The sequence below is a fragment of the Lygodium microphyllum genome, chromosome 24, assembly GCF_053477565.2.
Source record: "Lygodium microphyllum isolate KBCC chromosome 24, Lygodium_microphyllum_v1.1.10, whole genome shotgun sequence".
NCBI lineage: Eukaryota > Viridiplantae > Streptophyta > Polypodiopsida > Schizaeales > Lygodiaceae > Lygodium > Lygodium microphyllum.
The window spans coordinates 47,665,505-47,737,593 of NC_141158.1; the positions used below are offsets into that span (position 1 = coordinate 47,665,505).

Consider the following 72,089-nt stretch of genomic DNA (forward strand, 5'->3'; position numbering starts at 1 on the left):
TTCTTTCTTCCAGGTGATTTTTGGCTCTTCATGCTACGTTTCATATCATTTTATCTATATTACAGCTAATGAGTTGAAATTATTCCACGCTTTGTTTATAAGATATGTTTTGAGCTGATGGGATGATATTTCATTTCATTCTTATTCTAGTTGTTGAAATGTTCCAGCTGATGTTTCATTATTATTCCAACTATTGAGTTGTTCCAGCTGATGTTTCATTCCTTATTCTAGCTGTTGAGTTATTCCAGCTCATGTTTCGTTCCTCAGCTGTTGAGTTGTTCCAGCTGATGTTTCGTTCTTTATTGTAGCTGGTTGTTGAGTTGTTCCAAACCATGTTTCATTTTTGATTATTCTTTGTTCTAGCTCTTGAGTTGTTCCAGCTAATGCTTCATTCTTTTCATTTTCTATTCTAATGTTTGTCTATTCTAGCTTATGATATACCTGCTGATGTTTCATTGTTTCCAGCTGTTGTTTGTTTATTTTCAGCTGATTCGTCTCTTCAAGCTTATGTTTATTCTACTTGATATTTTATCTGTTATAGCTAAGGAACTAATGTTGCAGCTAATGTCAGTTGATGAAATTTTTATCGTATATTCTAGCTGCTGAGTCGATTTATGACATTGTGATTGTGTTCTAATGTTGATATAACATTTTCTATTAAGTTTTTGATGTCACAGATTATGCTGCATAGCCGATTGTATCCACACTCAAGATAAAGCAATTTCATGGCCCTTTATCTCCTTCGATTCCTTCATCTATTGTAATTCAAGATTGATGTAGCTCCTTTATTTATCTATAGTAATTCAGGAGTGATGTAGCTCCTTCGATGCCTACAAACAAGCACTTGTATATTCAGGAGTGATTTAGCTCCTTTCAACTTTGAAATAATATCTTTTCAATATTAATATAGCAGTAGGGCTATATAGAGCTGTGGGTTTTTCCCTTGAGACCCCAAGGGTTTTTTCATCCACAGTTAGGGACCTTTATTTGAGCGGGGGTATTAGCTATATATAGTTTATCTATATATAGCATACCTGGTCCCCTCTATATATTCCAACTATGTGTGCTCACTTGATGCACTTCTGGGGTTCCACTTCCAGTGTCTCGTGTCTCTCTTCTCCTCTCTCTTCCTCTGTTCCTCGTCTCCCTCGTGCACTGTTCAACATGCCATGTTGAAGCCAAACAATAAAGTTCATGTCTTTATCTATGATTATGACATGCTTTGCATGGATGGCCGCTAGTTGTGTATCATCGAACAAGTCAATGAGAAATCGCCATTTGCAGAGCCTCCATAGATGCAATAGTCTACCTTCTTGTTGGTGGGCCATCCTACACTCGTGCCTAAAATCTTCTCATCCCTTTTAGCTCCAAGTCTTGCATGACTTTCCAAACAACCTTATGAAAAGATCTTTTCAGGATGAGAAGCTCGTATCCACACTGGATTCTCCTTATTTCCCGAAGGGCGACAGTGCCTAGTTTCCATCTCCTTTTCTTCTGTAGTGGTCATTGTGCTCTATGGGAAGCACCTGCTGTTGCACTAAAGGAGACTTCACCTTGTGCTCCAGGTGGCAGGCCTTGGCATGAGGCCTCTCCGTTGCCAAAACGGCAACATCCTTGCTTGGTGTATTCCATGCAAGCTCTAGGAGGGCAAGATGGAGAAGAGACAAAGGTTGGGGGTTTGAGAATGGAGGAAGCAAAGAAAGCAAGATATGAAAATGAGAAGAAGAATGAACTTTTAACTCATTTAAACCCCAAAATCAGGTTAATGTAGCTTCATATGCACTGTCCATCGTGCGATCGTAAATCCATAACCTTGTATTGGAATGCAATGAAACTTCACATGCACACTCCTTAGGTGACCAAGAGCCCAATTTTTTTTTTTGGGAAAAAAAATACCTACAAACCCCTAGTCCAAAGTTTGGCTTCTGGAGCCACATTCCTAGCATTTCGATACAGTTTAGTATTCCAATATAGTTTAGTATTTTAAAAATTATTACACACCAAAATTATGGATGGATTGATAATCAAGAAATCAACATCGCGGCTACTGGCCTTTAGAAACTTCACATCACATAGACTATACAGAGGCATCAAGAGTAAAGTCTGCAACAAGAAATGGTAAGTTTTTGCATGTTTTTCCTATTGAAATTGCGAGTGCTAGCAAAAACTTTGAGTAAGAGTTGAAAATATAGTGAAGATACACAGTAAAAGTTGAGAGCGAATGACAAGAGTAAACATTTAATTCATATTTTAAGGGCACATACAATAGTTTTGCACTGGGACATAGTCATATGTCCAATGCATGAGGAGAAAACTATGTCAAAAAAGATAACATTACACACTTTGATCATTCCATTGGAACAAATGCATCCTTCATTGCTTGAAGATTTCTTACAAGTTGGAAGGCCTTGGAAGTTACAGTGATGCGCTTTGCATGTATTGCACAACGTTGAGCATCACTCATTAAGTCAACTAAGAATGCCTTTGTAGCACATTGTAGAGCATGAAGACATTCTTTTGTGAAGTGATCAGGTCTATCCTGACCTTGTGCCAAAAACCACCTCTTACTTTTTGTGCGGTAGAGGTCTTGCAGAATCTTACGAACAAGTCTCTAGAAGCTCACCTTCGGAATGATAAGATCAAAAGAGCTTTGATACCTCCTGATTTCTCTTAGGGCCACTATATCTGGCTTCCACTTGCATTTCTTGTGGGGATGCTAAGGAGGATCCTTGTGAGGGTAGCTTGAGGAAGTTGGGTTAGGTTGAGAAGGGGGTGCATCTAGGCTAGTAGATGCTCCAAGGGGCTAAACACGATATGGAGCTTTGAGGGAAAGCTTATTTGCAACTATCTTAGGTCTAGCCATCTTTCCTGCACAAGAGATGTGAGAACTCAATGAATAAGATAGAAAGTGAAACCCTCTTTCATATAACCCTAAACTGTAAGACTCATTCACATAGATGCACATACTCTCTTTCTCTCTTAAACTATGAATTGCATTCACACTGAACAATTGTTCATCTTACTATCTTAGCTCTCTTTGAACCCATTTGCTACCTTGTCAAAACCTTGTTTCTAGCCAAATCAACACCTGTAAATCTTTTTGTTGAAATATTTTAGTAAAGAACACTTTTTGTAGAGAATTCTTAGCACCCAAATTTTCTTGCAACATGAAATCAACAATTTACAACACATCGCCAGAGAATGGACCGAGAATGGACCAGTAAGACATATGAAAGCTCTTGATTTTCAGTTTTCAGCAATGTTGAAAGAACTTCCACAATATCCAAACATGAGAGCCCATCACAGAGAGCATCTATGATGCCTGTCTTCATCCTGTAAAAGTCGTGCAAGCTTCATTTCTTTTTCTTTTCACTTCAATTACTTCTCGATAACTCTAGTCATGTCCATAATATGTTGAAAACACAAAGTACTTCCAGCAGACATACCATAAACTCCTGAGGAAAAACTGTTGTTGCTAGGAGGCAAGAGCTTTCCGTGTCATGTACCACTATCGTCTCGCAAGACAGTGGTACCTAACAAAAATCCAGCTCTCTTGTTGGAAGAGGGAAATCCCTCAAGGAATCCTTATTCTGCTAATGGTTGACACAAACTGTCATGAATTGGACAGCCCTCTTTCCATCCTTGCTTCTTCAGATCCATGCATAGGCAAACCCATCATTAAGAACCTTAGTCTCTATCCAAGACTCAGCAATGAATGGCTTCCCCAAAATAATAGGATAGGAACAAGAGTTCTACACAAAGAAATGATAAATCTCATCCACTTCTCCAATAGAATTCTTCAAGTTCAGACAAGCAGCAGTATACAAATGTCTTGTAGTGTTGTTGGTTGCATGCATGCGCCATCCATGATCCACATCAATTGGCCATCTACCAGTATCATACAATCCATGCACTATGACATTAATCTTAGAGCCATGATCCAAAAGAGGAACACAAGGTGTCTCCACCTCACCAAGCTTGTCTACTTGTAGTCGCACGAGCCCAGTGACTGTGAGAAAAATGGCTATGAGGTACCAATCTAGGTGCAACATCACTCTCTACATACTATATGAGTTGAAGTAAAGGTTGAAGAGTCTTCTCATACTGCATACATAAAGCTCCATTTGTAGACTCCTCAATAATCTCCTCATCAGAATCAATCTCCTCAATCTGCAAGCCTTAGATAATAGCCTCAGCAACTGCTAAAGCCTCTCAATGGATCATATCCTATGTCAGCTCTTCAATAATCTGTTGTTTTCTTTTAATGATGTTGATGGTAACATCATGAAATTCTCTTTTTGGAATTCCCAAAACTTCTTCAAGAGTGAATCCAATTTTGCAGTTAAGAATCCAATCCTCAAGCTCCTTCTTCAAGTGTAGTCATCTCAATGTTAGAAAGTAGCTTGAATCTAGATTGCTTTTTTAGCTTCGGATCCTTTGTCTTGGGGGCTTTTTGATCTTCTTCTACTTTTGGCTTCTGAACATTAGCCTTACTCTACTTTAGTCCTAAAGAAGAAGACTAAGAAACTAGATCACTCCTCTTAGTCACCATCTTCAAACCTTCAGGCTAATCATCATCTCTTTTCCGCTTCTTCTCAACAAGCACTTCGAATCCTTGAGATTTCGCCATATCATAGATGAAAAAGACATCAACTTGTGGGGAGAGTAAAACTATTTTCTTGTTCTCAGTGCCAAGCTTGCTCTCAACACCCTAACAAGAGAGTAAAACTATAATGGTATTCTCTAAGCTATCTTAACCTTGGTTCAAGGCTTGAAGGCATGGCCAAGTTGTGAATTCAAAGAGTTCTCCAAGATAAAGTTGGAACATCCCAAGGAGATAACATTTAGAGCTTGAACTATCTTGCCCCCAAAGAGATATCCAACATAGAGTACATTTGGAGTTGGTACTATCTTGCCCTTCGGCCTTGATGAGAGAGTAGAATTATATTGGTATTCTGTAAACCACCATGCCCTCAGTGCAAGGCTTGAGCATAGGGCCAAGCTATTCATCCAACTAGGTTTGCATGCATCTAGTTTAGTTTTTAGGGAATTAAGAATGGGAAGAATCCCAAGTTTTTAATATGCTACTCTATATATATATATATATATATAGTAACGACCATAAGCCTAGCCCAAGCACATGATGTAATGCCAACAACTAAGCTATAGGATTAGACCTTGGTAAGTAGATATAACTCCCAAAACAGCCTCAATAGTTCAATTGTGGAGACATTCTTGATGTATGACCAAATGGTAATAAAGAGAGAAGAGGATGCTTGGAATAAGGGCTAGTTTTGGACTAAACCTGTGTACACCACATTGGTGGAGGTGGCGAGTAGTTCTCTGTAACATGCCTGCCTATCTGCCATCTAGGCACACTTTTAACGGTCCATCAAGAGAGGAGTCTAAGCAACGCCCCTTGGCACTCCTATGGAATGTCATAGGGTTTGCCGACTAGGGTTTCTTGAGTTCACCTCGCAACGGAATGTTTGTGGCTGAACCCACTAGGATCAACCTGAAACTTGAGTCCCTAGTGTTCAAGGTCTCCTCATAGCATTCTAGCATCGCATCTTGGATATTCCACTTTACGTAAACATACCCAAGCCACGAAGGAGATCCATACCGTACTTGGTTCAAAGAGAATGGGAAACAAGAAGGTTGTTTTGCTCAACCTCTCTACCCATAGGGCATAATCCCATTCAAGTCCCCTAAAATGGGATGAATCAGGTTCTAACCTAACAATACCTAAAGGCCAACCTTGTGAGAAGCCTCCCATCTTTCTGGGACCACCGTGTTGTAGGATGAACCCGTCGGGGATTCCCCCCTCTTGCTTACGTGAGTAGGCATTCTTTAGTTATCTAATTAGGTCCTATCACATTTGTATGTGACATTTAAAATCAGCTTCCTTAATTAAGCCTTTTAAGGAACAGGGTTTGTTCACATAAGTTATAGCACTGACATGAAAACAGAGAAAATTGTCCTTTTGACCAACAAGTTTCTTAACTTATTTTCCAATTAATATTTGTCTCCTGCCTATATAGGAGAAATTATGTATCCCCTCTACCTACAGAAGTACCTGGTCCAAATCACATGGCACCACAAATTCCATCCATTATCTAGAATAGGATCTTTCAATGCCATAGATGTTGGGCTCATGGCAATCTTCAACTCCGTTTTTTACTAAGCAAGGGGTGTCTAGAGCTCCATCTAATCCCAAGCGACCTAGGAGTGAGACACGACTTCTGTAATTGGCCTTTTCACCACTCAATCTTCATCCCATGAATCGAGAAATGCCCTCTTGGGAAAGTGTGGTGTGACCTTGGAGATGACCCATGCATGCAAAATATCCTTCTTTAATCCAATTAAGAATCAAGCACAATCAAGGCAATCAACCTAATATCATCTTCTAGGAAAACAATCCTTTATTTCCCATGGCAACTTGTCATTACTGACCCCTGTCATGCATTTACCATAAAAAACAAATACTTGGAATAATCATCCAAACCACAATCCAAAATCAGCTGATTATAAAAGAACTTAGTGTGTTGTTTGATTAACCAACAAGTCAATGGTATTCTTTTCTAAGCATTGCAATATTTGATGCAATAACATTTCCATTGCACTTTTGCTCTCCCCCTTGGGATCAAAGAGTAAAGTTTACTTAACATTCCCTTCTTTCGGCTAAGGCATATGCTAAGGGTTCAAACACTGTACACGACATAAGTTCTATCATTTCAATGCGAGTTGATCAATCTACCAAGAGCATTTATGCCTCTTCTCTAAGTGACATTTATCTTTTAGCCTTTCCCTACTATGCAGCATTTTATCTTGACTTTATCTTTCTTTCTCCTAAGGCAAGGAGTCACATATCATTGATATAAAGTTCACATAATCTCTCCCATGTATGTACTGTCTATGTGCATCTATGAACCTTAAACAATATTTTCCTAAGTAAAGATTAATCAAAGACTCATCGATGCTTAATACTTTAGGGTCTCATATACTGCTTATGCTTACATGGATTCATTGCATAGCAACTAGGTGCAGTTAACTTCCCTTGATACAAGCACTTCACAAACTTTATCTTTGAATATTTAAGATGCGATTTATCCTTTTCAATGACCTATTCTAGCATGGAAAAGTACGGAGTCTAACGTATCTCATGCAAGAACCAAAGCGAGCATCTTATTCATTTGAAAATTCATTACTTACGACCAGTATCGTGGTTGGATTGGCAGTGATGCCCTCACCCGAGGCTCCATTGCTCGTTGAGGGATTGCCATCCACATGTGACATTTTTCGCTTGGGATCCATTCTTGATCTTTGTCTTGAGAATCGCACAATACTTTCATAGCTTGTATTTGATTAGCACAAGCCGATTGGCGAGCAAAATGAGCATGCGATTGAGGGATAATCTTGCAGAATCGGGGTAGGGGTTTGTGCCAAATGGGGAAAGAAAGAACATGTGTGGACACCCTCTAAGGAGGCGAAGGGGAGAACCTTCAAGGAGTCTTTCTCCCTCTCACTCTCACTCTCACACTCTCTCCCTCTTCTTCTTCTTCTTCTTTGTCTATCTCCCTTCTCACCTCCCTTCTTCTTCTTTTTGAACATTTGTGCATATTCATTCTCCAATAATTAAAAGTGAATATCTCTCTTTCTCTTGGTACATCCTACACCTCATCCTGTAAAGAAAAATATATTCCAATTTTAACTTGGATTAACATTCAAATCGCACAATTACACCCCTTTGATTCACTATATCTGTGTTCTTTTTTACCCAATTGGATCTTGTCTCTTTCTCTTGATTTCAGTCATGATAGACCCTAATCAACCCCTAATCTACCTATAATCTTAGCTTTTAATGTACCTCTAATCAGCATCTCATCTTATCTTTTGTTTTATCCAAAATATTCTCTCTCTCTCTCTCTCTCTCTCTCTCTCGGTAAAAAATAATCTTAAAATATGATGTGTACATAATTTTATATTGTTGTTTAACTTCCGCCCTTTTAAGAAACAAGAATGAGAATGATTCTAATATATTTTCATGTTGAAAAGTCATGAGAGAATTAAAGAGTTGTATATTCCCAATTAATCTTTGGCTTAGCTTTTGCTCTGGTAATGGCCAAAACTGTAAATTCATCCGAACAATCTTCCACAACTATGCAATTAGAACAGTCACAGCTCACCTGCGGCTTTAAACCATGCTTAGTAACATTTAACACACCCTTACATAGCACTTACTTCTATAAAGCTTCATGAACTTGCTGATTCTTTTGATGACTTATTGCCTCACTCTCCATGACTTGTGTAGGTAATTCTATTAGGACTACTGCTGCGGGTGCCGATGGTTGCTGTCCACGGGGTAGTCTTGCCGGTTGCATTTCTTGATGCTCCCCGGTCTGCATTCCCCTTTCAGTCCTATGGTGTACCCATAACTCACAGTTAGGTCCAAACATGTGTCCCTGCCTGCCACAGTAATAGCAAGGTCCTCGCTGCCTCTGTTGAACATTATTCCATTGCCTTGGCTGGTCATTACCCCATTGCTTAGGTGGCTGACCCTTCCTACCAAAGCCTCTAAATCCTCTTTGCTGTGCCAATTCAGGTGCAATTTGGTTAACTGGTGCCGCTGGAGATGCTGTTTGCTGCCTTGCATTCTGTACAACTGGATTATACCAGCATTCTCTAGCCTCATGGCCCACTTTCTGACAAATAGTACATGACTTTACACTTCTGGAAGTTGTCAATACTCCCATCTCCAATAGTTGCTTCTTAATTTTCTTTTCCAACCTTTTTTCCAAGGCCGTTTTTTCCTCTTTCTCTTTCCCCTTCTTGGTATCCTTAGAAGAGGTTTTATCTTTCCTGGATTTCTTTTTGTCTCTCTTCTATCTACGCTTACTTCGATCATCATTTGAGTCACTTGATTCAGTTTCCGACTCAGAGCCTGATGAAGTATCTTCCTCCTCACTACTATCCTCTGAATCAGAACCATCAGAGTCAGAGTCTGAAGAGTCATGTTTACTCTTCTTCTTGGATCTACTCTTACCAAGTCTCTTTTCCACCCACTGAGCTGCTTCAACCAGTCGATCTATACTATTATTGTTTCCAATTTCTGCATTAGCAATTGCTGCTGCAATAGCTTTGTCAAAACCCTTAACAAAATAAGAGTGTTGTAACTCCATAGAAGGTCTATCTTCCTGATTCAACCTGTTTAATAGATTTGTAAATTTTTGTGCATAATCCTGCACTAACATTGTCTTCTGCTTGATCTGCTTCAACCTTTTCAACACATCAATAGCTGTCTTATGCTTTCTAAACCTACTTAAGAAAGCGGTTTTAAGGTCACCATATGTGGTAAAGTATCCAGCATCATAAGTACTATACCAATCCATAGCCTTACCCTTGAAAGTTGCCGCAAACTGTTGTAATTTGACTTGATCCCCAAACATATTATTGAAGCCACTGGTCACCCACTTTGTCTCAAACTGAGGGACATGACAATTCGGTTCTTCTTTCTTCTTCCCTGAGAATTTAGATGCCCTAACCTTAGGGTTAAGTGGTGGATTGGGATTCATAGTTTGGAACTTCTTCTTCTTTAATGGGGGCAAGGGATCAAAAGTTAAAGACTTCCTAGTAGTACCCACTGGTCTCCTCAACAGGACTGCACTTCCTAACACCAAATGATGTAATCGCTGTGCTGCACGATCCAGAGGAGTTGAAAGAACTTGCAAGTTAGGTACTCCTTTTGCTTCATCAGGAGAGCTTGAGGGAGATTCGGTGGACGACGTAGGGGAATGATACACAATAGTAGTACCAGCAGAGGTACCAACATCTTGGAACTCCTCTACAAAAGATGGAAACTCCTCTTCATCCAGGGTGTCAATTCCTCCTGCTTCCCAGCTGTCATTCTGCAATAACTCTCTCTGTTGTCCTGCCAATAACTCCCGTAATTCTCTCGATTTGCTTCGGATTAGAATAACATTTGATCGCTATGGGTAATTCACTAACATATATGCAGAAATGCAAAGTTAAACCTTTAATCTGCATCATGCTGCTTGAAGCAATATACCACTGCCCCAAGAAGCAACTAGATTTTCAGATATATATCATCAAAGAAAAGTATTCCGACTATGGTTCAGCATCCAGAAATAGAAAACCACATAAAAAGAGTTGAATTGTCTTGATTCTAGTGCTTCGTCTTCATGCAGAAAACTTCTGCTTCACGTAGAAAACTGTTGCTTCATGCAGCAACTTCGAACATCTGGGCTTAACCTTCATCATTTTGAAAAATGTTTTGACATAGAGGTTCTAAGAAGACAATGGCAGGATCGCCAAAGTGTTGCTGCCCTTTCTATATAGAATACATAAAAGAACAGAGAAATACTTCATGAAGAAAATACCTAATCTCACACCCAGAAATCATAGAAACTCAGAACTAACCAGATGGAAGCATAGATACACTATATTCAGCACTAATAATCAGAAAACAGAGAATAGATCATACAAGACATGGTACAAACGAGATCAAGACTCTAGCCACGATGACGCCAACTTTCAAATCCTCTTCATAATTAGGTAAAAACATCATACATCAGGCATAATCATCATAAGTGATCAGATAGACAAGAAGAACACACAAAATGCCTCATCAGGTCACGTTTTTAAAACTGCCCCAAAAACTGCACTTCATGAGGCAGTGAACTTCATAAGACATATAAAGGCTGCTTCACATAGGAAATAGTAATAACTAAGGTAATACACCATTCTAAGGGTAAATGTAGTGTCAAGCCAATGGCTAACACACATGTAATAATTGATGGTCAGAGGAATGTTGTGGATAATGTGACTCAGGTAGCTCTACATTAGGATCTATATCCTTAGATTTATCCTTCACTAATTCTTTTAATTGTAAACTTTCTTCCTCCAAACCTTGCTCCTCTCGTTGCTACTCTTGTGCCTTAGTGGCCACACCAATCATGGGGTCAACCTTAAAGGTCACCCTACGGGGTATAAATTTAGACCTAACGTCATTCTCTTGCCTTGTTGTTTCTACTTCAATTAAATTTGTGGATGAGGTTGAGGGTTCATTTGCTTACCCTTGTCATTAGGTTGTTTATCTTCTCGCTTAGGGCAATCCTCTTCGCGATGCCCTTCGCTACTACATCTCCTGCATAGAGGAGTATAGTCCTGATTTTTATGTGCACTTGGACAATATGTAGCTATATGGCCTTCCTGTTGGCATCGATAACAAATTACAGGTCCCCTAGGCCCTTGTGGTTCCCTAGGCCCTTGTGGTCCCCTTGCCCCATTGGATTATGAAAAGGACCATTATTTCTCCAAAAAGGAGAATGTCTTTCTGTGTTTCTATCATTATTGTAATTATTTCAGGGTACCAGGGGTCTACCTTGGGTTGGCAATCCTCTTGGCCTAAAAGGTTGATTAGATGGTTCAATCGCATAAGTCGTATACAATCCATGTAATTGTAATTCATTTGCATTGAACAAGCTTATTGTTGCTCTTGACATATCTTATGCCAAAAATTTGTATCTAGATGCCCTATCTTAAGGCAAAAGGTGTAGAATGGTGGATGGTCAAGCATTAGTCTTGAAGGCATCGAACACTCTGTAGCCACATCCATGACACTTACCACACCGTATATTGGATCTAGGTGGGTTTAGAGTTGAGCTACTCAAGGATTGTTGTGCACTAGAAAATGGTGTTGTTATCGAATAAATTTCTTTCAAAGGTGCTTGCAGTGTACTCATAATCTCCTCCTTCAACTTTCCTAGGGATTTTGCAATAATATCAGCTACTTTCTCTTCATCAAGAGAGGACTGAGATTGTGGCAGAGAAGGCATTCCTATTTGTATCATATAGGCTAGAATAGAAGTGTACGGACTTAAAGGTACACTTGATACATTTGGATTTGCCATTACCGATGGGTTTAAAGGAACGGTCATGTAAGACATGTTCTTAGATATCTTGCTTGAAGTGCTTGGATATTCCGTCCGAGGTTCTTTAAATAAGTCTCTCCATCATTGTTGGCTAAGTTGCACTTCTTCCCACCATCTAGCATGCATTTTAGCATCTGCCAATGTAGCTGGCCATTGTAGGCTAGCATGCTCATGAAGTTTAGGGTTATGCCTATCAATAAATTTACGCTTTTGCATAGGTTTATCAGGAGCTCGATTCATCTTTCGAATAATTGTATCCATACGTTCAATGTAATGGTCAATACTTTCGATTGTTCCTTTGAACAAATAATCCAATTGAAGGGCTAGTCTATCTTGGAAACCTTGTCGTCAAAATTTTTCTAGGAACAATCTTGATAAGGCCACATAAGTCACTTTGTGTTGTGCATCTATGTTCTTGTACCACCTTGCTGCCTCATCTTTTAATGTTACAAGGAAGTTATGAAGCTTTTGGTCATCATCTACTATCTCATTGGCAACACAGGTCACCTCAAATCTTTGCAAATGTGCATCTAGATCCTCATCCCACAATCCCCAAAATTGCGTAACATTAGCTAATCTAACTAGATTACGAGCCATTGTTTCTCTAAATAATATCTCTAACCCTAAATCTTGAGTAATATCCAACCACATAGGTTCTAATGGCCCCTTAAATAGTTGGTGCAATCCAATATACGACTCTAAATCCCAATCAAAGGGTGGTTCAATACTCTCTACTTTAGCATTAGCTTCACTCTCTCTACTTTCGCTACTTTGTCTACTCCTTTCCCAGTGACACTACTGGTGCTTGAGGCCACTCGATCCCATTGATATGAGTTTACTTCACTTCCAGTTGATGGTGTTTTATCGAATGATATACTAGGCCTAAAAGGTTCTACGTTTGAGTTAGACACAACATCTATCCCCAGGTTCAATAATGCATTCACCCTCTCAAGATTTTCTAATAACCAAGCCTCCTGTTACACTGCACGTTCTCTAGCTCGTTGATCTTGAGCTTCATTTTGCTATCTCCATCTCTCCTTTGAATTCATACACTATTAATGAAATAACTATTACTACCATATTCCAAAATTTTGCACGTTTTGTTTGAAACTATAAAGTTAAACTTTTGCTTGCATGCGCATTTAGAAGGTTTAAAATGGTTGGTAACTCTGGCTCTATTTCTCCATAAGGTAACTTTTCTTCTTGCTTAGGAATTAGGCCTAAATTTTCAGCAATCTCTCTAATGTCTTTTGTGTCGAAAGTAAGGTTTAAACCCTCAAGGCAACACATCAACCCATACCACTCTTCTAAAAGTTTGATGAGTGTTACGATAATACCAATGAAAGTGGTATGATACACTGGTTGTATTTATTTCCACTGCATCTATTAGCCCAAAGTGCGCTGCTAATAAAACTATGGTTTGCATGCAATCGTTATAACCCCAACTCCAAGAAGATAACTTCTCTATGTCTATACTTAATTTTGGGCCAAAATATTTATCCCCCTCTACTAAGTTTGTGTCTCTTGCCAAATCCAGTATTCTCCTTTGGCAATTTTGGGGCAAATTTGGAAAATAGTCCCTTAGAAAAGAGACCTCGTATTCACTTATCAATACCTAGGATTTTAATATCCTGGGAGATCGATCACCCGTTCGAGTGCACTTGGCTCCCGACAAACACACCAAAAAAGGACTGGCCAAAGACCAAGACACTTTTAACTAGGTTGTCAAGCCAACTTCTAGGAGTTGTTGCATTGAATAGGTGATATTGGTAACTAATTTATATGATTTATCTTAGCCTTCCTCAATATTTACAACACTCATTCGTAGTAGTCCAACTAATCTAATATCTAAAACTCAGTAAGTTTGCTTAATCTCACACTTCGTTTCTATTTCTATACTAAACACTTAAATACTAACCCTAGGATTTTAATCCCTTCGAGAATTAACTTCAAAGCATAAATCCAATAGTTTGATCTAATTTTTTTTATTATCAAATTAACTAACATTCCTCAATCCCACAAACTCTAATTTTGTTTTTAAAACAGTTTCCTTGTCCAATATTGGTATAACTTAATATCTCGTCAACACTTATAATTTGCGTAAAGTTAGACACATCACATTTTATATAAATAATATTCAAAGTAATAACATTGAATAAATTTATCTTTTTTTAAAAACCCCTATAATATTTTATAAAATATCCAAAACTATATTCCTATGTTTTCTAAAGAATGTCCTAATTTTTGTTGAATTAAAAACATGATTTTTATCAAAAAATAATGAAATATTCATCCAAAATAACTATTTTTCATTTTTAAGATATAGTAAAAATATTTCAAAAATTCTAGAAAAAATAAAAAATACTTTTAGTAGTACATACTTTGTCAAACAAATACCACATCTTGTTGTTATGCGAGCGGTGATCGAGAGCAAGCCTCACTCTCACAACCCGATAACGAGACATTAAGGAGTGCCGGTTGGGATAATTGACTTTGTCTAATGCACAACACAACTTGAAAAATTCAAATATTCGATAATGCACCACGAACCACACACGAAAACAAGATAAAAAACAATGCCTCTTATAGCTCACAAAAAATTTAAAACCCGTATGCGGGTAGAGCATCACACAACCACACAATGGAAATACCAATAATTTGAAAACAAACCAAGAGAAATATATTCTCGTACCTTAACAACCTTGAGCCAATACTCGGCACTTTGACACCCAAAAGCTCCAACTTCCGATTTGGCATGACAAGAGCTCACTCTAGCATGCGACCCTCTACTCTCCTCTCTCACATAATACAATTGTAATCAAGGGGGAAGGCCTTTAACTCTCCAATCACCTCTCCTTATACAGTTTTCTATCCACACTCACACACATTAGGCTTTTTGCTTTTAGCTTTTGTCTTTTGCTTTTCTACTGCTTTTCACTGTTTTCGTTTTTTCTGCTTTATGCCTGTTTGCAACTTGTTTGGATCATAACTTCGTCATTTGAACTCTGAATATAGTCATTTGGGTACTCAAAACGATCGGAACGCATCTGGTTGACAAGCCTAATGGGCAGAATTATGAAAATCCATCAAAATTGAGCAAAAATATTGATATTCGTAAATCACATCCTTTTTCTTCATATTTTATCTTGGATGACTTATTCTCTTCCTTGGCCTATTGTTCTTATAATTGCACACACTTTCACCACACATGTCCTCTTTTCCTTCAAGAAATATTCGTTGACGATGTAAAACGTACGATCTTTTCCTTTCATCATTGAGTCTTCAAAGTAAATATTCTCTAGATATGAACCTGTTTTTTATGCAGTGTGCCCTAGCAGGAATATGATTTTTTGAAATGAACTCCATGCCCAATCATTCTTGATTTGAAATAATATGCAAAGTTGGATCCATGATATGCACAAATCAATCAATGTTCCACACAAAAGCTATGAATGCACTGAAGAAGTTGTGCCTAGCCTATCTAGATGTGATTGTGCGTCATGCAAAATGCAAACAAAATTCCTTGATTATTTAAAATCCTTATCCTCACCTCTCCACTCTCATAAAAAAGATATAACATACTCCGCTTCTCCCATCCAATTCTCATAATCTCTCAAGAAAATGATGGTCCTCAAGATGTTGACGAGATATGAACAACCCTTCTCACAATTGACGGCGTCCTTCACGACCCTCTAACTCACCCAACCTCCTTGCACACTCAACTAGAGGTTCCTAACTTTGTGATGAGTATCCTAAATATCGTGCGTGCAAGAAATGTGCATGCTCAATGACATGTGCTCTCTCATGTGCGCGTGCATCTAGAACTTACTGCATATAGCTGCAGCGGACCTCATGCTATGCAAATGCTCAACGATGGTGCAAAGCGTGCATAAACCCAACCCATGGCATGGAAGTATTTGATAAGAATAGGAGACGACCCCCGAGTGCAGTGCATCAACAAGTGCAATGTGAAGTGCTCGTGAATCCATTATCCCTTGTGATGTGCAAGAGTCTCGACAAGAAAACATACCTAGCACCTCAATGTTCTATAGCTATTAGCAAACACAAGCTTCATCCTGTTCAAAAAAATACCAAGCTCGACCAAGGCTATCAAGTTTCATACTCAACAAATCAAACAAAATGACAAAATAAAATCCTAAGCTAGACAAACACAAGAAATCCAACTATGAACTAACAAAACAAACTGTCACGCAAATAACTAAGCTAGCAAAAATCAATCCTAACTTTAGTTAGACTAGGGGTTTTCAGTTTTCAAAGAAATACTTGACATATTTAGCCCTTCCCCTAGTCTGCAAACATTCATGTGCAGCAATTGTTTTCATAAAACGATGCAACATTTATGAGCCAATCAAAAATCAAATCCAATGATCTATCCACAATCTTCTCAACAAACACAAATGGTGCATTTCTCCCAAACAACTCCTTTACAGGTAGACAAAACTCATCCATGAAATTCTCATCAAAATCCTTGAGACAATCCTCTCTATCTAAGGAAAATACATCATCCTCCAAATTCTTCAAGTTCCAACCATAATCCAAAATCTTCATATCCCACCCATCCTCCCTAGGAAAAACCATGTTACTTTTAGAGTCTCTAAATAAAGTTTTGACCCTTTCTTTGTTGTCAATCTCAAATTCATTCACTGATTCATCTACAACTTCTCCTAAAGATACTATGTAAGGATATCCCAACTCAATCTCCAAATCAAACACAACATTAAAAGGAGTCAACTTCGGACTCATAACACCACAAAAACCAACAACATCCACAAATGGGGTCACTTCATCATCAACAATACAAGACTCCATAGAGTCTTTCACACACAAAGAGTGGTAAACACCTTCCATAGTATCCTTACAAGAAGCCTCACAAGAAACTGAAGAAACTTTCACCTCTACATCATCACAAATAACATCTTCACAATACAACAATTTTGGGTCTAAAACCTCAACCAAAGACTCCTCAACTACCAAATCCTTAACTACCTCCTCACAAGTACCTTTCAACTCTATTTTCTTGATTTTAAACCTCTCTCCCCTCAAATTCTCAATTCTTTTTAAATCCTTACTCAAATTCTCTCTCACATCCTCATCAATGTCACTCTCAGGATCCTTAAAACCCCAATCAGAATCTTCACAAACAACATCAAACCTTTAGGAGAACTCAAAGAAACTAAAAGACTATTAGATGAAGTTTTCTCTTCGTCATTGTTGCCTAAATCAACCAAACAATTATCTACACAACTATCAAGGAGTAAGAGATTAGGTCTACTCAAAACCACATCATCAGCATCACAAACAAAAGCCTCTCCAGGGCTACTCAAAACATCATCAAATAACTCACAAGACTCAACTGAGTCAACAATACCAACACCAAAATCACAACATGAGCCAGAACCTAAAACCTCCATACTCTCTTGATCATCAAACTCATAACCAAACTCACAACAAATCTCCACAAACTCATTAGGCAGCAAATTCAAACGCTTAACTTCATCTTGAAAACTTACAGTTTCTAAGCCCTCCCCCTCATGGTCTTCTAACAAACTCAAAAATTCATCCTCTATTCTGTCTTCATCTTTCAAGCAATCATATCCATCTATACTATCACCAAGGCAAACAAACTCACTCTCTAAATTGTCTTTACTCTCTTCAACATTGCCATAACTATCAGAATTTTCATCACACCTTCCCTCATTAGAAATATCAAAACTTTCTTGACTCTCATCCTATCCCAAGGAACATGAGAACTCTTGGTCCTTAAAACAATCTAGTCTCTCATTTTCTTCTTTACAACTGAGATCCATCTCTAGCTCATCTCTAAAGTCCTTAAGCTCCAAAGTATGATTAGTCGATCCCTCTTCTTTACTTAAATGACTAATCACTGGACTAAAAGTATCCGTGGTCAATGGGTATGAATTCACACTCCTAGACTCTTCACTCCAACCAGTCAAACAAGTATTTTCCTCCTCAACCATGCTAGGGAGTTTCTCCTCACAGACTTCAATTGATTTCTCACAAGTCAACTCATCTCTCCTAAATAGAGAATATAGTATACCTTTCTCAGGATATGCATAACTAACTCTCTGCTCCTCAAAAACTTTTCTCTCAACTTGCCTTGAACTCAACTTTTCCTTTGGTTCATCAAACCCTGACTCTTTTTTTCTTTTGGTCTTCCTCTCTTAATATTGAGCTATCTTCACCGCTTCCTCAACAGTCTTAGGGTTTTTTACCTCTAATTTCACTCTCCAATCTTCTAATTTCAACCCATTTACAAAATACACTATCTTCAACATAACTGGGGCTATCTCACCTTCCAACAATGTTAAACTCCATTGATTTCACAATCTTTCAAACTCCCTAGCAAAGTCCTCAACACACTAATCATCTTTTTGAACACAAGTTTCTATTTTCGCCCAAATTTCACTTTGACTTTCTCTTTTTTTAATCCTAGATAGAAATGCATTTTTAATGGTCTCATAGTCCAAATTTTGTCTCCTAAATTTCAAGCTTCTCTCAAAGTCAAGCAACCAATTTCGTGCTTCTCCTTGCAATTGATATCTAAAAATTTAGAGTTTATCCTCAAGATTAGTCACTCTCTCTATCAAACAACACAACTCTATTTTTTCTAAAAATCTTTCGGGATCTTCAGTATGATTACCATGGAACTCAGGAAAATTATCAACTATTTTCAAAAATCACAAGAAATCAAAACAAACTCACATTCAAAATAACAACAATGTCAATTTCGGCACTCCTCAGTGGGGGCACCAAAAAAGAGATGTTATGCAAGTGATGATCGAGAGCAAGCCTCACTCACAACCCGATAACGAGACGTTAAGGAGTGCCGGTTCGGGTAATTGAATTTGTCGAATGCACAACACAACTTGAAAAATTCAAATATTCGATAATACACTACGAACCACACACGAAAACAAGATAAAAAACAATTCCTCTTATAGCTCACAAAAAATTTAAAACCTGTATACGGGTAGAGCATCACACAACCACACAATGGAAATACCAATAATTTGAAAACAAACCAAGAGAAATATATTCTCGTACCTTAACAACCTTGAGCCGATGCTCGGCGCTTTGATACCCAAAAGCTCCAACTTCCGAATTGGCATGACAAAAGTTCACTCTAGCATGCGACCCTCCACTCTCCTCTCTCACATAATACAATTGTAATCAAGGGGGAAGGCCCTTAACTCTCCAATCACCTCTCCTTATATAGTTTTCTATCCACACTCACACACATTAGGCTTTTTGCTTTCAGCTTTTATCTTTTGCTTTTCTACTGCTTTTCACTATTTTCGTTTTTTCTGCTTTATGCCTGTTTGCAACTTGTTTGGATCATAACTTCGTCATTTGAACTCTGAATATAGTCGTTCGGGTACTCAAAACGATCGGAACGCATCTGGTCGACAAGCCATCGTGAGCAGAATTACGAAAATCCATCAAAATCAAGCAAAAATATTGATATTCGTAAATCACATCCTTCTTCTCCATCTTTTATCTTGGACGACTTATTCTCTTCCTTGGCCTATTGTTCTTGTAATTGCACACACTTTCACCACACATGTCCTCTTTTCCTTCAAGAAATATTCGTTGACGATGTAAAACATATGATCTTTTCCTTTGATCATTGAGTCTTCAAAGTAAATATTCTCTGGATATGAACTTGTTTTTTATGCAGTGTGTCCTAGCAGGAATATGATTTTTTGAAATGAACTCCGTGTCCAATCATTCTTGATTTGAAATAATATGCAAAGTTGAATCCATGATACGCATAAATCAATCAATGTTCCACACAAAAATTATGAATGCACTGAAGAAGTTGTGCCTAGCCTATCTAGATGTGATTGTGCGTCATGCAAAATGCAAACAAAATTCCTTGATTATTTAAAATCCTTATCCTCACCTCTCAACTCTCATAAAAAAGATATAACATACTCCGCTCCTCCCATCCAATTCTCACAATCTCTCAAGAAAATGATGGTCCTCAAGATGTTGACCAGATATGAACAACCCTTCTCACAATTGGCGGCGTCCTTCATGACCCTCTAACTCACCCAACCTCCTTACACACTCAACCAGAGGTTCCTAACTTTGTGATGAGCATCACAAATATCGTGCGTGCAAGAAATGTGCGTGCTCAATGACAGGTGCTCTCTCATGTGCACGTGCATCTAAAACTTATTGCACATAGCTGCAGCGGACCTCATGCCATACAAATGCTCAACGATGGTGCAAAGTGTGCATAATCCCAACCCATGGCATGGAAGTATTTGATAAGAACAGGAGACAACCCCCGAGTGCAGTGCATCAACAAGTGCAATGTGAAGTGCTCGTGAACGCATTACCCTTGTGATGTGTAAGAGTCTCGATAAGAAAACATACCTAGCTCCTCAATGTTCTATAGCTATTGGCAAACACAAGCTTCATCCTATTCAAAAAAATACCAAACTCGACCAAGGCTATCAAGTTCTATACTCAACAAATCAAACAAAATGACAAAAGCAAATCCTAAGCTAGACAAACATAATAAATCCAACTACGAAATAACAAAACAAACTGTCACGCAAATAACTAAGCTAGCAAAAATCAATCCTAGCTTTAGTTAGACTAGGGGTTTTCAATTTTTAAAAAAACACTTGGCATCGTAATTATTTAACTTAATATTTTATAGAATTTTATCTATACCATTTTAAGCCATTTTAAAGTATTTTTAACAGTATTAAAAAAAATAAATTTGAAAACTATCAATGGTTGAAATTAGGATTTAAAGAAATTTTATAAAAATTCCAAACCAAAGAAATATTTATATGGAATTATTATTTTTATGTTAAACAAGTTAAGGCACTTACGTGAAGTATGAGAATCATGATTGCGTCTTTGGGAGCTGTCTCCTTTGTAGTCCAGCCCAGGGAAGTCTATCCACTCGTTCTCAATGGTGAGCTCATCATTTCCCCTCTTCCAAGAGATCCATTGGCCAATTGCATTGTTGCCATAGAAATAGCCACTTGTAATTCTTTTAAGACTTAATCTTGATTAAGTCCAAGCTTAAGAGCTTAGCCTCCATTGTTTTATGTCGATGAATAAGAGAGAAGAGAAGAGAAAAGCTCAAAACTGGAGGTAGAAAGAGAAGATCATGGCAATGGCTATGGGAGAGGCATTGGCTTCAATTCTCTCTTCTTGCCCCCTCCAACTACAATTGTTTCTTCAAATCCTCTTGCTTGGATGGCTTGAAAACCTCTTCACTCTCTTTCCTCCTCCAATTGATGGCACTTCCTTCAGGATGATAGTGTCAGCTTCTTGATGATGGCACCCTCCTCTCTCTTTAGTTTGCTCTCTCTTCCTCTTTATAGGATGGTTACCCCCCTCTCTTTTCATGACTCTCCAACTTCCACTAACTCCTCCCCCTCCTCTTCTCCAATTAGCACCCTTTGGGCTTCCTCTCCCTTTCCTCTTCCTCTTCCACCAACAATTGACATTTTTTATTGCATGTTTTTGTTGTAAATACATTTATAAACAATAATGCAAGTGACCCTTTTTCTCCATACTCCAATCTCTAAGTTGCACATCAAAATGGTGGCAAGTGCATGGATGATCACTACAACTCAATATTGATTTGCATTTATTTCTACATGGATAAGTAACCATGTTAGTATCTTGTCACATTAACTCAAATACTCATGGTCCACTAATTCTTATATCCATGTCATTAACTCCACTTATTCGAAAATAATCCCTTCTGATTAGATAAAACTATCGAATTCTACTTGGCATTTACCTAAGTTTATCCTCTAGCACAAAACTCCTTCGAACCAAGATTTTCCACTTCCTAGACTGTTGAGACACGTCCTCCAAAGATGAAATCTTGACTGCATCTGCATTAAATTAATGTGAAAAGTTGGTAACAATGTGCCAATTGTGTACAATGTTGCTAAATTTTTTTTCAATGTTAGGCATTGTTTCTAGGTGTTGTCAATCATCCTCACATATTTCTATACAATGAATAGGGATAACTCCTCACATATACAATACAAGTCTCATCCTCAAATATACAGAACAAATCCCTAGGCATGATCACTATATGAGTCATCACTATACAAGTCACTAGTATCAAACTCATGATCACCATCACCAGTGCCACCACCCCTGCCCCCACCCGCAACACCACCATTTCCCCCATCTCCATGATCATCACCACCATGGCTAGCGATCTTACCATCACTCCTCTTAGCCTCTCGGCATCACCCCTTGGCCTCCTGTTGAGCCACCTCTATCATGTTGTCCTCACCATACTGCTCTTGCATTAGTTAGTGAAATCAAATAAAAATATATAATAGTTAACATGAAAATAAACTACAAAACAAAACAATGATACTCACAACTGTATATGGCTTGTCAGTAAGTGTCCCTTGTAAAGTACGGTAGCCGTAGTATGTGGCATACTCCTTCTCCTGCGCCGTAGGTGTATGACCATATTCTTTGGTCTACATCAAGACAAAACCAAAGACTTATTGATTCCTTCATTCAATAATATTACCTTTGAAAGTTAAAATTTGAACGGTCTATACTCACAAATGTGGCCACAAATCCATCCCCTCCCATTCGGCCTAGTCTAGATGTGTGACAAGCTATCACTCTCTTTCATGCTACCTCCTATGTAAATTTGATTAAACAAAATAACATAGATTAGAGAATAGTTAGAATCAATTCAGCCTAGTCTAGATGTGTGATCATCTTGCACTCTCTTTCGTGCTGCCTCCTATGTAAATTTGATTAAACAAAATAACATAGATTATAGAATAGTTAGAATCAATCTAGCAAATTTCATATTAATTCTAATATAGATTAGCAAAGGCACACACCTTCTGTTGAGGAAAACTTATGCGTAGGCATCTCTCCTTGCGGAGGTATTGCCATCTCTCCATGCACATATCAATCCTTCTCTTGTTTGTCTCCACCATACAGGAGCATTTGTTTATTTTTCATATTACAATAAGCGTTAGAATATACCAAAGAACTTGTCTCCATGCGCACATATCATCCCTCCTCTTGTTTGTCTCCACCATACAGTAGTGTCTATTCATTTTTCATATTACAATAAGTGTTAGAATATACCAAAGAACTTGTTAGATTTCAATGTTTTGTTACTTTTATTGATTTTTAAACTTTGATCATTTGATAAATGCCTCATATTTTTATGGTACTTGAAAATCAAATTTGGACTAATCAGAGGGTACACCGCCACCTCCTCTTGTTGCCACCTGAGGCTCAGTTTGGTCTTGCTCCTCCAATCCTAGTGATCCGTTTGTCATCATTTCTCCGATGGTGTTGTTGTGTGGTGTGCTCCTTGTCGTGGCACATATTGGAGGCCACAACCAGAGTGCTTTTCACATGAGATGACTCATGGTACTTTTGAGCAAACTGAGATGGGTGGAGGTCCTTCGTTGCCTACTCGTTTGAATTCTCTAGTACAAACATATGATTAAAGACGATATGGAGGATTGCAGAGAGGATCACTTCCATTAGATGGAGTGGTTTTTAGCTTTTGGGGCAATCACTACATGATTGCTCCATCTACCATCAGTGGAGTAGGATGAGGCCTCTTTATTGCATAGGATTTTCATGTGCCCCTCGTTCACAGGTCACCCTTATATATATAGATGGGCTCCATGGCATCAGCTTGCTCGCTACATTCAGAGCATGAGTTCTTATGGGTTATGTCTCAATGTAGCCTCTCTTTCTAATAGAGGGATTACACATGCAGAGGGACAAAGACTCTATGTTGATGGAAGACCTTACTCTCAAGGAAACATAGCAGGTTTAATCAATAGTAGTCAAGGGATGAGTGCAAGAACTAATTACAGATTTGTGGAATGTGAGAATAGTCATGAACTAGAACATATGAGTAGGGATATACAAAGATACATAGTTGTCAATGCTATTAGATCATTACATGCTGATGATGAATTGCTAGTCAATTATGGATGGCGTAGACCTCCACGAGCACCCTTAATAGATGAGGGTTGAGAGCTTCATTGTATACCATTCTAATGTTATTTTGGCCTCTTATACCCTAATTCTACACTTTAATTTGGACCATATTCTCTATTGTCTCTAATTTAATTTGATAATTTTCTTTTATTGTCTCTAAATGTTTTCTATTTGTGATAATTATTGCATTCCATGCATATCTCTTTCCTTTTATATAGAAGCATGCTATTGATACAATCTTCGTTACCTTCAAATATGTAAATTCTAGATTATGACATCAATAATGTTACAAATCAATGTTCACATGACATATCTCACATGTCAATAGAGTGCATGAGGATCCTATGAAGGAGTGATCCTAATGTGTATGCAAGACTAAAGAAACAATATTCTAAGAAATTTAATGGGTACGATGATATCTTTGATAGCAATGGTGGCATGTATGCTTTTATTGAGGATTGATATCAAAATGATAGTGCGAGAAATATTCCTAACAACGAGAAGTAACTTCGAGAAGAAGATCTAAAGCATATCTGTGTAGGAAGCCAAGTGACAAGACTAAGTGCAAGCTCACTTATTCTTATTCTTCAAAACCATTTTGGATGGAGTAATCTATCCATTTCAGCACTTTTGAAGTATGTAACAATCTAACTTTTTTTTTGTTACATTCTCAACATGTTTGATTCTTATTGATCATATTTTTAATGAACTTGCAAGCTACTTTGTCAGAAGTTCTTACCGACAAGAAATTCCCTTCTTGCATCATATGATGAGGTCAAGAAGATGATAAGTAGTCTTGGACTTGACTATTCTTCTATACATGCATGTCCCAGTGATTGTATTTTATAAAGAGGTCTGTACAAGGATAGTGTGACGTGTCCAAAATGTCAAATGCCTTGTTATATAAAGAGGAGAATGGTAAGTTCCCTAGAAAGGTATTGAGACATTTTCCCCTGGCTCCGCATATAAAACATATGTTCCAAAAACCCCAAATTAGCTAAGCTTATGACATGGGGAGTGCAGCACAAGAGCAAAGATGGAGTAATGCGAATTCCGTCAGATAGTCCTGCATTTGAGCATAGTGATTTGCGATGCCCAAATTTTGCAAAAGAACCACACAATTTAAAGATGGCTGTAGTGTTAGATGGTGTGAATCCATTTTCAATGAAATCAAGTAAATGGTCTACATGGCCAGTGGTAGTTATTAACTATAATCTACCCCCATATCTCAACATTAAGAAAGAGAATTTAATACTCTCACTCTTAATTTTAGGAAAATGACAAGTTAAAGACCTGAATGTTTATTTGGCCCCTCTCATCGACGATCTTAAGATTTGTGGAGAGGGATTGATGTCATGGATATGTCCAAAAGCATCAGTCAAAGACAGCTGATTGTTCGTGGGATTTTAGCATGGACTATCTACAAGTTTCCAGGATATGGTTTTTGCTTAGGTAAATGGTTTAAATATATATATTGTCTCATACATTTGTACGATGTTCATTGCGCTAATCACCTTTGTTATGTTTTGCATGTAGGGATATGTACCAAGGGTTATAAAGCTTGTCCAATTTGTGGTGATTTGTTGAGATTGACTTATAGTAAAAAACTCAACAAAAATATATATGTTCGACATAGACAATTTTTATCTGAAGATCATTATCTACGAGACAGAAGGCAAGCCATACATTTTAATGGAAAGGTAGAAGAAGGGAGATGTCCAATACCAATGAAACTAAAGGATTGGTATCTAAAGTGGACTGTTGGACCTGCTATCGATCTAGATTCGAAGATCATAAGTGGCAATGATGATGATGTTGTGAAGAAGTGAGCGAGAGGAAAACGTGCTCTAGCTCAAAGTCCTTACATATGGTCTACTTTGGAATATTGGAAAGATTTGAAGATATGTCATCTTCTTGTTCCTATGCATATATTCAAGAACATTGGTCATTCATTATGGCAACACTTCATTGGCTTGAAAGACATAGCGGTAGCAAGAAATGACTTAAAGGATCAAAACTCAAAGCCCAATCTATGGCCACTTTATGATGAAACTCCACGTGAGACAACCTATGAGCCTGCCCCATGGGTGCACGATATAAGAGTTGGAGACTATCAACATGAAGATTTAGTCGATTTGTATGCCTACAAGATATGGAACATCTTGTCGAGACATGTTCACTCTAGATTACAAGAGCTTGTCTAGTTTAAAAACACATGGTTGGCACAATTTTGTGAAGGTAAATCTATCTAGATCTTTGTAAGTATTTATTTTCTTGCATATTTTGTTGATCGGATTTATCATGTATGCAGCATGTTCTACCCCTTGTTATTGATGGATGTACTACAAGAGGAGTTCGAGATGTAATATATCACCTTGGATTTCATGCAAGGTATTTATAACTCGTTAATTTTCAGTATAAAATTTTATTTGATATCTTCTTAATTCAAAAGAATCTCTAATATCTTATTTCTTTTTAAATTGATAGATGGATTACATCTAAAGAGATTGCCAAAGGGTAAATTCCACAAAAGAAGCGTAAATGTATAGAGCTTCTTTGTTTAATGGAAAAGGAACTTCCAACCTCCTTTTTTGATATCCAGGTTCATCTTCTAATCCATCTAATGGACGAGAAAGAGGTTGCTAGTGTTGTGAGCATTCGATTGTAACGTGTCCGCTAGAATCCCTCTAGGACACGTCTTGACAGTCCATCGGAAAGGTTGTCTAGAGAACTCCGCCCGGCACTCCCATGGAATGTTACGGGTTTTGCAAACTAGGTCTTTCCGCGTCTGCCACGTAGCGGAAGTGTCCTGGCCATTTCCCACTTAGGATCGACTGGAATTAAGGTTTTCCTGTTTGGTCATTAGCTAGCAGTAACTAGCGTCAGACCCCAAGCGAACTACTTTACGCAGAAACGCCAGGTCCGAAGCGGATTTATGCTGCACTTGGTTCAAGGAGAATGGGAAACGAGAGGGATGCAAGGCTCGACCTCTCTGCCATAAGGCATAGTCCCATTCCGTTCCCCTAAAACAACGTGAATTGGGTAATAGTTAATTCTAAGTCATCGTTCTCGTTACTTGTTTTGGAGATGACGATCATCCTCTATTTGCCAAAGACTTTGAGAAAAGTTCCCGGCTAACCGGGACCACCCATCCATAGGACGGACCCATGGTCCATCCTCCGCACTTTCCTCGGTTTGTTTTAGTTATGTAATTACCTACCACATTAGTTTGACATATAACAAACAGCTTCTTTGATTAACCCTGTTATGCACTGGTTCCTTCACGTAATCTTATCACAGGACATAAAGAAAAACAATGCCAAACAACTTCTTTGTTATCATTTTATCATTTTATCTTTGAAATACAAGGAGTTCCGCCCGTAGGCTTTTCATAATCCGCCCGAAGGCTATCCAGTAATCCACCAGGGATCACTAATCCAAGTTTCCGCCCGTAGACTAGTATGCGGGCCTCGAGATCCAATCCCGAGTCACGTTAGCCTCTTGTGCAGGGCCCGGAAGGCGAGGGATTTACGGCCAGAGCCCCCTCTGGCACCCAAGCGTCCTCCTGCTCCAAGTAGAACTCAACGGAGAGACCTCTCACGGCGGGTTCGGTCCACGTTCCCGGCGCGGTTAACAACCCCCTTGGTTAGGGTCAGGCAGGCAGTCGGGGGTAACTGAAGCTGCCTCTCCCTTCAGGCCTTCAACCTGAAGTATTTAGATGTCTTTTCATCCTTTAGTTCATTGAGCAAACAATGCAAACAGTGCTTTCTAAACTGTTACAAGCACAATCAATTCCAATGGTCGCTTAGCCGGCAAACTGTTAAGGAGTGACTCCTTTTCTCCGAATGCAATCCGCATTCGATCCGGAATCAATTGCAACTTGGCAAGATTCCTATCATCCTTGGGCTAGGGTCATACCCTGTCAATACTTTAGGTTTTGTTATGGTAGATTCCAGCGACCATGTCGCTTCAATCTATTGATTGGTCAATTGCTTCCAGGCAAATACCTAACTTTCCTTTTCCTTAGCAACTATTTCCCAGGAAAGGTGATGTAACAGGATGATTACTCATCCTTTTGTAGGTTAACTTAGCGCAATAACTTGCCAACATCATTTCCAAGAAATGACAAAACTCTCTTGTGGACAAATCTCAAGTCTATGCGATGTTGCAACTTTTTGTAAATGTGTTGTATCTTTCCACGGGATCATTTCACCCATTGAATGGCGTATTCAGGTTACGGAATTAACTTCAGGCGAGTAGCAGGGTTTAGGGTGTCTTCTTACCCAACCCATTCCTAATTATATTGGTCCACGGTCCTAGGAATTTCCAACCCAGTCGGAGTTTCATCATTTGAACGAATGATCCTTAGGATAAAACCTTAGATCATTTTATGCGTGAGCATCCAATTGATTCGACATCTCGTGAATGTGTGTAAGATCTTTGGGTTTGCGGGTTTTGACTTGGCAACCAGTGTAAAACTAGGTCGAATTCTTATGGCACTAAACCCTAGTTAGCACTTGAGATACCTATCATATCGACCCAACCATGTCCATAAGAATCCTTGTGGTTTAGGTGACTTAGTCAACTCAATATACTTGTCTTACGTCACGGATGAACCTTTCCTAAAGGTAATAAACTAGATCTAGTGGAGATTAATAGTTACCAATACGTGAAAACATGCGATTCACTGCTTCTACGCATCACATGGTTCACAATAACCCTATCCTTCCTTGGTAAGGTAAAAATGCCTGATAACCTGGACACTAACTTTCCTAGGTCCTACTAGGACTTACATCAAATAGTCATGCCTACAACCTTATTGCCTATACTTAGAATCTTATGCTTTGACTCCTAAATGCGGCTCCTAATGAATGACATTTTTGCATGATGACTATGCAATACGCAACGTTCTCCTAGCTACAATGAAGTTCATACAAAACTACAGCTAGTGATAATTTATTCCATTCTACATGCCACTTGCAAGCCCATAAGATCATTTCCGTACTCTCTTCTTTTTCTTTTCGGATAATATCTTATGGGTGTTAACTTTTCCTCGGGGATCATTACAAGGAAGATGTTGCCTAATATGTGGCACACGCTTATTCCTACCATGTCTAGAAACCAATTGCACTCATCAATTTCATTTCTTTTGCCCTAGGAATATGTGTTTAGACTCACTACTTTGACAATGTACCAAAATAGCAACATGCAGCTAGTCTTCTAAGGCAGACAACTCTGGACTCGTAACCGTTTCCATTTCTTGACATGCAACAACCTTGTCTAATGTTTCAAGAGATACTTTGTCAAATGTATTTTTACCACTGCCACATGCATTAAAATTAAGCGTAAAATGCATTCTTCCCTATGGAACTAAGCGCACTTAATCATTTCTTTAAGCGAAAATAAACTTGAAAGAACCTGGACTTGTGGGCTCGGGGAGATATCCACTTGTATGCTCGGAGATGAACCTCCCGCAGTCGCACCTTGTGATCTTTTTGGGGCCATCGTAGATGTAGAGGATTTGGGCTCCGGGGTTTGTTCTTACCCTTTTCAGCTCTTTAAATTTCCTCCGAGTCTTGGCAAGTAGTCTAAAAATATGTTTTTCTTCTCCCTTATGTAGGAATACCCCTTTATAGGGTATGGATTTAAGATTCCGGAAAGCTCGTGGAAACGGGGCCTATGGGAGGTCTTTATGAGCTTCACCTTCTCCTCTACAAGGTCCCAGGGGTGTGAATAGACCTTTGGGGAGATGTCGTGGGAAGGGGGGTTAAGGAAGCCCCCCCTTAGAAGCTTCTTAGGAAGCCCCCCCTTAGAAGCTTCTTAGGAAGCTTCTAAGAAGGTTCCAAGCTTCTGTAGCACGTCGGGGGAGGAAAGAAGGACGTAATCCAGCGGCGGCGGCGGACTGGGGTGGCCTGGCGGATTCCTGCACGGAGGAGGACTGTGGCGGACTGGCGGAACGTGGCGGTGGCTATGGCGACTGGCGACTCCTGCACGGCGGCCTCCTCTCACGCTTTCCCCCTCTCTGCACGGCCCTCTCTTCCGTCGACTCCCTGGGGAGGGGGTTTTTATAGGCCTTGGGGGGGGTGGGGAAGAGGGCCTCCACACACATGGAGGACTCCCCCTCATGCAATCTGATCTACTCCTCCTTGGCCATTCCTCCCCACACTCCCTCTCCTCCAGCCATGCATCGGCTGGGGGAAGGGATAATAATAAAAAAAATTGCCTAAAAATCTCCAAATTGCCCCTTCAAAAAGGGTGTTCCCTAGCGGCTTTTACGTTCTTCAACCTCGGCCTCTTATTTACAATGTGGAGGCCTCATTTTTGAGCGTACACGGTATGGATTATGCTCCCAATAATACGATGTAGGGGATAACCTTGCATAGGGTTTACACGGCGTGCGGGAAGTTAATATTTACGGTACGCAGTGCGCGGAAATATTACATCGATGGATGTTTTGGACTAAGAGATTTATGGGAGTATTGAAAGGTTATGTACATCAAAAAGCAAGACCAGAGGGTTCAATGGCGGAGGGATGGATGATTGAAGAATGCATGTATTACGTTTGTGAATACCTTGAGAAAATTGATTCTGAAGCTCCACATATATGGACAAACGAGTCACCTTCTACCATGTTAGACGAGGTATTGTTTGGTAAGGGAGTCCCTTTTTGACTTAAGGTCCAAGATAAATGGGATATTTCTATTTTCATTGTCTATAATAGTGAATGCATGCAACAATTTGTTGATGAGTACAAGGAGGAACTTGCAAGCAAATGAGTTGGGAGACGTAAAAAGAGGAGATCCAAACATGAAACCAATCTAAATAGCAATGGGGACGTAGCTACTTTCATGGATTGGTTATACATCCGTATGCAACGGGGGTGGTTAGTGATCATGAGCCAATCTCAACGGAACAGAAAGAGTTCATGATCAAGTGTGAATGACAAGTAACTTGTTGGGTTTTGAAAACTCTGAACTAAACAATTGAATTTCATTTTTTTAAAAACAATTTATTTATTGGTCTAGGCTCGAATGTATACCAACATGTGGCCTTATGGACAACATCTTTGGATAAAAACTATTGACGACTTACGTCTAACTCAAGGTTCTTGCATTGTTGCCTCTTTCAAGAAATTATCACGTGCAAGTTCAAGAGACACAAATCTTGTTGACAGTGAACTTGGTTACGTGGGAACCATAGTCGGCATTTATGAAGTATCATATCGTATCTTCAAGCAGGTAAATGAAATCTCTCTTCATGCAACAATGACATGTAGATTTCTTGAAGCTATACATAATTCTAAAGTTTTGATTGGTGTATTTTGACAGGTGATTTTGAAGGTGGATTGGTTTCATGCCGAGTGTAAAGGCAATAATGCCACAATGAAAAGAGAATCGTTTGTCAACTCCTCGAAGTTATTGTGTGCAACAAAAGAGCCTTACATTCTGCCAACTCATGTTGAATAAGTGTTGTTTTACAAGAATACATATGCTCATCCATGGTGGCAAGTTGAGCATGTCCAACCTAGAGGTCGATACTTTGTTTGATAGGGTTGACCCTAAGAAAGTGGATTAGGATGAATTGATTACGTCCTCGAACCTAGACACATCAATGTCAGTACATATGATTTTTGATGCCGAGAAGTGCTTAAAAATAGCCAAAAATTACGAATATCCGGGGAAAAATAGACTTCGTCAAAGGCGGCGGTGGCAATCAGTACGATTTTAAGCCGCAAGTCCCTAAAGTGCTAGTGCTTATTTTCATGGAAATCAAACGTTGGCAGATGGCTGAGCTAGAGTTTTGCTAGATGTAAAATGACATCAGGAATCCAACACAAGTGACAGATCTCCATTCCGAGGTCGTTTGATCCCCCATTTAATCCCTACAAGGTTTGGGGTTGTGAAGTAGCTACTCGATCCGAAAGTCGAGAAGAGCATGAGGGGACCCAGCTTTGTAGATTTCAATGTCATGGAGCCACTCGTCAAGACGGATCTCAATTCCAATGTCGTTTGCCCCTTCAAATCTAAAAAACCCACTTGTCGCAAGTGTGAATGCAAGAGGCATGAACTAGATAAGTTGATTAGAGTTTTAAAGCTCTAATTAAAAGAGATTAACAGCCACAAATCCCACGAAATGAAATGATGTGGGGGGGGGCGTCAGTTTTTTGCGCCCCCTTTTTCCTCCTCAAATCATGATTTGCTGATCTGAGGAATGAGGAGGGATGCTCCTGGGCCTCGAATGCTTCTATCCTTTGCCCTCCATCGCCACAAACAGATCAAGAAATAATGCACTAAATCAAGAGATTAAAAACGATTCTTTCTCTCTCCTCCCTCTCTCTCCTGCATAGAGGCTATTCATGTGTAAGAAATTAAGAAGAAGAGGGGCTGAAGAATGCTTGTCCCGGTTGTGATTGGATTGCTTCAAGATGAAGAGGAGGCTGAGGAAAGAGGTTCAGCACTGAAGAATGGTTGTTGGTCGGTCTGTGGGCTGCTTGGAATAATGATTAAAAAACCCGCAACAAGCAAGACACGCGGTATGCTTCAATTTTATGAAGAAATTTGATTGTTTTTGTTGTTTCATGATCCAAATGTTGTTCATATGCAATGAATTCTTGTTTGAACCTTGTTTGCATAATGTTTGAGGGCTGTAACTATAGAAATGTAGAACTTGTAGTGATTTAGAGTCGATATCAATTCTTTAAAATATGTAAAATATCATTTTTAGTGAAAATTAGTGGTTTTTTTAAATTTTGAGCTGGAGAAAAGGGATGAAAATTGTATAAAATCAGAGAAAATATTAAGTTTCAGTCAAAATGATAAGCCAATACAAGTAAATAAAAAAATATCTTTTTTTGATGAATAATAAATAGAAAAAAATATAAAAAAATAGGAAAAATTGGTTTTTTGCATTCAAAAAATATGGAAAAATAAGATTTATGTGTGTGAATGTTTGGCAAGGTTAAATCATGAGGTTAATCCTCCGTTTGGCCTTGTTCTTTGTGTTATAGTCGTTGTTTATTGCTTTTTACATACAAAAATGATACAAAAAAACCATTTACACCTATGCCTGCAACAAACCTAAACGGTGAGGGGAGGAGGAAGGTTGTGCGACGATCTAGTTGCTGGAAAGATAGAAATTCTGATTTCCCTCTTTGTGCATAGCATTTAGAGATTGTTCCGTAATTAAATATAGGTGATTAGTAGCACGAAAGTTCTGGTGCTAGTCCCTAAAGTAGCGCAACATGTAACACTTAGTTAAAATTCATGAAAGGGCTGTTTTCTGCACCTCATATGACTGTTTTTAAAAAATCATAAAATGGTTGTGCACAATTTCATACACCTTGCATCAAGCATGCCATGTGGTATCTCCTGGAATGCATTGCACTTGATTGATAAATTTTGACCAATGCTGAGAGGACAAGAAACCTAAGCTGTAGGTTTAGATGGGTGTTTCCGTTGGGGAAAGTTTTGTGAGGAAAATCAAAATCTCCTGGAACGCTGAATTATGAAAGAGTGGAGTTTGTACGAATGTCATATGTGTTAGCGATGCATCTTGGGGCTAATCCCCGAGGTGTAGGAGAGTCGCAGTGGAGCCACGGCAATTAGCCGAGAGGTGCTTCCCTATGTGTGTATTACGAGGCATTATGCCTATATGTTATGGGATCTCTATCTGAGGAGAAGGGAAGGTGAATGTTGGACTACATATTGGATACAAATGCAAAATTGTCATAAGTATTTAGTGCAAAGAGAGTTTTAGATGCTCTTGGCCCACGAGGCCGTGTGGTGGGGTTGTCTGTCATATGCATGAGGTCCGGCTAGTGCCATAGCCAATGCCGGCCCATTTTAGATCCCATCAGTGGCGCTCTGTCGGGAGCCACCAAAAAGTGGCGATTCTCGAATCTAGAGTTTTTAGGGACCAAATAGTTGTTATATGTCCTCTAACAAGGACTGTCAAGCCGAAATACAAAAATCAGAATGTGCTAAGAGGGCTAGACACCGGTTGGAGATTGTAAGATGCTATTCTCCTCAAAGGAGTAGCCCATTATGCATAAGTGGCAGTGGTTCTAATAACCTAGGTGTTACGAGTAGCTCTTCGAGTGCAAGTGGAAGTCTTGGTACTTCCCTATTTCTAGTTAATCAACCCACAACAAGTGAGGGTGTAGTGTTGCCTACACAAACTCTGTTGTCAATCCAGTTGTAGCATGGCACAACCTATCGCAATTCCAGCGCGTACACCAAATTACTGGCATTAGAAGTACCGTTGCCCATTTTCCATGGATTAGCAGAAGAACATGGAGAACTCCACATTAAGGAGTTTCAAAAGCTCATGTTCAACTATCGAATCCAAGATGAAGGACACCTAATGATGTTCTTTAACATGACGTTAAAAGGAAGAGCAGTAGTGTGGTATCACAGTCTAGAAGCCGGAACCATAACTAGCAGTGCCTAATTCTTTATGGCTTTCTATAGGGAGTTTGCCCCTGAGAAGGGTGGACAATATTGGTTACATGTTTTGAATGTAACACGCCAAGAGCCAAATGAGAATGTCCAGGCATATGCCAAGAAACTAAAGCAAGTTCTTCGCAAACTTAACGCTTATATTCCTATTCCAGCGGTTGCACAGTTGCAATATTTCCTACATGGATTGGATTTTAATATCCAGGTGCAGCTGAGTCGTGTTGCTCTGGCCAATATTGACACTGCCATTACCCAAGCAGAAGGAGTAGAGTCGCGCTTGCAAGCGGCTTATGCAGCAAGGATAAATTGGAGTGGTAATAATTTGGCCTTGACCAACGGGATTCAAGGGGACCCCATGTTAAATACGAGTGGTAGAGGGAGTATTATGTTGAATTTGCCTATGTTACCAGCTTCTCCTAGCATCACTATGCCTATGGCTAGTCAGGCGGCCTCGCTAAATAGTGGTGGAAACCAAACAATGAATCCTAATGTTGTCCCAGTTGGTCAGCGGCTAATTCCTAATCAAGTGGTTAGGTCCATGGGGGACAACAGACTGACGATCGCGGCTATGAGTTGAGTGCTTCTAATGTCCTTGGTTCAGTTAAGGACATGATGAAACACTACACGAATATGATCTCTGAATAGTATCAACAAATAGCTATGGATGTCAAATTCCTTATGAAGCAGCAAAATTTGATAGGGAGTCGACGCCCTGAAGAGGGTGTCCCCTCAAGATTTAGTTGTAAGTGGTGTGGTGGCCAACATTTCCCTAGGAATTGCCCGGATGTCAAATGTGATATTTGTGGAAAGTCTGGCCACTTAGCTGCTACCTGCTAGAGTAAGATCAGTTCTCTCCAACAAGAGAGTAAACAACCGGGTCCAGTTAACCATCGCGCACAAGGGAATAATCTCCAGCAAGACGATGGACCAAGGCAAATACTGTAAAGAGGGAAGGTTGTTGTAGAGAAATTACCTCATGGCAGTGGAGTCAACCTTATTGAGGCTGTACGTGTCAATGATACTAAACCTTCTAATCTACGAGCCGTAACAAGAGGCCAAAAGGCTAAAGAGGGTGAAAAAGATGATGCAATAGGAAGCCCTAAGCAAGATGCTAGGGAAAAGCGAGTCCTGAATCTGGACTGTTAAGATCTGTTGGTAGTAAAGTCGATTCCGACGAGGATAAAGGAATGCCAAGAAAGAAGATAAAGGCTAAAAAAGAGGCACCAAAGCCGATTGAAAGACCAAAGGAGAGAATGGTTTGGCGCAAGAAGAGAACTTTTGGCTAATTACCATGACTTTGATCTGGCAAGTTCCCTTTGTGAAGTCAAACCAGACGTGAATCTCCTGAAATTGATTAAACTTTCTTTAGGAGTATGCAAGGAATTCAAGAAAATCCTGCGTATAGGGTATATAGTAGAACCTTTGGGCATAGCTAGAGTGGGGGAAGATTGGCTCGATCATGCTGAAACCCTAGGGTTCTAGCATATGTCGATGGACTATTAGTGGAGCATGCTATCGTGGATACTGGATCCTTTGTCAATATCATAAGTTCAGACTTGATGGAGAGGTTAGGTCTAGAGATCCAAAAAGACGGCTCCACACTTATTAGGATGGCTGATGATAGTCTAAGACAACCAAAAGGTTGCATTACTAAGGTCCATGTTACAGTTGCAAGCGTGGAATGCTATCTGAACTTTAGGGTGATAAGGTTTGCAAGACGTCCTAGCTATCGAGTTTTGCTAGGCATGCCATGGATTCTATGGATAAACTGTCAAGTTGATATACCCGCTGGTCGAGTGATTCTAGATTGAGGTGCCCACCGTGTAATAGTGGATGCTTACCCTAAGTCTCCTCAAAGTGAGAGAGCTCCCCTATCCTCCACTAAACTAGAAACGGTAGATGATCCATCTGATAGTGAGACATCATCAAGCGATGGATTTAAGGAATGGTCCACTACAGAGGATATTTATTAGATAACCTTGAATGAGCCGATAGAGCCTCATGATCGGATAAGAGACGGGGACGTTATTGAGATAGATCTTAAATGATTCACGGCCAATTAAAGTAGGGTCCATACTCAGTGTGAAAGAAAGAGAGGATTATGTGTCCCTGATTCAGGAGTTCCGCGATATCTTTGCTTGGAGCTATGACGAACTTCGGGGTATTCTTCCCAGTCTAGCTGTGCATACTATTCCTGTAAAGGAAGGTACCCGCTCTATATGTCAGAAAGTAACGCATATGCCTTTTGAATTAAGGGACGAGTTGTATGAGGAACTACAGAAGTTGTGAAAAGCAGGTTTGATCTTCCCTGTTCAGCATACTGAATGGTGCTCACCAGTTGTGATCAGGAAGAAGAATAATAATCAAATCCGTCTTTGTGTAGACTTTAGAGAGTTGAATAAGCAGATTGTTAAAGATTACTATCCCTTGCCATTTATTGACCAAATTTTGGATCAACTAGCAGGTAGGAAAATCTATTCGTTTATGGACTGCTTTGCAGGGTATAACCAAATGGCGATCGCTAAGCAAGACAAGCTAAAAATGACGTTTATTACAATCTTCGGTACCTTTGCATACCATGTGATGGCATTTGGGTTGTGTAATGCACCTGGTTCGTGGCAAAGAACAGCCGAAAAGACCTTTGGTGACATCTCCCCCAAGGAGCTAAAAGTATTCATTGACGATCTGGGGATAGCCACCGTAAGGGATTAGACAGTTGATCATTTTGCAGAAGTGTTTTGAGCGTTGCAGACAATTTTGCATAGCTCTTAACCCACAAAAGTGTGTCTTCAGAGTCCCTTATGGGCTCTTGTTAGGCCATGTGGTCAGTTCCGTAGGGATTGCGACTGATCCTGAAAAGATCAAGGTAATAGTCGCCATGAGTCCGCCACGTACTCCTAAGGAAGTGCATAGCTTTCTGTCATTAGTAGGGTATTATCGGAGGTTTATCAATGCCTTGGCAGAAAGAGCGTTACCGCTGACCAACCTATTGTCCTTTAACTGTCAGTTTACATGGAGTGATGCTTGCAAAGTGTCTTTTGATGATGTGAAGCAGGAGCTTGCCAAAGCACCTATTTTAAAAGCACCAAAAAGGGGTGAAATGTTCTATATATTTTCACCAGCAACCATGTATAGTATCAGCTATTGTTTAGCTTATATTTGGGAGGAAAAGTGGTATCATCCGATAGCTTTTACCAGTTCGAAGTTGGGCATATCGGAAATTAACTACACTTATGTGGAGAAGTTGTGCCTTGCGATGGTATTTGTGACCAAAAAGTTCAGGCAATACATTCTTTATGAGAGGGTGGTTTTTATACGAAGGCGGAAGAGCTTCGATTGTTTTTTGAATAAGTTATAGGCGCCTGACCATTTAGCAAAGTGGTTAATCACTTTGTAGGAATTTGATTATGAGATTAAGAGCAAGCCGCCAAAGCTTCAAGGAATTGTAGAGTGTCTTGTGGATTTCGGGGAGCCAAAAGAGGTCTCCGTTGAAGGAAGTGACATGGAGACTTTGTTCAAGATTGATATGGCATCTATTCCCTCCTGGTATGCTGCTATAACACACTTTCTTTCTACGAGAGAGATTGGAGCTACTTTATCAAAATCGGAGAAGAGGAAAATTAAATAGCAGGCATTGAAATTTTTTCTTGATCGCAGGAATATTATATCGGCAAGGTGTTGATGATATTTATCGCTGATGTGTGATGCCTGATGAGTTTCCCTTTATTTTGAAAGAGTGCCATGACTCTGCTTGTGGAGGGCACTTTGCTGGGCGGTTAACAACACAAAAGGCTTTAGGAGCCAAATATTGGTGGCTGTCTATCTTCCAAGATTCCTTTGAGTATGTTAAGAGATGTGATACATGTCAAAGGCATGATAGTCGAGAGAATAGGAAGCATCCGCTTACACCTATCATGGCTATCCTTTCATTTGAGAAGTGGGGCATTGACTTTGTGGGTCCTATCACCCCGTCATCTACTACTCAGAAGAGGTATATTATAGTAGCAACTGATTACTTTACAAAGTGGTTAGAAGCACGGGCGCGAAGGCAGGACAATGCAAAAGAGACTGCAAGTTTCCTACTTGAGCAAATCATCTGCCGATTTGGTCCACCAAAGGAAATAGTATCGAACCAGGTAACTCACTTTTTAAATAAAGTGATTAAAAGTATGTCTGAAGCTTGGAAAATCAAGCATAACAAGACAACCCCCTATAATCCGCAAGCAAGTGGACAAGTTGAAAGTACCAATAAGTAGCTTGTGGGTATTCTATCCAAGATAGTCTCCAAAAAGAAGCGAGACTGGGATACAAAATTATATGTGGCGGTTTGGGCGTATAATATGACATTTAAACGAGCCATTCGCCACACCCCATTCAAATTATTATATAGGGAGGAGTGTGTTTTACCCTTAGATTGAGTTGCCGACCATTAGATTCGCAATCAATCATTCTTTGGGTGATGAAGATGCCCTATTTGAGCAGTTTACAACTATAGCCCACTTGGACGAGCTCAAATTGTAGAGTTTGTTGCACCAAGAGGTAGCTAAACGGCGGATGAAATGGTTGCATGATCTGAAAGCAAAGAAGTATACTTTTAAAAAGGGACAATTAGTTTTATATTACGATGCGTGTAGGGAGCTATTTCTAGGAAAGTTGGAACCTTGATGGGATGGCCCTTACAAGATAGTTCGTATAGGTAAAAATAAGTCCACAGTTCTATTAGCTGATCTACAAGGGGTGGGATTTAAAAATAACGTTAATCTTAATAAGATTAAACCTTATTATTTCTAAGTATGCTAATGCAAAAAAATACATTGCAGGTCCATGCTGGGGCTGATTGGAGACCTGCAGGAGAGCTTAAATTGGTTGATGGGGTGGTTAGTTCCTTATTTGGAGCACCCATATCTCGAGCAAAGTTATCATCATGGAAGGCTTATCTAGTGGAGCAAGGGATATAAAGTGATTGAGCAAGAAGTTGGTACCTTTGTGTGGGAAATTAAAATCTTCTGCCATCACTGCTTACAAATTTTGACAAGCCTCCCTGTTGAGTTTAATGAAGAAGGTGTGATGGAGCCGTCAATTCATCCTCTAAATATGTTGAACTTTGACTATCATAATTATGAATAGGGGAGTTCTTGATGGCTGGCTATGTAAACCCATTATGGATGTATACATTATATTTTGATGGAGTGTCCAAGGGCCCTAATAGAAAAGGAAGTGTTGGAGTAGTTATCCGAGATCCCTGACATAGAGTTACAATGAAATTAGTTGCTTACCTCGGGGTAGGATTTACTAACAACATGGCCGAGCATGAAGCCCTAATTATGGGATTGAATATTGCTAAAAAAGTGGCATTAGGCGGTTGTTAATAAAAGGGGATTCCCATCTAATCTTGAATCAACTCAATGGGACATATATAGACGGAATCCTCTCCTTCGTATGTATCATCACACTGATATAACCCTACTTGATGAATTTGAGAACATCTCTCTTCAACTGATTCCACGTTATTGGAATCAGTTTGCGGATTTCTTAGCTAAGTTTTCTTATGAAGAGGACCTCTTTTTCAACTATGGTCCTAGTCCGGATGTTGCTATTGATAATGAGACGGGACCTGGTCACTTGTGGGGAATGTTATCAGATCATGCGTTATATGGCAGGTGATGGTTGATATGGGTAATGCAAAGAGTAGCTGCGACCCATCTACCGTTATTATCTTGGACCCATAAGTTGATCTGAAGACATGTTATGTGTACGTCTCTTGCTACATATGCAGGAGGTATGGGCCATAATTTGATGCATTTAGTTTAGGGCTGAGAGCCTTATTTTTCCCCTTGGAATGGAGTGTATTTGCGTCTATCTACCTTCTTCCAAGGAGGGATCACTATGAGCTATTTTGTTTGATTCCGTAAGGCCAAGAGGGTCAATAGCTTTAAGTAGTTAATGCCTGATTTCTTTAGGCCAAGAGGACTTTGTTTTTAGGTTTTAATAATCTATCTCTTTAGGGCAAGAGGGCCCACTAGTTTGAAGTGAAATGTGCTATTTCTTTAGGCCAAGAGAGCCCTATCTCTATTTGGTGCAGGTACGTTTAATGTTTTGTTGTTTTAGTGATTGCGCCATACAGATTGACAAAGTCACTGGAGGGAGTCTTTGCTGCGAAGGAGCTTCCTGTGGCCATTCCAGGTGGTTTCGTCCCCTTTCCAAGCCTTTTCCCTTAAGCAATTAATGACATATGTGTGTGTAAGGGTTACTTTTTCTTGTTTGTTGGGGACTGCCAATCAAGGCATGAAGTCGTAGGTTTAGGCTCGGTATATCTGGGGGAGATCTGAGTGATCATTGCCTCTTGCAAGGCATTGTCAGGCATTGAAAGACCTGTTTCAGATGATGGGAGTTCTAGTGACCCTATTCTGTGGACCTGCTAGGCGGCCATTCTAGGAGTTCCTGTTAGTTGTGAGGCAGTTAGAGAAGCCTATTAAAATAATGATGGAAAGAGACAATACCCTAAAGATTTGAAAGACAATATATGAATATACAGAGGTTTGTAAAAAGGGGTTTAACCCCTATAAAAATAGAAAAGGAAAGAAAGAAAAATCCTTGAGTTGTTATTTATCGCCTTGCGAAGGCCTGGTAGGTTCCTAGGGACGAGTGACCGATGGCCGATGCCTTGTCTTCCTAGGGGTGGCAACTAGTTGAAAAGCAAAGAAAATAAAAGAAGGTTGGAGTGAAAATAAAATTGAGTATTAGAAAAGGATTAAGTGTCACCTTGCGAGGGCTTGGTAGGTTCTTGGGTACCAAGACAGGACCTGAGGCTGATGCCTTGTTCTCCTTGGGTCACTACGCTCAACTCCCTCCTTTTTACATGCCCGAGTATGGAAAATAAAAGCTTAAAAGAAGAACTGTGCTAAAATAAATATTTCTTGATCAGGCTATAGGATTCCTCGCCTAGTATGAGCTCTTGATTGAGTTGTCCTTAGTTAGATAGGTAGTTCAAACCACCACTTAGGGCAACCTCTTTGATAGTTCTTTTTAGTTTGGTCATGCTGGAGCAGTTGGTTAGTGACTGGCTTCAAACTGTAATATTTTTACTCAAAAATATTGTTGAACTTGACTCCCTACACGCCGCATAAAACCCTTGCAAGGTTATCTCCCACAGCATAATTATCGACAGCTTAATCCGACCCCACACGTGCAAAAATGAGACCTCCGCTTTGAGCAACTCGAGGCCGGGGTTGAAGACCGTAAAAACCCACATGAGAATACCCTTTTTGAAGGGGCAATTGGGATAATCATGAAACTTAAGTCAAATTTTTTTATAATTATCCCTTTCCCCAACCAATGCATGGCTGAAGGAGAGGGAGTGGGAGAGGAAGTAGGTGAGGAGTATGAGGAGCTTGTAGAGGTGGAGATGCATGGGAGAAGAGGGAAGCATGGGGGTCTCCACGTGTGTGGACTCTCTCCCCCCCCCTTAAGTCTATATAAACACCCCTTAGGCATTGGGCAAAGGGAACATAGGAGGGTAGAAGCTACCAAATTGAGGGAAAACGAGGAGCCGCCGCGCTGCCTGTAAATGCCGCCGCCTGCAGATCGCTGCCATGCCATTGCAACGCCGTTGTAGCTCCTCGATCGCTGCCCTGTCATCATCAAACTTCCCTCCCTTCCAATCATTGCCTTTCCCTCTTCCACGTCGGCCCTGCTCAACATCAGAAGCTTCTAAGGATAAGGGACATAGGCCTTGTTCCTATGTGGCCTTCCCCAGATTTAAAACCCGGTTCGAAAAACTCCAACTCTTGCGTGAGGAGAAGGTATCGACCTCCAGGCAGTCTTGGAGAGCGAGAGTAAAGGCTAGAGGGAATCCGCGCAGTCCCTAATCACGTCTACGATGGCTCCCAAGAAAATGCAAGGCGCACCCGCGGAAGGCTTCTCCCCGAAATTACACGTGGACATCACCGCGGATCCACAAGCCCATGTTTTTAGAATTTAATCCTATGTATAAGAAATGCTTTGAACATGCTTAATTCCATAGGGAGAATGCATTTTACGTTTATCGTTAATTCATGGGTAGTGATAAAAGTACATTTGATAAATTATCTCTTTGAATGATAGATAAGGATTGGTGCATGTCATGCAATTGGATCGTTTGCATTTCCAGAGTTGTCCATCTTAGGAGATTAGTTGCATGTTGCTATTTTGGTGCATTTCCAAAGTAATGAGTCTAAATGCCTATTGCTTAAGGCAAAGGGATGGAATTGTTAAATTGCATTTTTGACTGGACATGGAAGGAATAAGCGTATGTCACATTTTAGGCAATATCTTCCTTGTAATGATTCGCATGAGGAAAATTCCTTAACACCCGTAGGATATTATCCGAAAAGAAATTGCAGAGCATGAAAATGAATCTATGGATTTGCATGTGGCATATGCTTGTAAAATGGAATAAGTCAACACTAGTCCTACAATATTCACTTTGCATGAACTTCATTAACTACGTTGTAGTTAGGAAAGGGTTGCATGTTGCATATTTGTCATGCGTAAATTTCATTTCATTGAGTTGCATTTAGGAAAGATTGCATGGCTTATCAAAACACGAAACTCAATTGCCTAGACAAAAGGCTGTAGGCATGATTCTTTGATGTAAGTCCTAGTAGGTCCTATGAAAGTTATTTTGCAAATTATCATGCGTTTTGACTTTAGCAAGAAAAGATAGGGTTATTAGGAACCTTGTGGTGTGTGGAAGTAATGAATCACATGTTTACATGTATTGTGACATCTTGCAAACTCGCTTAGTATCTCTAGGAAAGAATCGTCCTTGTCACAAGACAAGTAGTTCAATTTACCCAAATCACTTGTGATATTATAACTGTTAGGGTTTCGTATAGGCATAACTAGTAGACACGATAAATACCTCAAGTACTAGCTAGGGCTTGGCACGTCAGAAATGCAGCCTAGTATTGTACTTGGATGCCAAGTCGAAGCCCTCAAACCCAAAGGTCCTACCCACATTCATGGAATGTTTGGGTCAATTGGATGCTCATGCATCAACGATCTAGGGTTTCTACCCTAAGGATCGTTCGACCTAATGCTAAAACTCGGATTGAGTTTGGAAACCCTAGGACCGAACATTGTCGGCCTAGTACACTTAGGATTAGGTTGGGTAAGAAGACACACTAAACCCTACTTCTTGTCTAAACATAATTATTTGACTAGGAAATGTCGTTCAATGAGTGAAATGATCCCATGGGTAGATGCGACACTTGTGCAACAAGTTGCAACGTCGCGTGACTTTGTGGTTTAATCACAAGATGGATTTGCCATTCCTTGGAATGAGGTTGGCAGGTTCTAGCGCAAGTCTAACTTGCAAGAGGATGAGTAGTCATCCTGCTACATCACCTTTCTTGGGCTGATTTTCCAAGTTAAGAGAAGTTATGTATTTGCTTGGTAAGCAAAGGATCAATCAAGTTAGAGCAACATGGTCGCCAGGATTTACTGTTAATTTATGAAACCTAAGGTGTTGGTTAAGTTGGGTTAACAGGGTATGGTCCTAACCCAAGGACAAAAGGGTGAACAAAAAAACCCTTGGGGATCTTGCCAAGTCGCAATTTATCCCGCATCAAATGTGGGATGCATTCGGAGAGAAGGATTCACTCCTTAGCAATTGGCCAAATAAACGACCACTGGATTGATTGTGCTTGTAACAGTTTAGGAGCACTGTTTGCATTGCTTGCTCAAGGAACTAAAAGATGGAAAGTTAATTAATGCTTCAGGTTGAAGGCCTGAAGGGAGAGGCAGCATCAATTACCCCCGACTATATGCCTGATCCTAACCAAGGGGGTTGTTAGTCGCGCCGAGAACGTGGACAGAACCAACCATGAGAGGTCTCTCCATTGGGCGCTACTTGGAGTAGGAGGACACTTGGGTGCTGGGGGGGTTCTGGCCGTAAATCCCTTGCCTTCCGAGCCCTGCACAAGAGACCAATGTGACTCAGATTGGATCTCGAGGCCCGCATACTAGTCTACGAGCGGAATCTTGGATTAGTAATCCCTGTGGATTGCTGGATAGCCTTCGGGCGGATTATGGATAGCCTTCAAGTGGATTATGGATTAGCCTACGAGCTAGATTATATGGATGTATTCCAAAGATAAATAAGATACCATGTTGGAAAGGAACTTGTTTGACACTGCTTTTCTATGTCAAGTGCTAAGATTACGTGAAGGAATCGGTGTCTAACTAGCTAATTAAGAAAGCTGTTTTATGCGTGTACAACTAAATGTGGTAGGTAATTAGACAACTAAACCAACCCTAAGGAAAGTACGGTGGATGTGGCCATGGGTCCGTCCTACGGATGGGTGGTCCCGGTTGGCTGGGAACTTTTCTCAAACGAAATGGATAGCAAGGAGATCTTCTCAAAGGAAATGAACAGCAAGGGCGCTGACCTAGAGTTTAGGGTACTAGAATCCCGATTTATACTGTTTTAGGGGAACTGAATGGGACTATGCCTTATGGGTAGAGAGGTCGAGCTTTGCATCCCTCTCATTTCCCATTCTCCTTGAACCAAGTGCAGCATGAATCTGCTTCGACCTTGACGTTTCTGCGTAAAGTAGTTCGCCTAGGGTTCAATGCTAGCTATCTTTCTAGGAGTTTGACCACTAGGAAAACCCTGACTTAGGTCAGTACTAAGTGGGAACGGCGGGAATACTTCCGCTACATGGCAGACTCGGAAAGACCTAGATCACAAACCCTGTAACATTCCATGGGAGGAGCTTTCTGGACCCTCTTTCCGATGGACTGCTAAGACATGTCTTGAAAGGGAACAGGTGGATATGTTACAGTTGGTATCAGAGCGAACCAACGAAGGATCTATCTTTATAAGAAAACTTAATAAGAAGAAGTAAAGCAAATGTTGTTGTTAAGAACATTTCCTTACTTATCGATGCTATCTTGTAGAGTCATGAAGCATGGAACAGATTCATGGTGTTTGTGGTCATGTTTATGACCGCGATGCATGCCTCAGATTATCGATGAAGGATCGATATGATGAACATCCTAGACCGCATTTAAAATCCATCGCCTCTGTATGTGGAACGAAGATGGATGGGTGATTCAGGAATCTATTACATAGCTGCCCATCGGTTTGCATACCTTCGAACCAACCTAAAGAGAATCAAGTGGTTGGAGGACCTGAAGATCGTGAAGTTGTTCATTTTTGTTGAGGCTCACGTAAACACAACTTTACATGTCGAAGGTTGGAAGGCCAAGCTAAACACATATGTGTACGAGGAAGAGACCTGCATAATCCCCGCCGATAGGATCAAGGTGTTGGGACGCTACGAGAAGAATGGGTACCAAAGGAAAGGATACCCTAATCTTTTGATGACTTATCGATTCCTAAAGATCCATGACCCAAATCCATACTATTACCCAATTCCCGTAGCTGAATGTAACACAACCTTATTCTCCCCGAATTAATGTATCAGCTTGCTCTACCATCCCAAAAAATATTGTACTCCGAAAGGGCTATGCCCATATGAATGAAATAAGACTTCTTTTTATCAATGTTTGTCTTGTCCATGAATATTGATAAAGAAGTAAAGTGATTTGATCACTTGGCTAAAAGCTGAAGTAGATATGTAATGTAATGTGGAATTTTTTATGGGAGGAAAGTCGACTTCGGTCAGATTCAGGGTCATGAACCTAGGTATCCATGAGTGTTTGCTCGGGATGGATTGGCTTAAACTTAGTGACGCCCACATTCATTGTGGAAAGGGTCAAGTTTCCTTTTGAAACTTTGAAGGGGAATCGGTCACAACTCAAGGAGAGGCTGGAAAGCCGAAAATTCAATTGGCCAAAGCATCTTGGATTATAAAGGAAGTTAGAAAGGGAATACATGTCTACTTGATTAAGCTTAATAAGCTAGATCAGAATCAACAGTCTAGTAAAGAACCTTCATGGCTAAAGGAGTACGCAGACGTATTTCCTAAAGAGCTAACAGAACTTCCGCCTCAAAGGGAAGTTGATCATGAAATTAAGCTAGTGCCAAGAGTTGCACCAATCGTAAAGAGGCCATATAGGATGTACATCCCGGAAGCAGTTGAGCTGAACGAGCAACTCAAGCAACTATTAGATTAGGGCTACATCTGTCCCAGCAGTTCGCCATGGGGAGCTCCAGTGCTGTTCCAGAAGAAGAAAGATGGAACGCTTCGGCTGTGTATTGATTACAAAGGGTTGAATCAATCAACCATTAAGAACAAGTACCCTATTCCAAGAATAGATGAACTTCTTCACCGTCTTCAAGGTGCGAGGATCTTCTCCAAGATTGATCTCAGCTCTGGATACTATCAGATAAGGATCAAGGAGGAAGATATTCCAAAGACGGCATTCAACACAAGATATGGACACTTTGAGTTCCTAGTCATGTCATTCAGTCTGACAAATGTACCTGCCACCTTCAACAGGTTAATGCAGGATATCTTTAGGCCATATCTTGATGACTTCGTACTTGTCTTCTTCAATGATACCTTAGTCTACTCCAAACAGGAAGAAGATCATGAACCCCAGCTTCGCATTGTCCTTGAGACAATGAGGGCATACAAGCTTTATGCTAAGATGAAGAAGTGTGCATTCTTCAAATGTCAAATTGAATATCTGGGATTCATCGTATCAGCGAAAGGAATCTCAGTGGATCTGGCCAAAGTCAAAGATGTTCTGGAATGGCCAATACCAACAACTATCAAAGAAATACGCAGTTTTCTTAGATTGACAGGATGGTATAGGGTCTTTATAAAAAACTATGCTTTGATTGCAGCACCTATGACGAATCTATTGAAAAAGCAGACAACGATTGTATGGTCACCTGCTAAACAATCTAGCTTTGATAGATTAAAGCAAAGTTTGGTATCAGCACCTATCCTGAGACTTCCGAACCTAAGTAAGGAGTTTGAAGTAGCAACTGATGCTAGCACGCTTGCCTTAGGATGTGTGCTTATGCAAGAAGGTCATCCTGTAGCATACTCTTCAAGAAAACTGAAGAGCCATGAGAAGAATTATGCTACCCATAATCTAGAGCTGTTAGCTAACATCCATGCTCTCAAGCTTTGGAGACACTGGAGGAATATGATTTTGAAATCAAATACCGGCGTGGAAATGAGAATGTAGTTACCGATGCACTTAGTCGCAAGGCATTCCTAAATTCTCTAATCTTGTAGAATCCATCAACAGCTAGATCTCTAGCCGCAAAGGTATCCATGCCAAACAATCCAATACTTGAGCTAGCTAGAGAGGAAGCATGCCATGATCCAACCTATCAGAAGATGCTAAGGGAGATCCCTATCAAGGATCAGGACCGAAAGCTACAGGCTAAGTATTAAGAATTCTCTATCAATAGTGGACTTGTCTACTATAGAACTAGATTATATATACCGACAAGCCAGTCACTCAAGCAGAAGATACTTTGAGAAGCTCATGATTCCCCTTTCTCAGGACATCTTGGCTATGCCAAGACCCTCAATGCAGTCAAAAAGAGCTACTATTGGAGAGGCTTAAAGGTGACATTCTCAAATATATCATTGAGTGTTTGTCTTGTTAACGTATTAAGGCCGAACATGTCAAAATGCCAAGAAAGTTGCAACCACTTGACATTCCCCAAATGAAATGGGAATTCATCAGTATGGACTTTGTTGTTGGCCTACCCCAAGTTCAGGGAGGATACAACTCCATTATGGTTGTGGTTGATATGCTCACTAAGGTTGCACACCTTATTCCTGTTAAGACAAACTATAAAGCCTCAGACATTGCCAGGTTGTTCATCAAGGAGATATTCAAGCTACATGGGTTGCCCAGAAGAATCATTAGTGATCGTGATTCTCTCTTCACATCACATTTCTGGAGAGCTATCTTTGAAGCCATTGGGACTCAACTCTATTTTAGTACAGCTTACCATCCCCAAACCGATGGTCAAACAAAGCGAGTCAACCAAGTCATTGAGGATATGCTAAGGGCGCACTGCTACTGTGAACCAAAAAGGTGGATTCAATATTTGCCATTGGTTGAGTTTGCCTACAATGCTTCTTACCAACAAAGCATTCAGATGACCCCTTTTCAAGCATTGAATGGGCATGACTGTCGAAGTCCTTTAAATTTCTCGGATCCAACCTTGAGGGTTGAAGCTTCAAGGCAAATGCTGGAAGATATGGATGACCAAATGAAGACAATAAGATAGGACATCCAAGCCGCCAAGGATAGACAGAAGGCCTATGTAGATTTGAAACGTCGAGATAGAACCTTCGAGGAAGGAAACATGGCCTTCATTCACGTACGCCCGAAGAAGAGTTCCCTATCCTTAGGAGATTGCAAGAAGCTAAGTCCAAGGTATTGTGGACCCTACAAGATCCTCAAGTGCCTAGGACCCAATGCTTATAGACTGCAACTCCCTGAGAACCTAAAGATTCATAATGTATTTCATATCAGCCTACTGAAGAAGTATGTACCTAGTTCTAACCATGTACTCGATGATTAACAAGTTGTAATGCCTAGCCAAGGAGTCCTTGAGCTACGGCCTCACAGGATCTTAGATGTTAGGGAGAGACAATTGAGATCTAGAACCTTGAGAGAATGCCTCGTCCAGTGGAAAGATTATCCCAAGGAGGATGCCACTTGGATGGATGAAAGTACTCGCAACCAACAATACCCCCAGTTCTTCTAGAGATGAGGACATCTCGATTCCTCCAAGGGGGAGAGAATGTAATAGTTCCACTCAAAAATATTATTGAACTTGACTCCACACATGCCGCATAAAACCTGTGCAAGGTTATCTTACATAGCATAATTATCGGCAACTTAATCTGTACCCCACACACGCAAAAATGAGACCTTCACTTTGAGCAACTCGAGGCCGGGGTTGAAGACCATAAAAACCCGCAGGAGAACACCCTTTTTGAAGGGGAAATTGGGATAATCACGAAATTAAAGTCAATTTTTTTAATAATTATCCCTTCCCCTAGCCGATGCATGGCTGGAGGAGAGGGAGTGGGAGAGGAAGTAGGTGAGGAGTATGGGGAGCTTGTAGAGGTGGACATGCATGGGAGAAGAGGGAAGCATGGGGGTCTCCATGTGTGTGGAGTCTCTCCCCCCCCTTAAGCCTATATAAACACCCCTTAGACATTGGGCAAAGGGAACACAGGAGGGTAGAAGCTGTAGAATTGAGGGAAAACGAGGAGCCGCCGCACTGCCTATAAGCGCCGCCGCTTGCAGATCGCTGCCACGCCGTTGTAGTGCCGCTGCAGCTCCTCGATCGCATGCCCTATCATCGTCAAACTTCCCTCCCTTCCAATCATTGCCTTTCCCTCTTCCACGTTGGCCCTGCTCAACATCAGAAGCTTCTTAGAAGCTTCTTTAAGAAGCTTCTTTAAGAAGCTTCTAAGGATAAGGGACATAGGCCTTGTTCCTACATGGCCTTCCCCAGATTTAAAACCGGGTTCGAAAAACTCCAACTCTTACACGAGGAGAAGGTATCGACCTCCAAGCAGTCTCGGAGAGCAAGAGTAAAGGCTAGAGGGAATCCGCGAAGTTCGTAATCACGTCTACGACGGCTCCCAAGAAGACGTAGGGTGCACCCACGGGAGGTTCCTCCCCGAACTTACATGTGGACATCACTGCGGATCCACAAGCCCAGGTTTTTCGAATTTAATCCTATGTATAAGAAATGCTTTGAACATGCTTAATTCCATAGGGAGAATGCATTTTATGTTTATCGTTAATTCATGGGTAGTGATAAAAGTACATTGGATAAATTATCTCTTTGCACGATAGATAAGGATTGGTGCATGTCATGCAATTGGATTGTTTGCATTTCCAGAGTTGTCCGTCTTAGGAGATTAGCTGCATGTTGCTATTTTGGTGCATTTCCAACGTAATGAGTCTAAACGCCTATTGCTTAGGGCAAAGGGATGAAATTGTTAAAGTGCATTTTTGACTGGACATGGAAGGAATAAGGGTATGTCGCATTTTAGGAAATATCTTCCTTGTAATGATTCGCATGAGGAAAAGTCGTTAACACCTGCAGGATGTTATCCGAAAAGGAATTGCAGAGCACAAAAATGAATCTATGGATTTGCATGTGGCATATGCTTGTAAAATGGAATAAGTCAACACTAGTTCTACGATATTCACTTTGCATGAACTTCATTAACTACAAGGGTTGCATATTGCATATTCGTCATCCATAAATTTCATTTCATCGAGTTGCATTTAGGAAAGATTGCATGGCTTATCAAAACATGAAACTCAATTGCCTAGACAAAAGGCTGTAGGCATGATTCTTTGATGTAAGTCCTAGTAGGTCCTCTGAAATTTATTCTGCAAATTATCATGCGTTTTGACTTTAGCAAGAAAAGATAGGGTTATTTTGGTGCGTGGAAGTAATGAATCGCATGTTTACATGTATTGTGACGTCTTGCAAACTGGCTTAGCATCTCTAGGAAAGAATCGTCCTTGTCGCAAGACAAGTAGTTCAATTTACCCAAATCACTTGTGATATTATAACTCTTAGGGTTTCGTATAGGCATAACTAGTCCACACGATAAATACCTCAAGTACTAGCTAGGGCTTGGCATGCCAGAAATGCTGCCTAGTATCGTACTTGAATGCCAAGTCGAAGCCCTCAAACCCAAAAGTCCTATCCACATTCACGGAATGTTTGGGTCAATTGGACGCTCATGCAAACAACGATCTAGGGTTTCTACCCTAACGATTGTTCGGCCTAATGCTAAAACTTGGATTGAGTTTGGAAACCCTAGGACCGAACGTTGTCGGCCTAGTACAGTTAGGATTGGGTTGGGTAAGAAGACACCCTAAACCCTACTTCATGTTTGGGTCAATTGGACGCTCATGCAAACAACGATCTAGGGTTTCTACCCTAAGGATCGTTCGACCTAATGCTAAAACTCGGATTGAGTTTGGAAACCCTAGGACTGAACGTTGTCGGCCTAGTACAGTTAGGATTGGGTTGGGTAAGAAGACACCCTAAACCCTGCTTCTCGTCTAAACGTAATTCCTTGACTAGGAAACACCGTTCAATGGGTGAAATGATCCCATGGGTAGATGCGACACTTGTGCAACAAGTTGCAACGTTGCACGGCTTTGTGGTTTAATCACAAGATGGATTTTCCATTCCTTGGAATGAGGTTGGCAGGTTCTAGCGCAAGTCTAACTTGTAAGAGGATGAGTAGTTATCCTGCTACATCACCTTTCTTGGGTTGATTTGCCAAGTTTAGGGAAGTTATGTATTTGCTTGGTAAGCAAAGGATCAATCAAGTTAGAGTGACATGGTCGCCAGGATTTACCGTTAATTTATAAAACCTAAGGTGTTGGTTAAGTTGCGTTAACAGGGTATGGCCTAATCCAAGGACAAAAGGGTGAACAAACAAACCCTTGGGGATCTTGCCAAGTCGCAATTGATCCCGGATCGAATGCGGGATGCATTCGGAGAGAAGGATTCACTCCTTAGAAGTTGGCCAAATAAACGACCACTGGATTGATTGTGCTTGTAACAGTTTAGGAGCAGTGTTTGCATTGTTTGCTCCAGTAACTCAAAGATGAAAAGTTAATTAATGCTTCAGGTTGAAGGCCTGAAGGGAGAGGCAGCATCAATTGCCTCCGACTGTCTGCCTGACCCTAACCAAGGGGGTTGTTAGCCGCGCTGGGAACGTGGACCGAACTCGCTGTGAGAGGTCTCTCCGTTGGTCGCTACTTGGAGCAGGAGGACGCTTGGGTGCCAGGGGGGCTCTCGCCGTAAATCCCTTGCCTTCCGGGCCCTGCACAAGAGGCCACGTGACTCGGGATTAGATCTGGAGGCCGGCATACTAGTCTACGGGTGGAATCTTAGATTAGTAATCCCTGTGGATTACTAGATAGCCTTTGGGCGGATTATGGATAGCCTTCGGGCGGCGGATTATGGATTAGTCTACGGGCTGGATTATATGGATGTATTCCAAAGATAAATAAGATAACCTGTTGAACTTGTTTGACACTGTTTTTCTATGTCAAGTGCTAAGATTATGTGAAGGAATCAGTGTCTAACTGGCTAATTAAGGAAGCTATTTTATGCGTGTACAACTAAATGTGGTAGGTAATTAGACAACTAAAACAACCCTGAGGAAACTGCGGTGGATGTGGCCATGGGTCCATCCTACGGATGGGTGGTCCCGGTTGGCCGGAAACTTTGCTCACACCAAATGGACATCAAGGATCTCTTCTCAAAGGAAATGAATAGTAAGGGCCCTGATCTAGAGTTTAGGGTACTAGAATCCCGATTTATGCTGTTTTAGGGGAACGGAATGGGACTATGCCTTATGGGTAGAGAGGTCGAGCTTTGCATCCCTCTCGTTTTCCAATCTCCTTGAACCAAGTGCAGCATGAATCCGCTTCGACCGTGATGTTTCTGCATAAAGTAGTTCGCCTAAGGTTCGACGCTAAGTGCCATTCTAGGAGTTTGACCATTAGGAAAACCCTGATTCAGGTCGGTCCTAAGTGGGAACGGCCAGAATACTTTTGCTAGGTGGCAGACTCAGAAAGACCTAGATCGCAAGCCCCGTAACATTCCATGGGAGTGCCGGGCGGAGCTTTCTGGACCCTCTTTCTGATGGGCTGCTAAGATGTGTCCTGAAAGGGAACAAGTGGATACGTTACACAGACTTTCTGGCAGATTATGCTAGGCCTACTCCTCATGGATTTCATGCCTTGGTTTTGTTAGGGGTAGGATATGAGCTATGATGTGTTGTGTATTTTTTGTATCATCTTGATGCTCCTTTCTGTTGTTTATGTCCAGATCTATTCGTAGGATTCAACAGGCTGAGTCGCCCTATCCCATGGTCGCCATTGACAGATGATTTTTTATGCCAAGAAGTGCTTAAAAATAGCCAAATTTTACGAATATCCAGGGAAAAATAGACTTTGTCGAAGGCGGCGGTGGCAATCAGTATGATTTTAAGCGGCAAGTCCCTAAAGCGCTAGTGCTTATTTTCATGGAAATCAAATGGTGGCAGATGGCCGAGCTAGAGTTTTGCCAGATGTAAAATGACATCACAAATCCAACACAAGTGACAGATCTCCATTCCAAGGTCGTTTGATTCCCCATTTAATCCCCACAAGGTTTGGGGTTGTGAAGTAGCTACTCGATCCGGAAGTCCAGAAGAGCGTTACAGGGCCCAGCTTTGTAGATTTCGACGTCATGGAGCCACCCATCAAGATGGATCTTGATTCCGATGTCATTTGCTCCTTCAAATCTAAAAAACCCACTTGCCGGAAGTGTGAATGCAAGAGGCATGAACTAGATAAGTTGATTAGAGTTTTAAAACTCTAATTAAAAGAGCTTAACAGCCACAAATCCCACGAAATGAAACGGTGGGGGGGTCAGTTTTTTGCGCCCCCTTTTTCTCCCCAAATCATGATTTGTTGATCTGAGGAATGAGGAGGGATGCTCTTGGGCCTTGAATGCTTCTATCCTTCCCCCTCCATCGCCACAAACAAATTAAGAAATGATGCACTTAATCAAAAGATAAAAAACCAGTCTTTCTCTCTCCTCCCTCTCTCTCCTACACAGAGGCTATTCATGTGCAAGAAATGCTTCTCCAGTTGTGATCGAATTGCTTCAAGATGAAGAGAAGGATGAGGAAAGAGCTTCTGCACTGAAGAATGGTTGTTGGTCGATCTGTGGGCTGCTCAGAATAATGATTAAAAAACCCGTAACATGCAAGACACACAGTATGCTTCAATTTTATGAAGAAATTTGATTGTTTTTGTTGTTTCATGGTCCAAATGTTGTTTATATGCAATGAATTTTTGTTTGAACCTTTTTTGCATAATGTTTGAGGGCTGTAACTATAAAAATGCAGAACCCGTAATGATTTAGAGTCACTATTAATTCTTTAAAACCCGTAAAATGTCATTTTTAGTGGAAATTAGTGGTTTTTTTCGATTCTAAGTTGGAGAACAGGGATGGAAATGGTATAAAATCAGAGAAAATGTTAAGTTTTAGTCAAAATGATAAGCCAATACAAGTAAATCAAAAAATACCTATTTTTCATGAATAATAAATAGAAAAAAATAGAAAAAATTAGGTTTTTATGCTTAAAAAATATGAAAATATAATATTTATGTATGTGAATGTTTGGCAAGCTTAAAGCATGAGGTTAAGCCTCAGTTTGGCCTTCTCCTTTGTGTTATAGTCAGTGTTTATCACTTTTTACATACAAAAATGACACAAAACAACCATTTACACCTATGCACCGCAGCAACACCTAAACAGTGAGGGGAGGAGAAAGGTTGTGCAATGATCTAATTGCTGGAAAGATACAAATTTTGATTTTCCTCTTTGTGCATGGCATTTAGAGATTGTTCCATAATTAAATATAGGTGACTAGTAGCATGGAAGTTTCGGTGCTAGTCCCTAAAGCAGCGCAACACGTAATGCTTAGTTAAAATCTATGAAAGGGCTATTTTTCACACCTCACATGGCTGGTTTTTTTTAATCATAAAATGGTTGTGCACAATTGTCATACACCTTGCATCAAGCATGCCATGTGGTATCTCCTGGAATGCATTGCACTTGATTGATAAATTTTGACCAACGCTGAAAGGACAGGAAACCTAAGCTGTAGGCTTAGATGGGTGTTTCCATTGGGGAAAGTTTTGTGAGGCAAATCAAAATCTCCTGGAACGCTGAATTATGAGAGATTGGAGTTTGTATGAATGTCATATGTGTTAGCGACGCATCTTGGGGCTAATCCCCAAGGTGTAGGAGAGTCGCAGTGGAGCCGCAACAATTAGCCGAGAGGTGCTTCCCCATGTGTGTATTACAAGGCATTATGCCTATATGTTATGGGATCTCCCTCTGAGGAGAAGGGAAGGTGAATGTTGGACTACATATTGGATACAAACGCAAAGTCGTCATAAATATATAGTGCAAAGTGAGTTTTAGACGCTCCTAGCCCGCGAGGCCGTGTGGTGGGGTTGTCTGTCATATGCATGAGGTCCGGCTAGTGCCATAGCCATTGGCAGCCCATTTTAGGTCCCATCAGTCAGAGAGGTGTAGAATTCTTCTTTTTGATCATGATGACATTGTAGATGATGAGAACGACAACAATCCAGACTCTAACGCTACAAAGATCGAAGAGGAAGAAATAATGGATGTCGAGTCTACAGAGGAAATGAACGTCAACACAAATTTCACGACATAGGAGTTCCAAGAATTCAACAAGGATAATGAAGATGAAATTTTATTGATGGTTAATCTCAGAGATGAGGATGAGAACTATTAGTCTTATGTGTCAACTCACGGATCAACCTATGTTCGATGTTCGGTAAGATTTAATCTCAAAATAATTCATTGTGAAGTCATGATTTTTATTCTTTTGAAAACTTACTAACAAGGGTGGGTGGTGGGGAGTCTTGTGGTGATAGCCTTATATGGCTAGTATCGGGATTTGATTCCCCTTAGACTTATTTTTCTCTCTCTAGCTGTGTATAAGGTAATCTTACCTTCAAGTTCATTGAAAGAAAGTTCGTATCAGGGTTCAATTCCCCTCTACTAAGGCTTTTATCTCACATTTCAACCCCAGTATCAGCATCTCAACCTATAGTACCTGCAATCAAGCATTGTTTCCTTGATCGACTTGGCCTACCAGTAGTCCATCGAAGCTAGCAGTCTTCTATCATTTCCTCGCAACAACTTCGGCAGCACCCCCAGGGAGTACCTACATAGTATCCCCCCCATGCTGCCCATTTGCTGCTCCAGTCTTTCTCTCTCTCTCTTTCTCTCTCTCTATGATACTATGGTCACCCCAGCTTTGATGTATGGTCACCCTAGCTTTGCTGTATGCAGCAGCAGTATGGTCCCCATGCTTGTCAGCTACCTCATGGACGCATATTGAGAGACCATAGATATGTATGATCTCATGCTTGTTTTGTAGCAAACCATCAGTACCGATGCTCTACCTTGCATTGGTAATAGAGCTCTCTAGTCGTAACTTTTTGGTCTCATAGGTCATTTTGGCCTTTTGAAGACGTAAATATAGCATTCATGTTGTTTCATTTCTCTCTCTCTCTCTCTACTTACCATGCATTATTGCATCGATGACTCATATGAGTTTACACATTTGCTTGAGCAACCACTTTCGACTCCATCATGTCCCAAACTCTGTCTCAAGTGTGTTGATGACATATTTCTTGTCATTCTCAAGCTAATCCATGCATTGAAAAATAAAGTTAATTACTAATTCATATAAAAAATTGTAATTCATATTCTTTATGTTAAATAATACTTACTCTCATGGTACATGAACTCACTATAGATAAGACATGCAGAGGTCTCTCATCTAATGTTTGAAGGCGATGCTGACTCTGACATGAAGGATACCCTTGTCAGGCATGATGTTGCATGTGACACCCAAAGTGCCAGTGCACATGTACATCACTATTGGTGGGGGCACTAATGGTGTCTCGCTGGGCTAGTGGTGTGCTACTCTGCCACTGATGCCTAGATACAATATAAACATATGATACATTGAGATGTGAGTTCTTAAAAACTAATTGATAATTAATCCATAATCACCATAAAAGATATGCCTACGGCATTGACGGCCACTAGCCTATGAATCAGGTGCCACTTGAGTGGGAGGAGGTACATTAGGAGTAAGCCACTGACTCTTGTGATGTGATGTACCTAGGATAGGAGTCTGAAGCAAACAAAGGAATCAAAAGGATATATATATTCAAAATTCTAAATGTAAAAAAAGGATGACATTACTACTACTTTATTAATCGAGAAGCTTACCGATGTAGTGTAGTGTGTGCATGACAAGAAGTCTCCACTCCTCCATGTGGCTTGGAGGATGCATGCTCTCTAGGACATACAAGAATACTGAATCTCCAAAGAATCTCGATGGCACAGTCTAAAATGGCATCATCCATCTTCACATAATCTGCAACGGCCTCTAACAATGTATCTCCAAAAAGTCCACTTCCTCGTAGCAAAGTATTGATGATCGCCAACTTCACTTTATGGGTGTGGTCAGCTGTGGTATCTATATAGTTAAAACAACTATATGTCAGACTAGAGATACATTGTTAGAGGAAACCTCAATCTATCTAATGAGAAACATTGACTAAATATGCAAGACTTACTGAGCAACTGACCAAAGGAGGGGAGCTCTCTCCCTCTCTCTTCTTATGTGCTCTCTCTCTCTCTCTCTCTCTCTCTCTCTCTCTCTCTCTCTCTCTCTCTCTCTCTCTCTTTGTGTCTCTGTGTCTCTGTGTCTCTCTGTCTCCTTACCTAATGCAAGCGATCGCCAAGCCTCAAGGAGTCTCACTATGGCTCCCTCTCTTGGTGAAGTAACAGTTTGTCAGTCTCTCGCTGTGGCTCATTCTTTCTCTCTCTATCTCTATCGTCTCATGTGTAGTTGGTCGCTCTATCGATGACGTGTCTCCCTCTTGCACTCTTACACAAGCAAGGTAATGATCTTCCACAGTTGGGGAGATGAAAAATACCATTGCTTAAGTGACACAAAGAAGTGTGTAAACTTTGCTCTTTGCATCATTTTCAAAAATAGCTTAAGCGACGCCGTCGTGTAAGTGACATTCGTCGTCGCTTATGTGATGGCAAGCTTTTTTTTATAAAAAATATGTTGCTTATACAACGACAAAGTCGCCTATGCGATGCACCCATCATCATATAAGTGACACTTGTATATTTTAACCCCCTTGCATAGCCCCCCAATGGCTAGTAGTGTCCAACTCTATCTAGAAGAGCTCATTGAAAGCACAACATGGGCTTGCACTCAAGCCTTGCACGAAGGGAAATATAGTTTATGGAATACCAATATAGTTCTGCTCTCTTGTTAAGGCCTTGAGAGCAATATTGGTAGTGAAAACACCAAAATAGTTCACTCTCTCATCAGGAACCTAAGGGAAAGATAGTTCCTAGTTTATCTTGGAGACCTCTATGGCTGAGAACTTGGCTTGGCGGCTTTGCAGTCAAGCCTAGCACTAGTTTATTTGAAGGTGTTAGTATGCATTGTGTTGGAGAGAGAACTTGGCCCTACTCTCATGCCTACCACTAAGGTCAATGATTGCGTAGAGAATACCAATATATTTCTACTCTCTCATAGTTATACTCTCTCATCAAGGCTTAAAGAAAAAGATCTACGATCAAAGAGATCTCCAAATTACTTCCTTGGAGATCTCTTTGGTTGTAGATCTTGCTCATGAATTCATCTTGCTCATGCATTCAACCATGGCCCTAAGTGCAACAGATTTGTTCCAACTCTATCTTGAGACTCAAAGAAATATTGGGATCAAGTTTGTCTTTGGAGTGAGCTTGACCACATGGCCAAGCAAAGACTCAAAAAAAGTTTGGGATCAAGTTTTTGGGCTACATGACCCTGATCTTTGACCATTAAATTTTAATATTTTGATTTCCTAGCTTAGAAATTTAATTATCCTTAAAATTTGAGATTTTGAATTACAAAATTTCCTCCTTAGCATGGGTATAACTCTAGGATAGAATTTTCTTGTTTTGCTAGGATTAGCCTTTTGCTTTTCCCTCTTACATAGGTTCTCAGTTTTTAGACACTTTCTGCTTATCCCCGCATAAACCACATGTTTCGTACGTTCAACATGGTGAGCTTGACAACATTGCATGCACAAAATAGGTCCACAAATGGAGTTCAACGAATATCAGCGGATTCACGCGCATGGAGCCACATTGACTCTACCTTCCCAGGCTTTGCTCAAGAGCCAAGGAATCTTCAGCTTAGCCTTGCTATGGATGGCGTGAACCCATTCAGTTTGCGCTCAACTTCTTAGAGTGTGTGGCCTATAGTGCTTGTCAACTACAATATCCCTCCATGGCATTCTACGAAGAAAGGACATCTCATCCTTAGCTTGCTCATTCCCGACTACTACAAAGTCAAAAATATGGACGTGTATCTTCGTCCATTAGTCGATAAACTTAAGATTTTGTGAGAGGAGGATATGAGCAAGTGCGATGGTCGATGATCCGCCAATATTCCCAGAAGTGCGAGAGTTTATGATCAAATCCATTTTTCGAGCATAGATGAGGACAATATGAAAATAGAGGGGTCGATATTGCAAGGGGTGGAGGCCACCGAAAGCTTGGAGCATGTAGAGGAGCCAGCATCGAGTAATAATGATGGAAATACAGGAGTCCAAGAATTCTTTGAGAACGAGGTGGACTCATCCTTTTGTGGTGACATGTCTATCGACCTTCCAGCATATGTGGAGTTGTGTCAGGAGATTGACATAGGACCATAGGGTACTTCATACTTAGAGCATCCACCTACTCAATTCGTTGACGAATCACTTATAAGGGTACATAAGATATGCATTTTAAATAAGATCATTTTTTAAAGATTTATATTATCGTGCTTTGTATGATTTATATTGATTATGATAACATCAATTTTTGTATGTGTAGGTGATCTTTGTGGATATTTAGATCATCACGATGAGTCAAGGGATGAGTGACGAGGAGCTATAGGAGATCTTCACGCGTATGTCTTCAGATTAGATGGCAAGATTCAGAGATATGGTGGACTACGAGCTGTCTCGGTTACCATCAAGCCGTTCTATTAGATCTACTTTGGTGCGCTCTGATGCTTCAGTTTCCAGTAGACCAGGTCAACGCTCCAGACTTGGGCCAGGTGGAGGGAGTGGTTCAGGGGGATGATGCGGAGATTTGATGTAGTGAGCCCACGATCGGCTCAGGATACCTGTGCTACTTCTCGCTCTCATAGCGGTTTGAGAGAGTGTGGCTCATGTGGTTGTTGTGGAGGTAGCAGTGTCTCTGTCTCATCGTTCTGTTGGAGTTGCATCACCTGTAGGATTTATGACACCTATGGGGACGTCTACTCCAGTCACTTCAACTTTTGCTCAGTCCTCCACAGGTGGCACCCCTATGGGTGCTACTTTGAGAGATACTATCCCCGTAGGTACACCAGATGTACAGGGGTCTCCTGGATATGCCCAAGAGCGTGGTTGGAGGTGGGAGAGGACACATCTTAGGCATATCCCAGAGGGGTATGCCCACCTTGTAGATGGTAGGACAGGAGCCATCATCATGAATGATGACGGGAGGAGGGTGATGGCTCGTATGAGAGAGTTTTTCTAATAAGTTCTTCAGCACAACGTCTTGGATCATTGGAAGAACATACCCAGGGGAGCAAGGACTACATAGTAGCATCGTTGCATGAGGAGTTTTCGGTACCAACCGCAGTAGATAGGTTTTCCATGGGCTCGATGATGGAGTGCATGCGTGCGTACATGTCACATAGACGATCGGACGCATGCAAAGCACTCAAGAATGGGGCTTCAAAGCTCGAGTGGATAGATGCGGACAACTGGTGCCAACTCAGGGAGGAGGCTACAGATTTTCTAGGACATTGGAGATAATAGCGCTAGGCGGCGAGGACATGATTGGAGGCCGGAGTGGTCTATCATCTTGGGAGTGGCGGCGACATGGCATATATAGAGGACTTTGTAAGTTTTTCTTTTGTTTTGCTTGCAATATCCTTTGTAATGACAATCATGTTTCTAACAGTCGTATTTTGTTTTCTTTGCAACACTCCATTACAAACCGCAATCCCACCGGCCTAGAGACTTGATATGCAGAGAGGTACGGTCTCACTGCATTGATCAATTGATTGTATGGACGCGGCAGATATTAGCATTGAAAATTTACTACACGCGTCGCTATCAGTGTCGCTGTTTGCGTCGGTATTTGCGACACTGATACCGATGCAAATAGCGACATTGATAACGACACTAATACCGATTGTTCTATGGCGTCGCCAATAATGATGTTTTTTGCGACGATGGGAGAAAATTTCTTTATGAACATTTTCGTCACTTTGAACGTCGGTATAAGGCTTGTATCTTGTAGTGTAAGTTTAAAGCTGTGACAGAAAAGGTAATTGAGTGCACATTAAAAGATGTGTCAAATGAGTTCTCAGTCGTGGATGCAGAATCCACTTGTGTCAGGACCGATATTAGCACAGCCGACTTACTCAAAGATATTCAAAGGTGTGAAGGATGGGTTTGGTCCTGTGCTAAAGAGAAATAGAATTGTGCCTCTTCCTCAACCTTCAAAGTTAATAGAGGCCCGATGACAACTTAATACAAAGGTTTTGGAGCTAATAGGAGATCCCATGCATGTTCAATACGTGGAAACGATAAAGAATGGGAGCAAAAATGTATATGTGGTGAAGTTCACAGAACTCAACAATTACTATTTAGATTTGTACAAGGAGAAATCGACAATAGTAATGTACTAAAATATGTATGTTGAGGTCCATTGCATTTTTTCTCTCCCCCTTGGGATCAAATAGTAAAATTTTTCTCTCTCCCCTTGGGATCAAATAGTAAAACTTACTTTAACATTCCCTTCTTTCGACTAAGGCATATGCTAAGGGTTGAAACATTGTACACAACATAAGTCCTATCATTTCAATGCAAGTTAATGAATCTAGCAAGAGCATTTATGCCTCTTCTCGAAGTGACATTTATCTTTTAGCCTTTCCCTACTGTGCAAGAATTGACGCGATAACATTTCCATTGCACTTTTTCTCTCCCCCTTGGGATCAAAGAGTAAAATTTACTTTAACATTCCCTTCTTTCGACTGAGGCATATGCTAAGGGTTAAAACATTGTACACAACATAAGTCCTATAATTTCAATACAAGTTAATCAATCTAGCAAGAGCATTTATGCCTCTTCTCGAAGTGACATTTATCTTTTAGCCTTTCCCTATTATGCAACATTTTATCTTGACTTTATCCTCGGGGGGTTCACTATATATATATTCTCTATATAACATGCGTTCATGGCCTATTTATAAATATCATAATCTGTAAATTTTTCTTGAATAAAACACAACCATTTTCTATTCAATTTGTTAAGTAACCCCTTTAAATGACACCCTTCTGTATGTAAAAAATGTAAAAAATTGGTATTTTAAAAACCCCTTATTTTTAACTCATGTTATATATACATATATTCATGAGTGACCCCCGCGAGACTTTATCTTCCTTTCTCCTAAGGCAAGGAGTCACGTGTCATTGATATAAAGTTCACATAATCTCTCCCATGTATGTACCATCTATGTGCATCTACAAACCTGATGGGACCTGAAATGGGCCGGCATTGGCTATGGCACTAGCCTGACCTCATGCTCATGACAGACAAACACACCCTCACGGCCTCGCGGACCAGGAGCATCTATCTGTTGCTAAAGGACAAACTGCCCTAAAGCCTAATCTATGCGTTTATAGTTTTATAGTTTTGTATTCCAACGTTTCCCTTTCTATAAACTCCACAGAGGGAGAACCCATACACATTGGCAATAAATACCACGATAATCACATACATGGGAGGTAACCTCTTGGTAGAAACACCGCAGCCTCACTGTAGCTCTCCTACATCACAGGGATTAGCCCCTTGATGCACTGCTCGACATATGAAACAAACGAACAAACTCCACTCTTCATTTCAAATCCAGAAGATATACCATGTTTCCTCACCAAATAATCCCCCAAGAAACGAACGTCTATCATACGGCTTAGGATACCTTTCCACACTCAACATAGTCATTGTCATTGAAAACAGGTGCTATGCATCCAAGGTTTATATTCTGATACCATGATCAATCATGCACATGCAAAGGTGAATGATTCTAAAGTGCTCAAACATCATTTTAAAAATAAGCAACGTGCTTGTGCACAATCAGGCTTTCAAATGCTTATTCCCTAATCCATTACGGCAATGAAAGGATAGCACCGAGATCACACTCGTGCTACTATCCTCTTTATTAAAAATACCACGAACTCTATGGTATGATGTGTATCAGAAAATCAGCAACAATCAACACGCAAATCACACCATCCAAACCTCCCAACCCCCTACGTTTAGGTATTGCATTTGTTGCATAGGTGTAGAGATTCATTTTGTCATGTTTTGATGTAGAAAAAGCGGTAAATCACACACTTTGACAATGAGATAGGGAAAAATGAGGCTAAACCTCATGCTTTGCCACTACCATACATCCACAAACAATTATTATATTTTTTCTTATTTTTCCAAGACATATTTCTATTTTTTCTCCTTATTTTCTCCATTTTCTTGATTTATTTGACAATAAAATATGCTATTTTCTGGTTTTTCTTATTCCAATCACTTCAGCATACTAACATTCAATTTATCTTCCATATTTCTGCCATGGGAACATCTTTTACCCACCCAAAACGGAAAAACTACCATTTTACTGCTTAAAAACCACATTTTGGGTTTACGGGAATTAAATAAAGCATGTAAATCATTGCAAAATCAAAAATTTCTGATACATAGCAACTACTCATAATGAAAATAGCACACAAACAAATTTTCATCCAATAAGAACATAATTATCATCATAAACTATCAAAAATCCTTCATTTTCTTCATAAAAATGGTCATACTGTATTTTTACGTAACCCGAGACACCTTGAATGAATGCATAACCAGTAGACGGAGCCTCCATTGTTCTCAATCCAATGTTGTACTTCAATCTTCAACATCTCCATCAATTTCCATCACCATTTCCTTCATTCTCCATTCCCACTTCCTCCATCAAGATGGTACACATGAACGGCCCATAGAGAAGAGAGAGAGGGAGGAGAGAGAAAGACTAGAATCTGTTCTCTTCATCCACACAACTATTCCACGTGCGAAGGGCGGCGATAAGACTATCAAAGAGAGAGAAGTCAAGCCCCATTGTCGGTTGGATAGGGTCTTCACAGAGCCAGGAAACCACCATGGTGGAGATCATGGCAAAAAATGCACCCTGCGCCTGATCACGCTTCTTCCTTCTTTCTCCACGATTTTCCTCATGCCTTTTGATCAAATTTTGAAGGGGGCTACACTAAAAGTTGAGTTATTTATCTTAAGAAAAAGTAGGACTCTCTCTTTCTCTCGCTCTCTCTCTCTCTCTCTCTCTCTCTCTCTTTCCTTTTGTTGAACATAAATAGCAACAACTTAAGCTAAGAACACCAACTACATGTCAAGAACTTAATGTCATACAAATTCCAACCATGGTATAGATCAAACGACAAAGATTGTGAGCAACACCTAGCTTGCACAAAATTGATACCATGTATGTTATTGGATCTCTCTCTCTCTCTCTCTCTCTCTATCTCTCTCTCTCTGTGTAATGTGTCCACCTGTTCCCTTTCAGGACACGTCTTAGCAGTCCATCGGAAAGAGAGTCTAGAAAGTTCTACCCGGTACTCCCATGGAATGTTACGGGGTTTGCCATCTAGGACTTCCCGCGTTTGCCACGTAGCGGAAGAGATTACTTGGCCAAGAATTGGAGATTAATATTTTGCAAGATGAAGTTGACACCATCATCAAGAGGGGATTAGAGCCTTCATTGGTGCCTTTACGTAGATTGGTCCTTAGTGAGGCGATAAGGATTGTGAGTGCAGATGTTGAGAAGTTCAAATATGTCTTTGATAGATGTGTCTAAAGAACCACTAGCACCCCTCTCACATCATAGAGATAATAGGTCTTGAATTACAAGAGTGGGGACCAATTTGGGTAATCATGAATGAGGAGTTCAAAAACAAGCTTCCTAGAATTGATTAAGAGGAACTCACCAATAAGAAATTCATTATCTCTAGGATGGGAACCAAGTGAGTATGAGAGAGGGAGCCTCTCTTATAGTACACTTCACCTAGCCTCATCATTCCCAATGATTACGTAGGAAACTTCATCATGGCACAGAGATGCAAATGGCATGAACCCTACAACATTGAGTCTCATAGACATTTAAAGAGAGATGCAGATGGCATTAACCCTACACCACCTTTGATTCACACAAACATAGTAGAAGGTCAGAGAGACGTGCTACAGAAAACAACATACCTTCTGGCTCGTAGTTGGTTTAGGAGAGACAATGATGAGTAGAGTCGACACTTAACAACAACCACTTGGGTAGGAGAAGATGTAGTTTTGGAATGCACTAAAACCTTTGAAAATATAAGTAATCCATTGCCTTTCACCATTTTAAAACACAATTCTTATCTGTTTACTATTGATATTTAGAGGGCAATATAGTTGTTAATATCTTCATTGGTATAAGAACAAATGCCATCAATAATTTGTAGTGACGATACATTCATCCGTAGAAATAAATCCTGCAAATTATATGACCCAAAAGCGTCTTCAAATAAGTGTAATAGGGTTGAAATATACAGAAGAATGTAGAGAGTATACGACACAATGTAGTCAGAGTAGAATAGTCTAATATAGAATAGATTGATTTTCAATGTCATTTTCTCTATAATGTTCTCTGGTTTCGGAATTGCAAAGACCCGACGTTGCAACAGTATGCGAAAAGTCTGGGAAGTCTATTATCCGTGGTAACAGACCAACAAGATTTGTGCACAATGCTGGGTGGATTGACGGAGAAGTAAATTATTAGACGGGTTGATTTACCGTAGACGTTTTGGCGGATGAAGAACGAATGAATGTGCGGAGATAGGAGTCGGAGGACTGGCGTTTGGGGATGTCGAGGGTTATCCGGAGGGCGTCCTGGAGGTGAGTTCCCGGGGGCTCACGTTAAATCTCGGCCTGCCTGGTGACGTGGCATCCGGTCACATCCGGTGAGAGTGCGAAGCCCTCTCTTTGGACCAAAAGGGAAAATATTGTTGTTGCTGACTGAGATTGAACCTGCACCACTCACGTGATACGCAATTCCCTTACCATCTCACCTGTGCGCGCACAGTTGATAATGGTAAGTTTTTTTAAATTTATATATCATATGAAAATATGTGACCCTTAGAAAGTGCGAGGTCACCGACACGTGGCCTGTCTACGGGCGATAGCCCATAGCAGGCCGATATATAACGTCAGCCGTTCCCGGGAGACTGGGGAAGCCTTCGCGGCTAATGCTGCCGAGGCGACTGACGAACAGGACGGAGCGGCAGTGACAGGAGCGGAAGGGAGGAGCTTGCAGAGCTGGTAGGCGAAGGACATGAAGGTGGCGGCGCACAGGACGGCGCCGCTGGAGATGGTGCCCGAGATCGAGGCGCGGTAGGTGGGGTACTTCTCGTGCGGGATGGCCACAAAGCCGGCGGCCAAGAAGGCGGCGAGGGCCAGAACCAGGGAGAGGGCAGCAGGAAGGCCGCCAGCACAAGGGACACCCGCAGCAACTTCACGATACCCGCCACGTCCTTCTTCGGGGTGGGCAAGAGGGCGCCTATGCCCACGAAGACCGTGGCCAGGGCCAGCATAAAGGCCAGGCTGTTGGCCGCCCAGAAGACCTTGGTGCTGCGCGGTTTGAACTGATCGGGCTGAGGGCCCGGCGGCTGCAGCCACCCCGCGTACGTGACGCTGGCCACCAGCACCGCGCCCACCAGGACGGCGTTGGTGCCCCCATGTACACCTCCCTGTCCTTGTACAGCTTCTCCTCGTGCGCCTTGAACGCCGGGCCCCTCTCCAGCATCCGCCGCCTCATGTCTTGCGCAGCTTGCTCTCGAACGCCAGCTGCAGCGCCGTCTTCCCGTCCGTGTCCTCTAAGCTTGGGCTTAGGAGCGCCGCGTGCTTCATGCCCAGCAGCTTCTGCACTATGTCCCGCCGCCCGTGCACCACCGCCCAGTGCAGACACGTGCGCTTGCGCTCCTCGTCATACTGGTTCACCGTCACGGCCGGCGCCCTCTCCAGCATGAAATCGAACGCCAGGTGGAGCTTGGCATGCAGGCCTTCACAGCTTCCGCAAAAGGAAAGTCTTGTAGTCTTCTTCCTCGTCTAAAAGATCGCCGCAGCTGGCCCAACAGTCGAGCAACCGGCTGATATTGCAGGAGCTCTGGCCATATCGGGCTGCATAGTGGAGGATACTCTTTTTGTACTTGCCGATGACCAAACTCCGCGCATCCTTCTGACTCGGTACTGATTTCTCTCTCACGGAATAGAAATTGGGGAAATGCTGCAACAGCCTTTCCAGCATATCACCCTCCTTGTTTATCTTGCACAGGTGCGCCCCTGCACGGACCAACTCCTCGGCTGTGGGCAGGTTTCCCCTCATCACAGCCAGGTGCAAAGGGGTGTTGTCATTCTTGTCGGCAATATCTACATCCGCCTTGTGATGGAGCAGGCACTTGACTGCCTCCGCGTGCCCGTGAACAGCAGCAAGGTGCAAGGGGGCCACCCCGCTGCTACCACTCTTCTCATTAATACTCCTGAGGCGATCTGACGAGTCTGTATAGCCCGTCAATTTTTTTTCGATTGTCAGCTTGTCGCCACATCGGGCCAAACGGTGGAGGGGCGGCTCTCCTCCTCCTCTTCCTCCTCCGCCGATTCTAATCACCACTTCCTCCCTTCGATCACCATTAGCAATGCCATAACCCAACTCCATGGCGAGCAATTGTTGCTGCGATTAAGTAATAGCTGCTTTCAAAACGATGCAGGAACTGAGCACCTATTACGGGCGTTGGGCTTTGGATTCTGATTCTGATTCGCAAGCCTGCTATTTGAAGGCTCAAACACCTTTCCTGCTTTGTTCGAAATGAATGGTAAGAAATTTATCAGAGCACTCCAAACAGCTCAATGAAGAGTTGGAGCCGGGTCACATGGCCTTGTAGCAGGGGAGCAGAACTAATTTAACCTTACTATAGCTTTGTGGCGCTAGGCAATAGTGGAGGTAATGGGGTTCCTTTGAACTTACCACCTAGCATAACCATGCATACCTTTGTGAAAAAGGTAATTTTAATGCAAGTGTAAGAGTACTAGTCAAGGACATTCTAAGGAATTATGCCAACATGATCAATGAGCCAAAAAGATGAGAGAGCTTGTGATTATTTTTTCACAATTTTAATGCAAGTGTAAGAGTACTAGTCGATGATATTCTAAGAAAAGATGCCAACATGATCAGTGAGCCAAAAAGATGAGAGAGCTTGTGATTATTGCAACGAGCTCTAAGTTTGGTGGGTAGCCACCCACATGCAACCTTATTATTTTCATGCTATAAAAAAACTTTGAATGAGGCTTAACCCAGATAGCCTTTCCGGGGTCCCTAGAAAGGAGGGGCTACACACACTGTGTTTTACAGACACACTAACAAAGGTAATCAAACCAAAAAGTGTACTTTGATAATGACCAATGGAGGGTATCAACTCTTGAATCCAATGCAAGGGCGGTGCCAAGTGGTCTTACACTACAAGAGAAAGGCCCTATAGACGCGCATTGTACACGCGAAAAAGCGGGTGCATTTAAAAGCGCGTGTATCAGCGCGTCTATTTATGAGCGTATAAGAACACGTCTATATATCCGCGTTCATAAACGCACCTATAGACGTGAAAATAAACGCACATATTTTTCATTTCTCATAAAGTCACTAAATATGACCAAACCTCTTAACAACTAGTATTTGTTTGAATACATTACCAACTTTACTTCTTTCTGAGTATTACAAATATACATCCAATCATTCAAAGCTAATTTTATATATGTGATTTCATGCCCTGTATACATCCAATCATGCCCTATACAAATGTGATTGGATAGGGCATGATTGGATGTATATACGACATAATTACACCTGGATCATAAGGACATGATATACATGTATAGGGCATACATGTATAGGACATGATATACATTACCAACTTTACTTCTTTTTGAGTATTACAAATATACATCCAATCATTCAAAGCTAATTATATATATGTGATTTCATGCCCTATATACATCCAATCATGCCCTATACAAATGTGATTGGATAGGGCATGATTGGAATATGTATATATGACATAATTATCAAAGAAGTGATTGATACATGCACATGTTGTATCTATTATGCACTTAACCTAGCCATGCCTAACTTATAGATCAAAGGTTGACTTATCCATGTGCAATAGAGAGAGAGAGGGAGGGAGGGACGGAGAGACACACACACACACACACACACACACACACACACAGAGAGAGAGAGAGAGAGAGAGAGAGAGAGAGAGAGAGAGAGAGAGAGAGAGAGAGAGAGAAGTGATCGATACATGCACATGTCACATCTATTGTGCACTTAACCTAGCCATACATAAACTTATATATCAAAGGTTAGTTGGTGATTTAAGAGAGTATCCTAACTTTTTAGGGTAGTCCCTTGACTCTCATTAGTCTCAACAAATATGTAGCACAATCAATACAATCAAAGCAAAAGCAAGACATGCATGCCTATTTATAGCGTGAGTAGAATGATGCAAATAAATTGACTTGTGCATGTGCAATAGAGAGAGAGAGAGAGAGAGAGAGAGAGAGAAGTGATCGATACATGCACATGTAACGTATGTTGTGCACTTAACCTAGCCATGGCTAAAACTTATAGATCAAAGGTTGACTTGTGCATGTGCAATATATATATATATATAGAGAGAGAGAGAGAGAGAACTGATCAATACACTCACATGTCTCATTTGTTGTGCACTTAACCTAGCCATGCATAAACTTATAGATCAAAGCTTAATCGGTGATTCAAGGGAGTACCCTCACTTTTTAGGGTAGTCCCTTGATTCTCATTATTTCGAGGAATATACATCACAATCAATACAATCAAAGCAAAAGCAAGACATGCATGCCAATTCATAGCATGAGTAGATTGATGTAAATCAGTTGGCTTATGCATGTGCAAGCTATTCCAATCATGTCAAGGTGCACTTATAGGTCACATATAATTTTAGATAAGGTGGACCACATGTAGCCAATGTGCACATGTCCTCTTTTCATCATCTTTAGCCAGTGTGTCCACTTGTTGGTGACTAAAATAGATCACTGTAAGGATACTTTGCAATACCAACAAGCCAACTACAAATCTCTTATCTATGAAATGTATAAGTAAATTAACTTGGTTAATTTGATGAGGTCAAGTTTTCCTTCCATGGATAGTGTGGTTGGCTATCTACTTCAAGGTTATGGGAACTTGCAGAAGTCAATGGAGCATCCTAAAAATGACGATACTCTAATTACTATATCAAGTCACTTCATGTACATATCTTTGATTGATTGATGGATAATATGCCTTTCTTTATCTCTTTCGCATACACCTTCATTGCATTATCTCTCTCTAGCTAAAAACCATTTTTGCTTTATCCACCTATTGATACTTGCATGCAATTGCAAGTGGGACGTTGATCCAAAAACAACCAAAAGCTAGCATCTAATCAGTTTAATTGTTACTGTGCGTCTGTCAGCGCGTGTAATATGTATTATTTGCTCATATACACGCGCAATTACACGTGCTTACAAACGTGCTATGCAAATATAATTTTTTTTTAAAAAAAGTTGTGGCTTTCTTTTCAAACCAGTGCTTTCCTGCATTTTTTACGTGTTTTCTATAGTTCGAGCTCGACATCACTAATCATGTCTATCTATCACTTCATGAAGACAATGAGGGAAGGAATTAAGAGTAAAAAGAGGACAGGAGAAAGGAAGAGCCAAAGAGTAAATAACAAGAGCCAAACAACAAGAAAGAGAAGAAGATTCAAGCAACTTACTAAGGGAAGGGAGAAGGAGGACAAGGAGCTTGCAACCTAGCCGCTAGCCGTCGAAACAAGCAAAGAATGTGAGTTCCTCTTCTCTCTCTCAATCTTGTTTGCTTTCTCTATTTGTTTGTCTCTCTCTCTCTCTCTCTCTCTCTTTACATGCTATAGATTGTCATCTATGGAGGTTTTTTTGCGCGTTTTTTAACCAAATTTGAAAAAAATGGTCCGATTGTACGCGTCTGTCAGCGCATCCAGCTGACAGTGTAGACACAGTATAGACGCGAAAATAGACACGCTGATAGACGCACACAGAGACACAGATATAGACGCAGCATGTAATATTATTTATCTGCACAGGGTAATATGATTTTTCTTGTGTAGATGTGGAATCCTGGATCTTCCACCATTGATCCTGAGTTGGAACGCATGAACAACACCTTAGCGGAGTTTTCTAGAGGTGTTAGTAGCTTTCTTGGAGGTTTTCCAAACAAGGAGCAATTCATAGGGGAGATGACCAATTATCTTGGTCACCCTCCCACTGTAGAGGAGGTTTTCAGTGTGATGTCTGGGACACCTATCACATCTTTGCCTAGCACTACTGCACAAACACCAAACCTTGGCACACCTCTACTAACAGGTACTCCACACACTATGCATACACACAGATCAGCTGATGCACAGGGATCAGTTGAAATATATGGATCGGCTGAAGCACGTGTATCTACAGAAGCACGTGCATCGAGTGAGGTAGAGGGTAGTGCCCATCGAGGGAGGAGGGAGAGTAGTGCGGGAGGACGAGGAGATCGAGGGCTTTGTGGGGGTTGCCTAGGAGGTGGCTCTCGATCACCCTCACCGGGAAATGAGAGAGGTGAGCCTCCACAAATGTACTACTCTGTCACTGATATTGGTGGTATCTTGCATGACTCTGAGGGGAGAAAAGTGATAGCCTACTTGACGAGTGTCGTGCATGCCACATACAAAGATTACATGATTCCCTTCAAGCACAAAAAAAATGGTTTGTGGCAAGAGGTGTTGCAGGGCAGTACAAAGAAGGTATCCTAATCCCGAGAATTCACGATTCT

The 72,089-nt window shown here is 40.8% G+C and overlaps 3 pseudogenes; all 3 read left to right on the plus strand.

The window, feature by feature from the left end:
- The first annotated feature begins 23,416 nt into the window (after positions 1 to 23,416).
- Positions 23,417 to 24,017, plus strand: LOC148015052 (uncharacterized; annotated as a pseudogene).
- Positions 24,018 to 25,025: 1,008 nt separating this feature from the next.
- On the plus strand, positions 25,026 to 26,243 carry LOC148015053 (uncharacterized; annotated as a pseudogene).
- A 5,120-nt stretch (positions 26,244 to 31,363) lies between these two features.
- On the plus strand, positions 31,364 to 55,746 carry LOC148015054 (uncharacterized; annotated as a pseudogene).
- The last annotated feature ends 16,343 nt before the right edge of the window (positions 55,747 to 72,089 follow it).